Genomic DNA, 66,730 nt, shown 5'->3' with positions numbered 1-66,730 from the left:
CTACTATTCATATATATTACCAACACATCCCTGTGTATTACCATAAAACTTAACACAGTTTTAATTTACTTTGGTGGTTTGGAATCTTTAGGAAGCCTATTACTTGGCACTTTCAGATTCAGATTCAGAAAACTATATTGTCTGTCGTAACAGTAAATCATCTTTGACGTGGCTCGACATTCAAACAGGACAATGTACTGAGGCAGTCATACAACATTGATTTCTGAGAGCACACATAGATAGATCTTAAAACAAGTATAGATATTAAAAACTGGAAAAATTAAACAAGATAAAAGCTGTGGATATGTGTAAAGTGTAAAGTGCGTCAGGGTTTATTTGTTAATTGTTCATTGTTTATTTATGGCAATTGGTATGAATGAGTTTTTGTGTATGTTTTTCTTAGAAAGGGGTACTCTATATATCGGCGGCCTGATTGCAGAAGTTGGAAGGACTTGTGCAGGGGGTCGAGTTTCCTCAGCAGGAACAGGCGTTGCTGTGCCTTTTTGTACACGGAGTCTGTGTGCTGGGAGAAGGACAGGTTTATTATTATTAATCCCCTTCGTCCCAGGTGGGACATAAGGCCTCGACAATCTGCCTCCATCGGGCCCTGTCTTGCGCTGTATGCTGTGCCTCTCACAATGTAAGGTTCATCTCCTTCAGCTCAGCGGTCACGTCGCCAGGTTGTTTTTGGTCGACCTTGACTCCTTTTCCCAGTTGGGAGAAGGACAGGTGGGTGTCAATATCTGTGCCCAGGTATCTAAAGGCCTCGACCTGCTCAAATGTTTGCCTATTCTGCCTCAGAGGTTCAAAGAGAGGTTGGGGGGATGATGTTCGCCTCCCCCCCACAACACAGCTCCTTGGTCTTGGAGATGTTGGCGTGTTGATGTTGATGTCTAGGGAGTTGACCTCCTGTGGGCACCGGCGGAAACCGTCCTGTGGGCACCAGGAACCCTCCTGTGGGCACCAGGAACCCTCCTGTGGGCACCAGGAACCGTCCTATGGGCACCAGGAACCCTCCTGTGGGCACCAGGAACCCTCCTGTGGGCACCAGGAACCGTCCTATGGGCACCAGGAACCCTCCTGTGGGCACCAGAAACCCTCCTGTGGGCACCAGGAACCCTCCTGTGGGCACCAGGAACCCTCCTGTGGGCACCAGGAACCGTCCTGTGGGCACCAGGAACCGTCCTGTGGGCACCAGGAACCCTCCTATGGGCACCAGGAACCCTCCTGTGGGCACCAGAAACCCTCCTGTGGGCACCAGGAACCCTCCTGTGGGCACCAGGAACCCTCCTGTGGGCACCAGGAACCGTCCTGTGGGCACCAGGAACCGTCCTGTGGGCACCAGGAACCCTCCTGTGGGCACCAGGAACCGTCGTATGGGCACCAGGAACCCTCCTGTGGGCACCAGGAACCCTCCTGTGGGCATGAGAACGTTTCCCATGCTCACAAGAAAATTTCCTGCGCTCACGTGAAAGTGCAATGATCATGAGCATATTATTGAGTTTCGGAATAAGTTACAAAGAGTTAGCTAGTGTTTAATTAGCATGATGTATAAACTGTGTGTGTGTGTGTGTGTGTGTGTGTGTGTGTGTGTGTGTGTGTGTGTGTGTGTGTGTGTGTGTGTGTGTGTGTGTGTGTGTGTGTGTGTGTGTGTGTGTGTGTTTATATGTGTGTATGTACCCCTAATGTGTGTGTTTGTTCCCCCTAGGCATTGTTACCGTGGTCCACAGGGAACAGCCCTGTCATGGTCCTAAATGCCCCTTTTGCCCTTTTCAAAGTTGCAAAAAGGAAAGACTCGTAACAGGGGCTGACATGGCCCCTCTATACGTCAGGGTGTAGTCTATTGTTCATAGCCCCCAGGTAGACAATCTTTGTGAATACCACTAGCGTAGCCAGCCAGACCTCACAACCTATTGCTTTTAACTGGTCTTCATCCCCAGCTTTAGGGGGCTATGGAGGCTCCCGTAGGCACCTCCATATCTACCCCTAACCACTGGATGTCGCCCTCTTTCGTTTGTGAGAAACAATTACGAGAATGGACGATGAGAGACTGGTCGTCGAGGTGGAAAAGTATGTTGAATTATAGGACCAAAGTTCCCGTCATTATAAAGACAACACCAAAAAGGACATTGCCTGGCGAGCCATAGCTCTGGAGATTGGCTCTTCAGGTGAGAAATCAACAATGGTGGACTAAGTACCCAAACCATTAACCATAATGGGAAATAGACGAAATCAAGTCACATATAATCACACCATGTAGGTAGAAACCAGATTACTTGTAATATATATATTTTTATTTAAGGCAAGGCAACTTCATTTATATAGCACTTTTCATGCATGAAGCAGACTCAAAGTGCCTCACATAGAAACATTCTCATACAATAAAATAGATAAGTAAAAGAAAACACAGGCAAAGCTCAAAAATGCGTTGTCATGTATTAACTGTCTCTCTGGTATCAGATCATGTATTAACTGTCTCTCTGGATTTAAGGAAAAATAACATTAAGTGTCTCGAGCACTCAAATAAAATACACTGGCTACTGAATCCAGCACAGCAATAACATCACTGTATTTATCCCGAGGGATAAAAAAAAAGTATATATATATATGCAAAAGAGTATACCAGAGAGGGATAATAACTAGATTATAGGTCATCATATACGCTGCACCATATGGTTCTGCCATTGCACACTTAGTGGCGAATTGAAATATTGGCGTGCCTCTCAGGATCTGCACGGAGCTCCTGGACCAGATTGTGGCATACCCCCTGTTCTTGTCTCCGTTCATTGATGGGGTGCACCCAAACCCTTCGTCTTCTCCTTGCCCGCCTACAGCGCAGGAGAAGAAGGGCAGCCCCCCTCTGTCTGGCAACAGTTATTTATTCTGTTGAAATAAAAAAAACTCAATAAAATGTAAAAGAGCTTGCTCAATTAAAATAGATAACTACTGGCTGCATACATGTAAATGTGTGGCTATGTTAAGGCTATATAGATGGATAGATAGATAGATAGATAGATAGATAGATAGATAGATAGATACTGTATTGGTCCCAATGGGGATCAATAAAGCCATCCAGGAGCTCAATACAATAAATACACACAATAACAATTGGCCTTAAAAGGTGACTACACTACATACTAAAAAGGCTTTATAGAAGGTCCTGCAGTTATTGAGATTGTTGATGCAGTAGATGAATAATGGCAAAATATTAAATAAATAAGAAATGACAGTAAATAAAACGATAAAGTGCCCTACAAACTAAGTTGATCTGATGCTTGAAAACATACTTTCACTGCGCAGATTATAAATTTTTCAAGTTATTCAGCCAAAAAGATGGAAAATAAATAAACTAGGCTACAATAGGCTACTCACCCATTGAGTTTCGTCTCTTTGCTGCGGTTGATTGACAGGTGACTTCCTGATTTTATTCTGCAGCGCGGCCGTCGCGCCGCCTCCTGTTGGTGCTAGGGGCGTGCTTTTGACGCGCGTAAAATGCGCGCCGCTGCGCTGCGGCGCCGGTGTATTTAGGCCTTAACGCGAGTTAACTATGACTTGGTTGGTGTGGCCGTACCTTTAGTCTTTCGTTGTTCAATCCTTTCATTCTTGCGTCTGTTTTCTACTTTGGTATTTCTGTGTTGAGCTTAATAGCCCACTGAATGTCTGTGTCGTCGTTATACTGTACGTTGGCTGTGATGTAGGCTTTTTCTGGAAGAAATGGGGATGGAGGGGAAAGTGACCAGGCAACAGGCTTCAAGGAAGTGGGAGAACCTTAAGAAGAAGTACAAGGTATGTGTCTAGTTTGAAATAAACAATTACCAATTGCCTAATGAATGTATCAACCAAACGAGACCATTGTTTTTGTTGTAATTGAGTATTTGCTGTCTGTGTGTGTGTGTGTGTGTGTGTGTGTGTGTGTGTGTGTGTGTGTGTGTGTGTGTGTGTGTGTGTGTGTGTGTGTGTGTGTGTGTGTGTGTGTGTGTGTGTGTGTGTGTGTGTGTGTCTTTTCAGGATTTGAGGACTCCCAAAACTGGGTCGGGGACTGAAAGTGGGGAGGTGACTGTGGCGACGTGGCAGTATTTTGACTTAATGCACGAGGTTCTTGGTGCCCGGCCAGCAATTGACCCACCAGTCCTCGTGTCATCTATTCAAGACCCTATGGTTATCCTCATGGTGAGGGTGATGTGGTTTCATGAATTTCACTAACTGCTATTCAAACATGTTTCATGAGATATTAGCTGAACATTTCTAAAGAAAATGACTTCTAACAACTGACTTGCATTGTTTCTTTAGGAGATGGTGGAGCCCTACACCCAAGCGTCCCCGACAGCAGCCAGCACCCCTGTACATTCCCACCAATTATGGCAATGTTGTGATATGTTGAGGGGAGTGTCTTATGCCTGCAATTATTTGAAAGAGCATATGCACGGAAAAGCAGACGGAGGGAGTTACAATGGAGATCCTGCAAGTTTTTAAAGCCATGTGACGCGTCACATAGGGAAGTTTAACGCCAGCATTTCTGACGTTTTTATCCACTAATTCATTATGTTATGTGAGGCAACGCAACGTATGCTTGATCTGAAACATACCTACTCTTAGCCTCTGTTGACATAGCAGTCAGCTGTCCGCAGTCAGCGACGATGAAGCCACGTAATGGAGGGGCGTCTCATTTCTTAGGGGAACGTTTTACCCCTCTGTATTGAGGGGCAAGGGGCAGGGGTAAGGGGAAGGGGTAAGGGGGAGGGGTAAAAGGTAGAAATGGGATTGGGCCTTAATGCGACATCTGTCTGCCAATGCTTTTGTCGCCCCGAACATATTTTGCCGCCCTAGGCGACCACCTTCGCCTATGCCTATCGCCGGCCCTGCCTAATATAATAGCGATTTGCATTTGCATTTTCAATGGGAGCTAAGGTGTTAATCATATTTCAAAGGTTTATTTCAATAATTTTCAAGGATAACAAAGATGGCTGCTGCTGATCTAGAACAGTCTGTTGATTCTGCTATCATGTATTAAAGGGATACTTCACCGATTCAGAACCGGTGTTCTATCATTATAAAATCGCTTTTGTAATGTAACAAAAATGTTAACCCAGTGCTAACCCAGTCTTCCCTTGTCCCAGCTTTCCTGATCTCTCTCCTGAAATAACATAAAATGACGCGTTTGACAGTAAAAATTTGCCTGCCTGCTAGAAGGGCCGAGGACTGAGAACCACTGGTTCCGCAAATTTGTGAGCCAACCAATAAGGAATGAGGGGGGGCGGGAGGTTGCGTAAGAGATGTAAACACAATGTCCGCCATGTTTCTTCACCGTTTAGCTAGAGAGCAAATTTGCAATGTGAAACAGCCAAATTGGATTTTGAAAATCTATTGTTTGATTCGGACATTCAGGGCTATATGTACGAGCCATAATACAGCCAGGAAGAATTGACACAAATAGAGGAGGAGGTTACTGCGGCTGCAGCTGAACAAGCCTTGCCTGTTGCCGAGGACGAGGAGTCGTAGCGCGCCGGTTGGTTCTGTTCGCCGTGTCGTCCCTGTGCTGCATCGAACTTCAGCGATGCCAGTTTCTTCTAGAATAAATGGCTGAATCTGGCAAGGACGGGGCCATGTGTGTAACCTCTCACCCAGGCTTTAAGCCTCATCTGAACAGTTGGGTATTGGATACATATTTCCGGACCCTTGAACTGGAAACGCCAGCCAAAGCCCGCCGGGAGAAACAGACGTCTGAGCATAGAGTTATTGTTGGATTTTTTTACTAACACATTGGCTACAATAGTTGAGTCCCGGGGAACGTGACAATGTAGTTATCCGAAAGTAGCCGATCTTATTGGCAGAGCATAGGCTAGTTACGTTAGCTTGAAGTCTTTGTTATGTTGTATAGGCTACTCAAGGCATAATTTATCTTGCTTTGCTAATGTTGTCTTTTCTTTCTTAGACAGTATCGGCTTCCTGTGTTGTCCAGGCCATCAGAGCTGATACCCAGCACAAGATGGGCAGTACCGTGGATACCATGGAGACAGTAAATGATCAAGAGGAGCTGTGACTATTTTGATTCTAGCAAACGCACCCTACGTTTTATTTTTGTAAATAGTTCATGTTTTTTCATGAAAACTTCAAATTCATGTTGGTTGTTGTGATTTGTTTACTAACCCAAGTGCTGTTATCAGACATGCAAAAAAAAAGTGACAGTGTCGGGGGGGGGGATTATCGGTCCAGGGACTGATCGGTGTTTGGGATAGGGCGTAAATTCCCACTGGTGTACTTTCTATACCGTATAACGTAGGCCTACATTTACATTTACATTTAGGGCATTTAGCAGACGCTTTTATCCAAAGCGACTTACAATAAGTACATTTGTCATAAGAAGTGCAACAATATATCGCTGTCGGTACAGTAAGGATGTTCATAGAACCAAGTGCAAGTACAACAATCACTAGGCTAACCAATTCCCCGTGTTACAGCAATGATAGCAGCTACTGCAGTTGCTACACAGTTAAGTACTATAATACAATACAACACAATACAATACAATGTTGCTACACAACATTGCTACACAGTTAAGTACTATAATACAATACAATGTACAATGGTGGCCAGAAGGGGGAGCGTGGCTATGCAGAGTCGAGGTGGACTCTGAACAGGTGAGTCTTGAGCCCTTTTCGGAAGATAGTGAGCGACTCTGCGGTCCTGAGACCCCTAATACACCCTGTGAGGGACCGGCGTGTTCGCCCCACGTATCTGGGAGACGGCCAACCAGATTCTGTGAGTTTGGGCAAAAACGAGGGCAATTGTCTCAGGACAAGAAAAGTGAAGCTTTATTTTCTCTCTCGTACTGGCCTCCCATCAAGTCAGCACCACCTTTCAGCCCCCAAACACCAAATGAGGCAGCCATTAAATAGGGAAATGAATTGGACCAATCAAGGCCGTATGGGCCAGACCACTAGTTGGGGGAACATTCTTTAGCTAAAGCTACCAATCCTACTTACATACAAAATAAACATGACACTAAATAAACAATCACCAAATAAATATATACCCACACCTTGAGCACAACCTATAGATATTTACAAAACAGCTGTTTTTATCAACAACCCCTAGGCTATTCCCTGATGCCATGATCCTGAGCTTCCCTTACCACACTGCCCCCTACCGTGGCGGAAGTCCAATTTTACACCATACCAATTATGATATATATACACAATATAATTGTAATAATAATAATAACAAAAATAATAATAACAATAACAATAATAGTTTCTCTTATGCGAGACTGTGAGAAGGGGGAGGGTTTCACCTTCTCACACACCCCTACTTCAAATTGACTTTAACGCCCCGTGCCCACTACCTCCGTCCGTTGCGTGATCCCCATTGAAGGCGGCTGCATGCTTCAGCGTTGGTGTTACGTTGTTGCGCAAAATGTACTCAAAGCAATTCATGCTCCCTTTTAGGTTGCGCGTGTTGCGCGTGTTGCCAAGCAATTTACCGCCAGAACAGTAGGTGGAGTAATATGTGGAGTAAAGTTTTTCGTTGAAGACGACCTCGAGAATGACGTCTTTGTCTGTGGGAGTCGTTGGTTTGTTTATGTGCCAAAGTTTGATGATCTCCTTTTGCGAGTCATCCGATATCTTCCCGACTCTCACCAAAACCGGCCCTTGTCAGGGAGCAGCTGGCAGATTATGTTTTGTCAGATGCTGGCGTGTTTCCCCACCAGTACAATGTGCTACGATTGGGTATGCGCACTGACCAATAAATATATATACATTGGTCACTTGGAAGCATGACTTTTGATTCATTAGTTATCGTTACACAAGTTAGCCTACCTAATTTGGTTTACGTCAAACTCATTAATTCATATCCATATACAATGTTTATACAACAGCTACTGCCTTGACAGATGAATGAATTATTTAAGTGTAGGCCTATAGGCAAATGCTTCAAGCTATAGCGCATAATGTCCACATAAATTATATGGTAGGCAGCATTATTAGAGAAAAGGGGTTTATTTATCAAATACAGAAAATAGTCCCACCATACACGCACACATTTTTCATTCACTACACACTCACGCTTTCAAATTTCATTCAGTCAAAGAGGCTACTGAACTTATGTTTCACACAGAACATGAACACTTATGTTTCACATAGAACGTGAACACAAAACATTGCGTAATTAATTCAAATAGGCTAACACTAAAACAAATAAGGCCAGTAGGCCTAATAGAACGAATATCGGGTGACAAGATCATTAAAATGGCTCACAATCCCGCATCAGCTGTTTGATGTAGCGCACCAAAATAGCACTTTGCCCCTGTGGAAGGGTTCGCATAAAGGGTTCGCATAATTATGTGCCAGATCGTGTGGTAGGTGGCGGTATGAAAACAGGAAATGTGATACTCCAGACAGGAAGTAGTAACCAGACGAGCAGACCAATCACAGCCTTGCAGGCTGCGCGGCTCGCGTAAAAGCTTACGTAAAAAATGACGCAAGTCTAGAAAAATCGCCCGACGCACGCAAGACGTGAGAAGTCGCGCAAGGGGTGCGCAAGGGCGCGCAAGGGCCTCTTGCGCTTGCGCTTACGCTTACTTAACTGAGCATAAATCGGCCTTGACTTTAATGGGGACGGACGCGCAATGCATTGTGGATCTGTCCGTTCCGTTGGAGCCTTCGGCTGAGTCAAGAAGTTGAAAAATGTTCAACTTTTTCGGCAGCGACAGATCCGTCATCCAATCAGATCGCGTCTGCAAATTTAAGCACTGTGACGCGACTCGCGCTCTGACGATACTGGAAAGCGGGAAAAGCGGGTCATCTTGCATCGCAACAAGCAGGAAGTAGCGGGAAGAACCCGGCGAAGCGATTTGATTGGCTGACGGATGCCTCTGCAAAGACTACTCCCCCATCAGTCAGCAACGCCTTCCCACCTCCGTTGACTGAAGGAGGTAGTGGGCACGGGCACGCCCCGTGCCCACTACCACTCCTTCACTGATGGGGGAGTAGTCTTTGCAGAGGCATCCGTCAGCCAATCAAATCGCTTCGCCGGGTTCTTCCCGCTACTTCCTGCTTGTTGCGATGCAAGATGACCCGCTTTCCTGCTTTCCAGTATCGTCAGAGCCCGAGTCACGTCACAGTGCTTAAATTTGCATACGCGATCTGATTGGATGACGGATCCGTCGCTGCTGAAAAAGTTGAACATATTTCAACTTTCTGACGGCGCCGAAGGCTCCAACGGAACGGACGGATCCACAATGCATTGCGCGTCCGTCCCCATTAAAGTCAATGGGGATCACGCAACGGACGGAGGTAGTGGGCACGGGGCGCGGGGGATCACGCAACGGACGGAGGTAGTGGGCACGGGGCGAAGATTTTCCATCACGCCTCGTGCCCACTGCACCGTCAGTCAACGGACGTGGGAAGGCGTGGCTGACGGATGGGGGAGTAGTCTTTGCAGAGGCATCCGTCAGCCAATCAAATCGCTTCGCCGGGTTCTTCCCGCTTCTTCCTGCTTGTTGCGAGGCAAGATGACCCGCTTTCCAGTATCGTCAGAGCCCGAGTCGCGTCACAGTGCCTACATTTGCATACGTGATCTGATTGGATGACGGAACCGTCGCTGCCGAAAAAGTTGAACATTTTTCAACTTTCTGACGGTGGCGAACGCTCCAACTGAACGGACGGATCCACAATGCATTGCGCGTCCGTCCCCATTCAAAGTCAATGGGCAACGGTCAACTGACGGAGGTAGTGGGCACGGGGCGTGATTCCGATTGGCCCAGAGAAATGTCAATCCTAAGAATTACCCAAAAAAAACTCTCCGGTTCTACGCGATTCACGTGAATGACCAAATTTACCAAGAAAACTGAGATTGTCGCCGAAGAGCGAAAAGTTTGCAAGTGTGTGTTATACTAAAGTAGGCCTATAACACTTATTTCAACTGGGGAGAAAAGGTTGAGTTGATATGCTAAGCTACTGTAATTAGCAAATCTTTTTATGCTGTAGGGCCTACAGTAATATACAAATGAAAACGAGAGCAGAAGTCTAAACTAGTCAACGTATCATGGGGATATGTTTACACAAAGTTTGCTCGCGCTACAACTCGCGCTAATGGGTCCTTCCCCCTCCAAACGGAAACAGGCGGGTGGTACAGCGAGGGCAATGCACTGTGGTAGTTGGGAGGATTTCTTACTTTTGTGCCGGAGACACTTTCTACCTTTTCTGAAATCTAAAATGAACAGAGAGGTTTCCGACAATTGCAGTTTGCATTTCGTTTGGCGATGTCAGTCTAACATATTATGTATTCATATGCAGACATCTCTTTATAAAGATCCTACAAGAAGAAACTAAATTGCCCTCCTATATTTTTTGAAAAGTTTTTACAAAGCTGAACAACTGAAATTACTGGGCTGTAAATTATGATAGGCTTTATAGTCTATCTTAAAACAGTAATAAATTACCACAAACCTAAGCCATAAACTGATCATAACAAATAGTTTATGTTGTGTGGGAGATATCTGATATTTTGTGATATTATCATATTTCTATTTAAATTGTTTTTAAAAAGATTTATGTCAGCAACCTGTTGAGATGACCACACCACCGCCAAGAACACCTATTTTTTTTTCTTTTGGTATAATTTTGGTATTGGTAGGCCTATATTTTTTTGCTTTTTCCTCATCTTCTGTTAAAAATTGTCAAATTGTCCAATTGACCTGCAGTGATAGCAACTTACCACAAGAAGCCGTCGTTTCACGCGAATTGATCAACAGACGCACAGACGCCAGTAAAGGCCTCATTCTGATTTGGATGATAACAATTGCAACCATATTTTATAAATTTTAGATACAAATCCAACGAGAATTGTTATTATTTATATTTCAGTAGTTATTTTACGTTAGTTCATATTATTAGGAGTTATGTTTCGTAACTTCTGTGTAATATAAATGCACGTCAGTGATGGCATCTTACCACAAGAGGGCGCCTTTTCACTAGAGTATGATAAACCACACAAGACACACTGGTTTATTTCTCGTGACGTAGACCGTAATATTCGAATAATTATAAGAAGAAAACACAGCCCACATCAATTGTCTACATTCTAAGAAAAGTTTTCCCTGTTGGTTACCTTGCCACTTCTATTCAGGTATGACCTTTCTTTCTTGGCTTTGTTCCAGCTGTTGCGCATTTCTTTTGTCATAGGCTACTCATAACCCCCCCCCCCTTATACCGCTACCAACTCCATGAGGGCGCGCTTCCTGGTCTCCAGGGCAATGGGACGGCGCCCATCAAAAGGCCAACCTATTAACTAAGCGCAGCTTTCATATCCCATGGGAGGGGGCCAAGGTGAAGCACTCCTCACTCGCTCCTCATCGCCACTCAGTCTGGACACAAAATCAAGCCAGGCGGTTCAAGTTTCCGCTCCTTTACATGGCATGAACACAACACACCTATCGTATTCACTTATTCTTTTTTGCTTTCATTTCACTCGGTTTCACAAAGTGCTTCTAAGGCGTCGATGCGTTAGTCCAACTGGAGGAGGGCAATGCAAATGTTGTCTTTCATTTACGCGAGGAAGTGGGCTTTGCGAAGCTCCAGGCTTAAAGGAAACGGAAAGACAAACGAACAATACCAGCAACGCAGTGTAAACAATACACGATATGGGGTTTACCTATTGAAATGCATTCAGGCCAGAGATGTCTGTCACCGAAGCGTTCTTTGCTGGGCCTATTGCTTGACATCAATCATTCGAATAATAGTAATTTTCTTTAGAAATCATGGCTTTGATTATTAAGAGTAATGATTGCCATTATGGTGCCATTTAGCTTTTTCTTGCTGAAACATGCTTTGATGTTGTTAGCTGTAACAGCTGTTTGTCATACATAATATAGAAAGTAAATCTGATGTACACAGTGGGCTCAAACTATTTCAGTATTTCAGATATAGCTGAATATTAGCTTGAATAACAAATACCAATCTCTTTGTAGTTGTTATAATCCGTCTTTTGATCATTATAATGACGAGAGAGCGACCGTGTGGTTTAAAGGATGTTCCAAAAGTCCTCATTCTCTCAGAATGTAAAATATTCTCGCGCAGGAAAAGATGGCTAGCTCTACATCATGCTGTTTACCGCTGTCTTCCAGCCATCATTGAGCAGAGCAGGTATAGCGATATGGGGTTCTCCTTACCCTCAATGCATAATGGTGTGCAAATCACCTCTTTAAATCAGCGAGGAGACAAGGGCTGAGATGAATGTTCCCCACAAGAGTAATTATATCTCCCCTTGTTTTGTACAGAGCACACACAATGACTCCAGTTAGTCTAGGACCCGGGTGATTAGACCTCTGGGGGCTGACAGCACCCAGAGGTTTGGGCGCGAGGGTGAGTGACAGACACTGGGTGTGAGTTACACACACACACACACACACACACACACACACACACACACACACACACACACACACACACACACACACACACACACACACACACACACACACACACACACACACACACACACAGGACCGTATCCGATGTCCTCCCACCCTTGAATGAAACAAGTGGGCTGACAAGTCAGAATACGATGGAGAACATTGCCGTTGACTGCATGGGAACACCACCAACCAGTGCTTTTCTGAAGGCAGAGGGTGTTTTTTACTTCTTAGTTATCTCATGGAGGGAAATCCAGAAGATAACCACTGGTTGGTTGCTCCAATGCACGTTTTTTGGTTACAAACTTATATTTCTGAAGTGATGCTCCAAACATGCTAAAAAGCAAGCCAACGTTACTGATTGAAGAGATGATTTATGGACCTATTTGTTTAAATGTGTCCCTAGTGTCAGGAGATGTCTGACAAAACAGGAGGATTTTTGAATGCTTCGCATGGAAGGAAGAGATGGTTCATGTTGTTGTGGGACGGGAGAGATCCTGTGGTCACTCAAGGGGGATCCAAACCAAAAAAATTGCTGGTTGGTCGCAAGTCTAGCTTGATTCAGCTTGTAAGAAAGAATAACTCCTGACCCCAACCCCCCTGAATGTTTGACATGTTTGGCAACACGATGGTCCTGACGTCAGGGAAACTGAACGGGAACTTCTCCAAGGAGGACATTCGGTTTGTTGCCATGGCGAGATACCGAATAAAATATCAGAAGTTTTAATGACCAGCATTATTTATCTTTATGGAAAGGCTTCATTGTTGGGGAGTTTTGCATTGATATAGATGTACATGGTTATTTTATACAGTTCTGACTAAAATTAGCAAAATAGAACAAGATGTTCAACCTCAGGGACATTTTTGATTTTAGGCAATGAAAAGAATGCTCTGATAATCTGATATTTTTGGTCGAGAGATGAGTCCGTCATTTATTTATTTGTTATTGTTCTGAATAAACAGACAATGAATTCCTTCATGTGTTGGTTTATTCATCTTGCTTAATGCATGGTATCGTAAAATAAGTGATTTCAACAATTTAATTATCAAAGGTGCAAGCTAAAAACTCAGTATGGATACTGCATAATTCAATTGTCGTTGGTGAAACTCCTGCGCGTTTTTCCAACCTGATTGAGTCACACTGTCACACGACGACCCGATCACCTTCTCCGGCAGCCCCTTAATCCCATCAACAGGGAGGGGTCTGCAACGTTTCCAGAAATGATGGGCGGGATATTTTTTTCACTGCAATGAGGTGCGACCCAACCAGAGATTCCTCAAGAGACCCACCTGAGCCGCGTGCCAGAGCAGGAGGAGGACAGGCTATAAGAAGAGGCAAAGAGCAGCTATTGGACCAGTTGATCGACTCTAAAGCGCGCAGCATCACTTCACCTGACACGGGATCCACTCTCTCCTTTCGCACACACATCCCGAAGCCACCATGTACTTGAGGGCGTACGAGTCGTGCAACTTCTTATTCCTACTATGCATCCTTTTGAAGAATTGCCAAGCTTTCAAGAACGACGCCACGGAAATCCTATACACGCACGAGAGCACGCCGGTGCTAGATGCAGTCGGTAACGTCTCGTTGAACCGAGCAAGAAACGGAGGACGGGGCGCAGGTGACAGCACGGCGCACGAGAGAAATGGTGAGTAGGCACGCAGAAAATACCCCCAAAAGTGTTTAAATACAACGTAATCAAACTAAACGATGCAACAAAAAAAGCACTGTCCAACAAATGCCAAGGTAATTCTAAATGTTTTCGTGTTATGTTATTTAGAAATGAAAGGAAGGAAATTATATTCTTAATTGGACCCTCACTGTAATAATGGTTATTAAGGGTAATTGAGCCTGTCATTGAGGATATCTAGGCTATGTTGCAGCTTGTTGGCATGCGTACATACGAGGCGGTATAGATGAGGAGGTTTCAGATCTGAACGGACCGCTGTTTGAGGTCTTATCGAGTGTCACCTCAGTGAATGGAGGTGTCCTCCCATGAACGGGACTCTCTGGATCTTGCGGTGTTTCTAAGAAGCTCTTGTTTACACACACTATCGCACACAAACTCAAAAGCACACACGCACACGGCACACGCACACATGCACACTAACTCAAAAGCATAAATAAAATCATGGTCCGAGAGGAGAATGAAGTCAGTACTTCCCATCATTCAACCCTTCCCTTCCATCCCAACACCCTTTGCAGACCACCTTACCGTCTCCCGCCTGTTTTTTTTTTTTTGGTCCTTGTGGGCGGGGGGGGGGGACCCTCCCGGGTTCATTCAACCATCCTGCTCACAGAGGCCAGGGCGCTTTGTGGCTGACTTGTATGGAACTGTTTGAATGGACCAGGGATCAGGTTGCAGGGAAGTTAGAGGAGACAGGGGGAGAGGAGAGTCATAGGAGGGGAGGAGGGGAGCAGAATGTGAGAGAGGAGAGGAGAGGAAGGAGAAAGGAAAGAAGAGGAGGAGCAGGCAGGGGAAGAGAAAATAAAGGAAAAAAGAGGAAAGGAGCAGGAGAGGGGTGTGGATCAGGGTGGAGTACAGATGAGGTTAGGGGAGGAAGCAAAGGATGGGAGAGGACACAAGGAGAGGGTGGAACAGTTTAGCTTGCAGCGTAAAACTTGTTGATAGTCTTACCGGTTATACAGACATAATCCTATGCTGGCGCGCATCAAAAGAATACACATGATTTCCTCTTTAAGCTTGTTAGAGTCAGTGTACCACAGAGGGATCAAGACACACCCAGCATCCTGCAACACACTTCCTGTGAGTGTCTTAACACTGACAGATTAGAAGGCAACAGACCTCACCGGCGGTCTGGGAAAGTAATCATTGACGCTGTCACCAACTGGACCCTATAAGTCTCTGTGGCAGGGCAACGGTTTCTCATCCTCCCGTGTTTGTGTGTGTGTTTCCCCTCAGCAGAGCGAGGGCAGATGGGCTGCAGGGAACTGCGCTCCACCAAGTACATCTCGGACGGCCAGTGCACCAGCATCAAGCCCATCAAGGAGCTGGTGTGTGCCGGTGAGTGCCTGCCGGCACCCATGCTGCCGAACTGGATCGGGGGCAGCCGCGGGAAGAAGTTCTGGAGCCGGCGGAGCAGCCAGGACTGGCGCTGCGTCAACGACAAGACGCGGACACAGCGCATCCAGCTGCAGTGCCAGGACGGCAGCGCCCGCACCTACAAGATCACCGTGGTGACGGCCTGCAAGTGCAAGCGGTACTCTCGACAGCACAACGAGTCCGGCAACAAGATGGAGGAGGTGGCGCTGGCGTCGCCGGCGGTGACCCAGGTGGTTCACAAGCACAAGACCAAGAGCAAGAGGAAGCTGGGGAAGAACCGCTTCGACGAGAACTGGCCCAGTCCTGAACCCTGAACCCTTATCTCCCCGGCCCAATGTCGCCTAGACAGAATGCAAAGGGCCTCCGTTTCGCAGCATGTTATGGTGGTGAAGAGACTTTATTACACGTGACGAGGAGTCCGTTTGGCATCCTCTTGAGTCCTTACATCGGTGGTCGTGGATTGTATCTCGAGGTGACAGGGACTGCATTCCTGGGATGGGAGTTTCTGGTTGCTATGACGATGGAGCACTCTTGAAGGGCACACATGGACCCGGCCTCTGATAAAAAACTGGACTGTACTATCTGTAGGGTTTTCTGGACCAACAGTGCCTGAGATGTAGTCTTTGTTATTGTATATCTTTTTATAAATCTGGATGGTGATGTGTAGCCACGTGTATAGGCACACCCACTCCATATAAAAGACATTAAACCATGCGTCCCTGAAAGATGCAGAGAATGTGTGAATAATTGTACATACACCTTCTTTTTTTTAATCAATATTGGTCTTCCAAAAGATTATCACTTTTAAAGTTCACAATATGAGACGTATGATGTAATATATTTTTTAACGCAACGTTTGGTTCATTCATGGTGTAATAAATGTGACATAAGCTAAGACTGAGCAGTGCATTGCATATTATTGTTGTGCCCTCTTATGAAATAAATACTTTATATTCACTTTAAATCACTTGCGTTGTTTTGACTGAATGGTGTCAGAAGTAGGCTATGCCTATTTCTCGTGTTTTTACTATATTTATTGCTATAAGGATTCATCTTGCAAGCCATCATTTTGAATTAAATCAGACTGGAAACATTTGGATAAATCAGAGAGGCACTGGAATATAGGCTATCCACAAGACAGTCTATAGTTTACCGTGTTGTTCAGTAAGTAACTTGAAAATAATAAAAATAAATATTCAGACAGGGATCACTGACACATTGAGGGCTAATCTATATATTTCAGCAGGAAATTAAAAGTTAAACTATATAATATTAAAAAGCGCTGATGTTCTATGTTCCCTTTAGTCATACATTTGGTTTGAATGTAGCCCATTATTAAATTTCGACATATCGCGAGAACAAGACGCATCGGCTTCTTTGTTTTTCGACCAATCCTAGTCTTCGCATTGCAGTGGGCACCGAGTCTCCGCCCACACAGACACCACACGCACACGCTTGTCGTCAAGACATGACGCGAGAAACACAACATTGAGAGTTATGTCTTGATTTGTAATGAATCTAAGTAGTGACCCGGACCGCTCTGGTCAGCCAGAGTGTTCGTCTCGCCATGGTGGCGGACATAAAGCCACGTCAGGCGTCCATTTCACCGTCTCCGTGGTTCTTCCAGCCGGGGGAACCGGGGAGAGAACCGGGCTCGTGACACCGAAACAGTTTTACATGTTTCTTAACAGACCACTCATAAGCTACACCATTCAAGCCTTTGAAAGGTAGGCTAACACCAAACGTGTCGTCTTTCGAATATTTTGTCTTGACATACAATTTAAACAATAAGTGGAGCGTTTTGTACAGTGACATAGTAGTAGCGTACTACAGTAGTGCTTCACCAAACCAACACTCTCCCCGATCCCACCACCGTCCGCTCTATCCATCCGCTGTGTGTCAACTAATGTCAATATCACTGTGACTCAGTCTCATAGACGTGTGCCGTTGTTCACCGATAACGCAACATATACACGACAACATGAAACAAGAAGGCTAGCTTATATATAAATATGTCCAATTTAAGCTTTTTGCTGTGGCCCCGGATTTAGACCACCCTTGTGATTGTAATTCATTCATTTACTAAGTTTAACAGTAAATACAACTTAAATGCCAATTTCTTTCTTTTAAAGTGTTATCTTTTGAGCAACTTATGACCTGGGTCTTTTAGCAAGACAGAAAATCAACACATATCCTGGAATCACTTAACCAATGAGAGCATAACATGCTCGTTTTCTGACAGGCTGTCATGGATCCAACACATTGTGGTGGTGGTTGCAGAAGAAAGCATTGCGCTGATGACAGACATCGTCCAGCGCTTTCAGCACACAAAGGTCCGTGTCGTGTCTGGCGGTGCCACCCGGCACAGGTCCATATTCAACGGCGTGCAGGCCCTCGACCCGGGCGAGAGCGCTGCAACGCCAGACGTGGTCATCATCCATGATGCCGTGCGGCCCTTTGTGGAGGAGGACTTCCTGTTGGAGATTGCCATGGCTGCAAAGGAGAACGGGGTTTGTTTACTCAGACTGAGTATGTTTATTACAGAGGCTGTAGGTTTGAATTAAGAGCTATTTTTTTTAAGTTAAAAAAGGCCTCGTTAATCCATCAGCAATTAGTGAGGGAAATGCGCAGTGAGAAGATCTGTTTCCACCTGGCTGCACTTGCCTACATCTTTCTGAGCCAATTTAGATTTCAGACCGCTCCTGGTATTTTCTGACCAATCAGGGCATTTCTTCTGCAGATTCAATCTTGCCTGTCAATCACAGGTGACTAAAATGCAACACTTCTTAATGGCAGAGAAACATAGCGCGGGAGGGATCATAGTGGGAGGGAAGTTTTTTGAGTTGATTAGTTAAAGAATCATTTTTGTGCTCGCCCTCTTTACAACTTTCCTACACCGCCTACAGGCAACCACACACTAAGGTCCAACAGTAGGGACAGTGCCAACTGTGGTGAAACACTGGTTAATACTGCTCATTATGTGTGCGGCTTATGTTTTAGTCAGGAATTGCATTCATTGCATAACTTGTGTTTTTTCATGCTGTTTTTTTTTTTATACTATAGTTTACCTTTTTAGAAACATTTGGTGTGCTCAAATTGGTAAGTAACTTTTGTGTGATTGCATGAACAGTGCAATCGCAGTGCAGACGTAAAAAATAAATAGAAAACACAGATCAGTTTCATCATAACTTGTAAGGACTTCAGGACCTCCGATAGAAGCAGTTATAGGATGTACACGTCAGACAGACTAGGATCAAAGCATAACCTAACTGACACAAAGTGTGTGTGTGTGTGTGTGTGTGTGTGTGTGTGTGTGTGTGTGTGTGTGTGTGTGTGTGTGTGTGTGTGTGTGTGTGTGTGTGTGTGTGTGTGTGTGTGTGTGTGTGTGTGTGCTCTTATATATCGCCAACTTTTTTCCTCTTTATACCTATGCTAGATCTTCACCGCTCTGCGTATGCATGTGTGTTGAATGAATTCTTCCAGCAATGTGGTCTGGTCTTCATTATGCGGCTTGACCTCACACATGATAGAATGTGTATCTCTGCAACGGTGCGGCAGATTCATTTTCATTTCAACAACACGTGTAACACAGAGAACACATGTTCTCACGTGCACATGCTGACACACGCACACACTTCTCCTTCCGTGGTCAGGTGAAAGATTATACCACATAAATATTGTTTCTCAAAAGGATTTCCAAGGACGGAGGGGTGGTTTCCGAAAGCTGTTGGGGTTAGGGAGGATTTAGTGGGGCTAGGCTACTCTGGTCAAAGATGAAGTCTCAAAGAACCCCTGAATGATCAAACACCCTGGCCAGGTCAATACGACCAAAATCATTTAGCTGAGTTTTGTCTTTATATCCAAGATGAATCTCAATATACCGTTTTACTTAATTTATTGTATTCCACCTTTGGTATTTTCATATTTAAACTGTTCAACTTCCAGATAGGATGAATAACAATGCTGTCTCTACTTCACCATAAAAGCAATATTTGTACTACTTCTCTGTATAGGATGCCATTTCTTCTTCCAAGAAGCGAAGTATTGCGCTATCTGCACGAGTGTCACAGGCCTTACTTTCACTCTTAATTTCTTTAAGGCATCGGGGGCCATCCGTCCCCTGGTTTCCACGGTGATTGCCACCACCTCTGAGGGCTACCTGGACCACTCTCTGGAGAGGGGGAAGTACCGGGCTAGTGAGATGCCACAGGGGTTCCTCTACTGTGTCATCCATCAGGCCTATCAAAAGGTAGGAGCATCCACACAAAAGGTTCAGACCCTGTTAAATGGTGCCTGCTTCTTGGTTATCTTTTACACCAAAAATGTTGATGTGCATTGTTGAACTGATAAACATGGGTAATGTTATACTTAAATAAGCTTACAAATTAATTGTATCATCGTAACTAAATAAATCCTAAATTAAAAAAGTAGGTCAAAAAAATTGATGTTTATCACAACCTGTCCCAATGTGACATTTTTTGTGAACTCTCATGTTCATCCCAGGCTCTGTAGATGGGTCATAAATGTAGAAACTCCTGAATATGTTTTCAACCTGTTGAAATTATCAATGCATCAGGGGGTTATTTGCTAGTTGTCCTTACTCGCAACAGTTCGTAGAAAGAAAGTCCTTTCTTCAAGCGTGCTCAGGTTGGCTGGAGGTGATTTATTTCAGGTTGGTATAGGTGTCCACAACAGCAATCACATGAGGACTAGAGAGACTAACAGGGCTCAAACAAACCATGTTATGCATCTTTGTTGTCACATCTGTCTTGAATACTAGCGATGGAAGACAGGGGACTAAAGATGTTGAATAACAAGATACTTTTTGTGTCATTAATTCATTTGCAGAACTAGTAACGGTAGTAACGGTTCTCGCCTGAATCCAATCCAACATGAAATATTATAACCACTGGCCGGAAACAATAGAGCTGTCAGTTAAACGCGTTATTAACGGCGTTAACGCAAACCAAATTTAACGGCGTTAAAAAAATTATCGCGCGATTAACGCAATTACTTTATAAAAAAAAAAAAAAAAAACTTTTTTTTTTTTTTTTTTCTTTGGCTCAAAACAAAGAAGCAGTAGCCTGACTGCTATGTTCAAATGACATTTGTTCAAAGCAGTCGTTTAATTTCACTATAGGCTCTTTTTTTGTATCGTCCTGTTTTGATCAGTGTATATGCCAATGTTGTTATCAATAAAAAATCATTTGCACAAGGCAAGCCGATGTACTTCACCATGTTGATAAGAGAATTAAAATGAGAAGAATTATGGGACAAAAAAATCAAGGGATATTTAGCATAGAAAAAGAATTTGCGATTAATCGCGATAAATTAGAGTTAACTATGACATTAATGCGATTAATCACGATTAAATATTTTAATCGCTTGACAGCTCTAAATAAGACACAAATATAGATGATATGCATTTACCAAAACACAAAAAGGTTTTATGGTCAGGTTTATGGCTATATGGACGTTTTTAATGGATCAATCTGGGTTGCTTTTATAAGCAGAGAAGAAACAAGTCAAGATTTCTAACGTTATTTCTTTCTAATTTGATAATTCGGAAGTAAATTACATTTGTATAGCCCTTAATCAGAGTTGCAGTCTCAAAGGGCTTACGGGCAATAAAGTTATGACACCCCCTAACCTTAGCCCCCCAAAGGTCAAGAGAAGAAGGAAGGCAGAGTGGGGGTTCCCTCCTTCTGGGGGCTGTATGGGTTGCAATGGGCGCCATCATTTATGTATTAGTTGTATTACAAGCAAACATTAACACAATCCACTTGTGCTGCTTCTTCACAAATCCCAATTCCAAATGGTTAAAAAAATGTTTTTATTCGAAAGAGTGCTTTTTGTTTTATAAAAAGAAAAACTTTTTGATAAGATTTAAGTTTTGTTCAGTGAGGCTGCATCCCACTGCCCCTTTATGACTAAGAACTCTACGACATGCAGTTGACGTTCGTTTTGGTGAGCACTATAAGGCTCATCATTTCTGACCAAATGTCCCTGTGTGCGGTCTGAATGGTGATGTCTGTCTATGCTAAAAAATTGCAAGAGTTGGGCTGAAGTAGAAAAGCATTGAAGGTATCGCTAGGAGAATAACACAGGCACACACCGGGGAAGTAGCACGGTAATGTGTCTGCATCAGAGTTATATGCAGCATGACCGATTTGGCATTCATGCCTGACGAATGGAAATGTCTTTGCCGTTAACATTTGATCATGAAGCCAGTGGATCGTGAAACCCCCACTTATTTCACTGAAGATTTAACGCCTTGGTATTCCAACCTGGAGTCCTGCAGAGTGGCTCCCTGAAGCTGAAAGTGGTGTTTGGGTGGGGGGTGGGGGCGACAGACTGCAGCAGCCTTTAGCTTAGCGCTAAAGTATGCCCCCAGTTGGCGCCCCATTTGTCAGCAGTATTTTCTTCACCTATGGCACACAATCATTTAAAGTTGCATTGGAATCCTGTTGATTTTGGCTTCCCCGCATGTGGCGAGAGAAGGCTACATTTCCTAACGCACCATCGGGGCCAGTCAGGTTGTGAAAATTAAGACAAATTGGTGGAACTTGAGTGGCGGTGCTGCTGGGTGGTGGGTACAGTTAGAAACTCCCTGCTTTTCTCCTCCTTCGTCCTGCTCTCCAGGCGGTCAAGAGAAGAGAAGGTGTCACGGCTCTCTCAGGTTAGCACTGTAGGACATGGTGATGCAATCATCTCCAAGTGCACTTGCGCATTAGCGTCTTGACATCCATTGAGACCGTGCAGAACTCTGGGCTGAAAGACAATAGGGGGGAGATACTTTATCCTGTCTCCGGTGTGGGGCTTTGTACCGGGAGAAAACTCAAAAGGTTGAATTACTCCAGGACCACAACCCTTATTTCCCAGTACCAGGGGCCGAGAGAGAAGAAAAAAGACCCCTGTCATTTATAGCTGGATAAAATATTGCCCCGGTGTAATCTCGGGTAGCCTTTGTAGTGTCGTGCAGGTATCACACACCTGATGAGCTCATGGCATAGATCCAGAGGTACATGTGATGTACTGCGACCGTTTAGGGACTTCTGCCCACCAGCTATAGCTGGGTGGGAGCCTTCCCATTGAGGAGGGATGGCCTGGTCCATTTAAAAACAATAAAAGGAGGGATACTCAATGCCTTTAGAATGACTTATTCTTCTATTTGAGAGCTAGGGTGTTGTAACCAATTTGGTGGGGGGAGTATTAAACGTAGCTTCAATATCCTGCAGATCGTGCAGAACAAAAGCTTTGAATATGAACGATGGGTATTAAAACATGTTGGTGAATAGTTTTTTGAGACACTGCCTAGTGTTTACAGCGGAATGTGCTTTTTCACTGTTTGCGACATGACCTGTTATGTTTTGCTTTACTATTTAATCATCCATGTGCATGTGATTTCAGAGCAGGTAATATTCAGAGATGCCTGCATGGGGTCTGCAGACCTTAGGGTTGGATCCCGTTACCTTTCGGCTGGGGAGGGTCATACGTCCTGGCCACTGTTCACATGGATTAAGATAACAAGGCATCACTGGGACCCACATCTGTCAGTAACAGCCTAACATGTGTCTCCTGTCCCCTCAGTGCAGCGAGTTCGACTTTGACTTTGGAACCGAGTGTCTCCACCTGGCCTTACAGCACACCGGCACCAGAGCCAAGCTCATCGAGGGCCCGCCAACGCTGTGGAAGGTGAGCCGGCCAGGGGACAGTGGGTCTGGCCCCGCAGTGCCAGGCCAGCTGGGTGCTCATCACCGCTTAAGCGATAAGGATCAAAGAAATGACTGATGTAGCATATTTACGGTAATGAAGGATGAGTCAGGAAGAGAGAAGAGGGAGCAGGTTATAATTGATTCACAATGTAATAAAACACGTAGCCCTGGGCTGTACCCACCGCTTATACTGTATCTAAGGAGATTGGATCCCTGCCTTCCAGGTGACCTACAAGAGAGACCTGGCTGCGGCCGAGTCCATCATCAAAGGTAGACACTCTCATTTATGTTCATGTAGTAGTAGTAGTAGTACCCTTGCTCTAACCAGAGCAAGGGTAGTAAAACTACTACTTCTAAAACGTTACCACTGCTAGAAAGCACTATGTGGAACCACTTGTGATGGATGGAACGCAAAAAACATACAATCACAGTGCTGAGCCCACATTATACTTGTTTACAATTTGGACTCACCTCGCTGTGGACACACCAAGGTGAGTCCAAATTGTGCTTTCATTTGCCATGAATTCAACCCTTGAGCCAAAGCAGAACATAGTTACCGATGGCTCGTGAATGTTCCCGCTTATATTCACTTGACAGTTAAAAATAAACAGAGATGAAATATGGAATGGTGCTTACCGTTGTTTCTGTTATTGCATAGAAGTGTTCAGGTCACTTAACGTCACTAGAGCGGTCTCACGTAGCTGTAGTGTGTAGTTGGGGGAAGGGAGTGGCTGGGCTACTGTAGACATCGCTGTGTCTCTTTGTGAAGCTGCCCTGACCTACGTTTGAATAGACTGCATTGAAGCCAAAGTTGTCCACCATTGTTGTGGTTCCTTTATGGCGTTGTTTAGGTTAAGTCTGTGAAGGCTGTGAAACGCAAAGGCAAACAAGTGAGCCCTTACCCTAGAGTCTAGACCATCACAATCAGAGAAGTGGAAATAAACACAGTGCAGGGTTTTATCCCTCTTCCAAACACCTGCACCAACAATCAGCTGGCCCTTGGTGACATCATGTGCAGAGCGATAATGACCAGAGCTGGCGCTGTGAGAATGAATTCATTGTCGTCATATGGAAAATTTCACTTGGAAAAGCGCTTCCAACATCCATCAGAGTGGGAAGCACTGTGCCTAAGCGTGTGTCTGTTAATTTGCTCATGTGCATTATATTGGGTCTGTCTAAATATACTCACTGTGGATCCATTTCACAATTCTCATCTTCCCCACTCTTTCACTCTCTTTCGGTTCGTTTATTCAATGTGTCTAAGTACCAGGGAGCATTCCAATGAGATAGCATTTAGCTTTGCGGCTGTCATGTCTGATTAGCGCTGCATGGAGGCTAGCACTCAACCTTGTCTCTCTCTCTCTCTCTCTCCCTGCAGAGACTTTATGCAGGTCGGCCTGCTTAACCTCCGATGGCTCCAAGAGGGCCAGGGAGCTGGGGCGGTGTCTACAGAAGCTCATGGCTTCTTTAGACATGGTAAGCTTTCTGGCAATATCGACTACTAAGATGGTGGCGGTTGCCTGTGTAGCCACCAAACTGTCCATTACCGTTAGGGGGAAGAGGTTGGCCCAATCCACAATGATAAGGATGTACAGTATGCAGACCATATAAGCCATGATAACCTACAGTTTGCCAGATCTTCCACACAACATTTTTTCCAAAACACTGATAAGTCACACGTAGTTTATATAGTTGTATTGTTTTTGCAATATTTTGAGCCAGGATTGTCTAGTGGTTAGGGTATTTTACCCTAACCACTAGAGTCGTGAAGTTCTTGGTTCGATCCCCAATGTCCATTACAACCCCTTCCTTCTCATTGATGACCTGCATCTAAAATCTGTAAGTCGCGTGAGATAAAAGTATCTCATAAATAGCTAAAGAGTAATGGCAAAAAGTTTGGGAGGGACTTTTCTGGAAGATTCAGTTTCTTGGGCTCCAACAGGATGAGTACTGCTTACCCTTGAGTAAAAATGCTCCAAAGCCTCCAAATTAAGTGGTTTAAATTGAAGAAGAATTAGTAGATCAGGACAAAATGAATTGTGAATTGAAGTAGCATAAGTGGATGATGATGAAATACTAAATTTGAAAAAAAGGCTGGGCTGAACATTTATATATTTTTTTGGTCTGTTACAGCAGACTAGTCATGCAAAATGAAGTAAATGTAAACGAGAATATAAAATGTAAGGTCCGAATTGTTTTGAAAAAAAACAACCTGTTACTTCAGAGCCAGAACTGAAAGTCCTACAACTGTGGTGGGATTCCTTTCTTCCCACAGCTCAAGATAAGGTCCGCGAGGTCCTGGGGTAATCACCAGGATACATTTCATCCCTTACTCTCACTCATTCCTTTTTCTCCACTTCACCGTGACTCCAGGCGAATGTATCGCAGCCATGTGACTCCGTCTATAGAAAGGGTGCGGGGGTATTCCTGACACGTATACACCCCATAGAGTTGTCACGGAGGCCACAGCGGCCGACAGATGCAGCGGATCAGGCTTGGCGTCCCCTGATGAAGGGGACGCCAACACGCCCACAACCCCCCATGCTCCCCAGAAAACATATCGGCCTCCATGCTGGATCCCCTCCAAGCCCTGTGCCGGCCGGTGTCAGCCTGGCCTGGATGTTCTGGACGTTGGGGAGGGGAAGTGAGGGGGGAGGGGGCCGGAGATGGATGGAGACCGGCCTCAACGCCTCCACCCCTCGTGGCAGGCGCTGCTCGCGTGTCTCGCACCAGATACATGCTTTCCAGAGGGTTCTAGCAGGAGGGGAGTAGGGGGGAGATGAAAGTCTTTTGAGAGGATGAAGCGGGGAGTGGGGGGGTGGACTTATTACTTTTTGTCCCGCTGCCATATTCTATCTGATACAGAAATAAGCGAGGGCTGGGCAGGAGACACTGAAAAGCCTGGATGGTTGGGGTTTGGTGGGCTTTGTGCAGCAGGTGGAGAATTTGGCAACTTGGGTGCGTGTTTGTTTGTTTAACAATAAGTGGTGCGATAGCAATTTTACTTTATTTATTTATATTGCCCTGTTTTTTGAAGAACTTGTGTCACGCAAACTGTTAAATGCTGAAGGCTGTATAATCCCATGGTTGGATAATCCATGGCCGTGAGTTATCTTTCACTCTTCATGTGGAAGACTCTAAATGTTGAAGACTTCAGGACTCCTTATGAGGGGAGAGATGGGAGAATTCTTCTGGTTGAAGTTCAGAGGGGATTTACTCCAAAAGAGACTCTCTGTGCTCAGCGGTCCACCTCAAACAGCATCACAGAGCTTATCTACAATGTCATTCAAACTAAAGAACGTGGTATACACAAACAACTTTCATTGCATTAAAAATGACCCAATATTTCCTTTATCTAATGTAACGTGAGAGCAAAATGCAAGAAAGAAGAGGAAGTCTCTCCATCTGTGCTTTGATCATTCCCTTTTATCTTCTTTTCCTTCGCTTTGAAGTTTATGCGAGGTGGCGTTTTTTTTATTTTGTTGTATGGCCCCATAATCTTGATGTAAATGTCTAGTCGTGTGGCGTCTACCACTGGTCCAACTCCAGTCCACTCATTTTGTACGGATCGTTTATTTAGGAAAGACTGCCTGCAAAATGATTGAATGAGAGCAGATGGGGGAGCGAGCGATTGGACGAGTGACCGAATGGTTTGAAGAAGACGATCCACTCCCCCTTAGCGCCCGGCCTTATTGCTAATTCTCTGAGGATAATATACCTCACATCCAAGATGTAAGAGAAGCCCTGAGACTGATGTTTTTCTGTAGTTCTTTAACCAAAACCTTCCAGACATATCTGCGATCCACACCGCGTAAAAGATGCCGAAAGAACCACGGTTGAACTTGCTCTTTCTCTTGTTTCTGTGATGATTGCAAGATAATGACCTTTATCAAACTGATGTAATCAATTTGGAAACCATACTTGTTTTACCCTCCGATTAAAGATGACTTTCTGGTGAGGTTTGGGTTAGGGTTAGATACTAACACAGTACAACAGCTTTAATTGTTATATTAAACACGTGAGTCTCGGATGTTGTCCATCATGTTAGACTTGCAATAAGGACTTTTATAATTTGGGGCATAATTGTAAAAAACATTTGGTATGTTGATTTGTTTGTCAATTAACCATTTCTGTTTTTAACGAATTTAAGACAAATACATTATTTTAATTTGATTCAAACAAATTATTCATATTCAATTCAAATTATTCATACAAATTATTATAAAAAAAAATTCAATCTAAAATGGATGATTTAACTAATAGTTTGGCTCTTGACCTTTGATGGTCTAAAAGTATGTTGGCTCCTTCCGAAATTCGATCAAACATTTCCACTCAGGGGTTTCATGGCCAACCTGTTTTAGATCACTTCTACATTTAAGCCTAAAATCTGCATTGTAATCCAGAACATTTTTTCCGCCTTGAGGCCTTTGGCATTTATCTTTCAAGACTAATTAAACCAACGGCATGTGTTTCCCATAGACATTTGATATTTGCTAATTCACTTTGTTATTCCAAGGGTTTGAACAACTGTATCTGACTGTCAAACTCTAAATGCTTGTTTATTTCCCCTGTGAAGGAATTGTTAGTGTAGGCTGAGGGCGATCATTACATTCCCCAAAGGAAAATACGATTTGTAAAGTTGACATTTTTTCCACTCAAAACTTAATGTTCCGTTTTCTAGTACAACGAAGTCTCAAACAATGTTTGCTTTATTATTATTCATTGTTTTATTTTTATATTATATATTCTGTACTTTTTCAATGGCTATTATTTGTTACTGATAATATTACTTTTGTAGCATTATTTCAGGCATTTTATCTCTTCTTTCACTGTTCATAAGTATAGCTTAATAGCTTATCCCTGTCAATGAAATGCTGTTTGCTGTATGGAATATGCAGAATCTCTGTATCTGTCTGTTTTCCTTTTAGTCATTTCTCAAACATACAGGTCCAACTTCTATACACATTATCCTGGTTCTCTTTTTACAAATGGCTAAGTTGGCACATGCTAAATTCAATGACGCAAAAATACAGAAACACTTTAATGTGATATGTTTCCTTAGTTCCCGGAAACAAAGTAGCTTTTAAAATTCTTGGCTGTTTTATTATTTTATTTTAACTCAATTTGCAAATTCATAAAAATCCATCCGGACTTTCAGGCACATAACTGGCTCATGCATTTAAGAAGTTACTAGAAACCCAAGCTTTGCATCTATTTGTGCTCTAATCTCTTACATGTAATTGTACAAGCTTGTAATTATTCTTGAGTGATAAGCCACAGTTACGGTCATCATAAAAACTGTAAATTCTTTATTTAGGAAATGGATCGATGATATGGGTCGGAAGATAAAGGTACCAAATAGCTGGATAAATAAACATTATTTAAACTTTCAAGACACTCAACTAATGGATAACCTAACGATGCTTAGACAAGGGTCTGTGTTTGGACGACTGAAAGTCATTTAAATGTTCTGCTCTTAGGGAAGTAGAATGGGCCTTCTTTTTAACATCAGGTCCCTTCTGCCCATTTCACAGGAGCTGGACGTGCTCCCAGAACCGATTGGGGATGCCAGCCGTCTGTCAAAAGAATGGAACTTCATCAAACTTTTTGTAAGGAGACGTCATCGAATCACTTAATTTGGGATGGTGAAATGTAGTTACTTTCTGTTTAGCATGAAGAAGAATTGGACAACTCCCATCCATGGTTGTTTAACTCCTACTGCTCCTACTACGGAGCAAACATAAGCATACTATATGGTGTGATGTATGTAAACTGTCTTATTTCTGTCCATCTCTCCAGTTGAATGGTTCCGGTCTTTCTGAAGTAGAGGAAACGGTCAAAGCACTGGAGGCTGCCAACCGAGCACTGCTCCACCCTGTTGTTGTTGTTTGGGTGAGTAGACGTTGCTGTTGTTGTTATCCTGAATATTGCATTTTGTTGATGTTGTTTAGGAAATTGTGTTTTGTTGTTGTTTAGGAAAAAGTGTTTAGTTGTTGCTTGGGAAAATGTGTTTTGTTTTTGTTTGGGTTCTTACGTTTGGTTGTTGTTGTTGTTGTTGTTGTTTTGGATAAGAAAGTGTTGTTTATCTCTGTAGGTGTTTGTCCTTTTGATCTGATGGGGCGATTAAACTAAGCGGTATTGGCAGAGATAAATGCATTTTTCGAACCAAATGCCTTATTAAAGTTAAAGGGGTTCTAGTCCTTTAGATGTAGGCTGTTTTATTTTATCTAATTACCACAATTCGACTCTAGCCGTGAAGTTATTTAAAACATTCTTCCTCCATGGCTCCTTGTGAGACAGCCCTCTTGTTTTAGGCCAATTTAGCGATGAGTGCCAGCATAAAGATTACCATGTTCTCTGATGTTGGGTATCAAAGGAGCATTTGAATCTCAATGTCAACCACACCACATCGCAGTGCTGGCATTTCAATGTAGAGATGGTGGAGAAGGAAGAATGAGGAAGAAAAGATGATACCATAATAAAATAAAATACATTTGAAAGCATATAAACACAAAGTAGGTTTCATGTTTTTAATGGAAGAGCAGGATGTTTATTTTACTTCCTCAACCTTCCACTCAAATGTTCAAATTCCATTCTGTTTTTCTTCAACTCAAAAAGTGGCTTATTTTGAAGCAGCTGAATGGCCAAGAGGCATAAATAATCCCATACCCTCATTGGAGTCCCCACCACAGGCAAACCACCCCTCTGCCATTGTAGGTTACAACACACCCGTGTTATTTTTGTTATCCTCTTATTAAATAAACAAACCCTACCCTTTATAGCATTGGTTCTCAAAGTGCGGCCCGCGGGCCAATGGCGCTGTCACGTTAAAATTGTACCGGGGGCGAAAATTGTACCGGCCTACGTCATCGTTTGTTTACATCCTGACAACCTGACAACCTGCCCGGCAACAGACGACGCAATGCAGAAAACATGTTTCCAAACGACGAAATAACATAATACAGATAGCGGATCGCTATCTGTATTATGATAGATAGCGGTAACACTTGTTTTTACTTTATATTTGTATTGTATTTAGAGCTGTCAAGCGATTAAAATATTTAATCGTGATTAATCGCATTAATGTCATAGTTAACTCTAATTAATCGCGATTAATCACAAATTATTTTTCTATGCTAAATATCCCTTGATTTTTTTGTCCCATAATTCTTCTCATTTTAATTCTCTTATCAACATGGTGAAGTGCATCGGCTTGCCTTGTGCAAATGATTTTTATTGATAACAACATTGGCATATACACTGAGCAAAACAGGACGATACAAAAAAAGAGCCTATAGTGCAATTAAACGACTGCTTTGAACAAATGTCATTTGAACATAGCAGTCAGGCTACTGCTTCTTTGTTTTGAGCCAAAGAAAAAAAAAAGTTTTTTTTTTTTTTTTTTATAAAATAATTGCGTTAATCGCGCGATAAAAAATTTAACGCCGTTAAATTTGGTTTGCGTTAACGCCGTTAATAACGCGTTTAACTGACAGCTCTAATTGTATTTAATTGTTTAATCGAAACAATAAAAAAATTTGCCCGCAAAACGGGCGAGCGCGTCAAATGACGCGTCAAATCACGTAGGAAGGTTCTTGAACATTCTAGACTATGAAACCTGCTTAAAACACTCAGTTTGCTAGCTAAATTCGATTAAACAATTCAATACAATACAAATATAAAGTAAAAACAAGTGTTATCTAGCGATCCGTTATCTGTATTATGTTTCAAGAACCCTCCTACGTCATTTGACGCGATCGCCCGTTTCGCGAGCAAAACATTTGTCAATTTGACTCGATCGCCCGTTTCGCGGGCAATTTTTTTTATATTGTTTCGATTAAACAATTAAATACAATACAAATATAAAGTAAAAACAAGTGTTATCGCTATCTATCATAATACAGATAAAGATCCGCTATCTGTATTATGTTATTTCGTCGTTTGGAAACATGTTTTCTGCATCGCGTCGTCTGTTGCCGGGCAAGTTGTCAGGATGTAAACAAACGATGACGTAGGCCGGTACAATTTTCGCCCCCGGTACAATTTTAACGTGACAGCGCCCCCGGAATCATTCCTGGCGGCCCGCAATGACATACATAATTATGTAAGTTATATATAAAAATTATATATATTATTATATCAATATTCATTTATTCAAAAATAAATGAATATAAATAGAAAAGTCGACTCTCTCTAGCTTTCAATTAATCCTTTTACATTTGGTAGTTTTAATCCGACTGTACATTACTTTGAAAGGCTGAACCTTAGTTTCGGGATTTAAGCCTCATGCCCACTACCTCCGTCCGTTGACTGATCCCCATTTGAATGGGGACGGACACGCAATGAATTGTGGATCCGTGCGCTGAAGGCTCCGTCAAAAAGTTGAACATTTTTCACTTTTTTTTTTCGGCAGCGACGGATCCGTCATCCAATCAGAACACGTATGCAAATTTAAGCACTGTGACACTACTCGGGCTCTGACGACCCTGGAAACCACCCCCATCCGTCAGCCACGCCTTCTGAGTCCTTTGACTGACGGTGCAGTGGGCACAAGGCGTTAGACCTCACTTGACCCAAATTTTGGGTTCCTAAATTGGCCCTCAGTTGTCAAAACTTGGAGTACCCCTGCTTTATAGGATAGCTAAAAGTACAAGTCAGAAGGACAACTGTACTGTTCAACTCTACTCCAATTGGTGTATAAAGACATGGACCTCTGTGTGGTTTTGTAGATCTCAGTTTCAGAAGATGGGCCAACAATTTTAGATGTGTGAACGTCGTAATATTCCATAGTTTGTCATCAGGTAAGCGCTGTGACGTTAAAGATGCTGAAGGTCCTTGTTACAGTGGTTTTCAAATAATTTAGCAATTAGAATTATCCTTGTTGCCCATCCAGCATTTATATTACAACAGATCCCCCTGGAGATGGACATTCACATATCTATCTACCTCTACTGAGCAGGAACACATCAATTATATTTGTCAGAGTTAGAGTTTTGAGAACGAGGCTGTTGTTTGAGGCTATGTTCTTCATTCATGTCTGGTTATCTTCTCCCCGAGGAGCACACAATGCTAAGGCAATGTTTGTAAATGCTAATAATAGGTTTTCTTAAATGCATTGGCCTATAAAACTAATGCTATTTCATGTTATTCTACTTCTACTACTTATCATCATTATAATACGTCTACTTATCATACTAACGCTTCATCATACTATTATCCATAGGTTCAAACATTATCAATTCAGCTATTTGTTTAACTGAAACCCTTTTTAAACTGTTTGACATTATTCAAATGGTTTGTATGTTGATAGTGTTCATTTACTCCATTCAGACTTTCATCCTTGAAAGTCTGAACTGTATTCCAATATTTTCACTTGAGTTCGGCCACACATCATTTCTATAATCAAAGTTCTAGTAAACACATTTTTAAGTTAATTTTGCACGACAGCACTCTTCGCATATTCTGCAAGAAATGCATTTTCTTTTTAGAATCCCAGCTATCACCTCTGTAACATTTCCCACACTATGAATGAACTTTGCTTTGCACGTCTATGAAAGCAGACATCTGCAGCACCATGGATCCTGTTTCCCTGAAGTACTACTTAAAAAAATGTCACCTGTACTCCACCTCAGGCTTCCGCAGTAACTCTTTGGCTGTTTAGAAACCCAATACGTCCCAGGGGAGAAGCCTACTGTTTGGTCTACTTCAAATGCCTGCATCAGCTGCAGATGGGGGGGGGGGGGGGGAGTTTCAGAAAAGGACTTGTGAACCAGAGTAACATTTACTTTAGAAATATCCAGAGAAATCAAATGGTTATCTTATTTATAAGGTCAAGCTGACTTGTGGAGGTTAATTCCCCCTGGTTGTTTTTTTCTCTTTTTCTATTAAATCAAAAACATACTACTTGACCATTGCTAATTGTCCTTACTCCTAACACAAAGATGCAATGTGGCAAATCACAGAACCAGCAAATTATCAGAGCATCCAAAAAAATATTAACATGCAAACGGAACATAGCAACATAGCAAAAGAAACAAATTTTAAGTAAAACGGCAGAAATGCCTTGTCTGTAGCTCACCGACTTCCTGAAACAGTTACTCAAACATGACAATGTTATTCATTCATGAAATTCACAGTTTAAGGGAAATCTTTATGAAAACAAGAAGAGCTGCTTTTCCTAAGATCCAATGTAATGTTTTGAAATGTTCAAGTGTTTGGAATGATGTTATGACGTTGGTACAAACAGTAAAAGAGGCTAAAGGAAAGTCAAGTCAATGCCTACTTTCTCAACCTTTGTATTTTCGCTGGCCAGCACTGTCGTGTCCATGTGAATGTGCTACTCCAGGAGTGTGTTGCAGGGTCACATCAATGCAATAGCACATGCAGGGGCCCTTAGTCTTGCAATAGCAAAGCAAGGCGTTAGATATACATCGCAGAGTCTCCCTCCTCTACACCACCAATTTGCGCTGCATAAAATTGGTGTTTGCTGGAGGCAATTCTGCTGTCAAGAGAAACCCCTAGCTGAGCACACGGCCCCTGAAAACACTTTATAAAACAGTTTATCCTGTAGGATCCTCCAACACCGTATGGCTGCTCGGGCCCCTGGTTCACAGGGGCCAGGGAACCATCCCTTCAGGGGAGCTAAGGGTTCTCCCGTTCTATTCTGCCCTTGTGCTGTGCGTCCCTCAGCATCGCCAGCAGGGCTCCAGGAGGCTGATTGAGTAATGTAATCAAACCTAAGTGTTTCAGACTGTTATAAATGCACACCCTGAGCCATTATGAGAGTATAATTATGTATTATTACGCACATTTATTTTGACACTTTTGACATACCGTGTGTCAGGGTTGTTTTTCAATGATATACATTTATTCAGACCTCCATGACAAAATAATTGCATAGCAGTGATGGCTATGAGCCTCAGTAATAAGACAGTTAAAGGGAATGGGTTTATTCAGTGAATCAGGCACCTTAATTGATTTCTCTGGCCCCTAGCTTTACATGCATATCCAGAGAGAATGAATTAAATACTTCTAATATCAAAATAGAAGAATCCAGGCAGGTTACTGCTTGTTGTACTGTTTTCTACTAAGCTTTATTCGTATTATTTATGAGTAGGTTTTGCTATGATGTACTTAATAAAACAAAAGTTCTAACATTAGGAAACTCTGTAAAGTGCAATACTATTGAATGTTAAACTTTTAATAAAATGGCCTATAAAGTTACAGTTGAAAAACAAATAAACTGTAATTGCTCCAGAACATTTTGATCACATAGAAGATGATACATGCTGATTGGGCACGGTTGGGTTTGTTTTGATAGGTGCGTTTGGAAACTTCAGATGGCATGTCCGTCAGTGAGACTGGGGCGGGGCATCTGCCATTGATGGAACTTGCATCAGCTGCCAAGCTCCAGAATATTCTACTCTACGGCATCCATTTTCTTCTCTCTGAGGTGAGACTTTTTTTTTGCCCATCCTTGTATTTTTAATTTAAAGATACTACGTGTAAGAATCCCAAATTCCTTCTCATTAGTGGCCCCTTTGGCTGGTAAGGGAACTGAAGCCTGCTCAAGGTTGCACATTAACACTGGTGTGCGAGCTCCGTGAGTTCAGACATAACAATCATAAACTGATAGCTGTTAGTTATAATCATAAATAAACATAATTATAACATAGATAAAGGCATTCATGCCATTGTCCTCCAAAGCGTTCAGCTTGCTGCTAAACCATCCTGCCCCTTTCGTCAAGTCCACAACATAATAATACAAATAATATCATCTTTCAATTAATATCACGATTTAAAAAAAATAATTGATGCAATTTTGCACCAAAAACCCTAACCCACCATTGCTATCCTGACCTTCTGCTTGACTATCATTGGTTTAATTTGAGAGGAGGCAATAAAAGGCTCTAAAGGTGCTTAAGGCATAAAAGACCCCTCATCTGACCGGCACATGTCCCATGAAGGCGTCAGCCACCAGTCCTGGTTAAGCTGCTCTTTCTGGGAGTCCTGACTGAGACTGCCCCCCCAAGCCTTTCACCAGGGTCAGTGGAGTTTAAGGGGGGAATTGGAATTCAGAACTAGGTTATTATCTGACTACATAACGGTGAAGGTTATTCATTTCATACAATCACATTTGTCTCTTTTGTCAGACTATATGCTAATCATCAAGTCATCCCACCCTCTACTCGTCACTTTTTATTTTTTCTTGCACAGCAAAGCAGAATTTTCGTATGTGTTGTTGGACTCTTTATGTCGTTGTTCATGAGTTATGCTCTTGATGACAGCAGCGTCAGGGAAAAATGAGGTCTCCTGGCAGACTGATTCCCTCTCACAAACCACTGGCAAAACCCCCATGCCAGAGACTGTCTGGGTACAGTGTTTTTTATAAAGTTTTGTGAATGGCCCCGCGGAGAAATAAGTGAAGGATGAACTACAGATGGAGCCTGGTTATTAAAAGAGGAAAAAGAAAGAACACATTTTTGGTGTTGTCGGTTAGTTCAAGATTTGAGAGGAGATCTGAGTGAATTTCACAGGGTCAACCAAGACATACCTAGATGGATGGCTCGCTCCGTAGCCGGCAAGTCCGGTGAAATTGCAATGGTTCCCATGTGAACTATCTTCTGTTATCGCCTGTGTTACCCCACCAGGTCTTAGTTACCCCCGGCAATGAATTGAGACTAATGCTGTTAATACGTGATATGACCCCAAGTCTTGGAAGAAGAAGAAGGGGGAGAGATCAGAGATGACGGGGGCTGCATACGGCATGACGGACTGCTTATCTTATGAGATAGTCGAGACGGCGAATATGGCCTTGCATAAATCACTGTATGAGTTTTTTTTGTTGTTATAATAACGATAACTATTCCCAGATGGCCGTATTCATCCTTGTCACGAGCACTGCCAGCTCTTCCCTTGTCTGGCTTAGAGGCGCACAAGGATGTGATGTTGATGACAATGATGATGGTCGAACATTTGGTTTAGCTTTTATTTCTCCTGAGTTTAAAAAGAATACCAGGAAATTGCCATCTCCAAGCTGTGTAAACTAAAAAACATTCCAACCTCCCCATCTCGATTTCCTTAACCACAAATCACAAGTATAACTGGTAAATATTTGAATGGTTTCACAGTGTTAATAGATTATTATATTCAATAAGTTAAAGGTGTAACCTTTAACTAAGGAACCTAAATGTAACTAAATCATAAAATGATCATGATAAAAAAACAAGCTCCAAAAACAATGGTACTGCTAATGCCAGTTTCTTTCTGTGGACTGTGTGTTATGATATAATATTATCCAGGTACCCAAGGTTCCCTGATAAGAAACTAATTGGCATACGAACAAAGCGTGCTGCAGCCATGGAAGCAAACCAATTAACTGGATCATACTAGAGTTTGTTGTTGGCATTGCATTTGAAAGATGGACACAGCTTAGAGCCCAGAAAGATCTCCAAATGGATTCCACATGAGCTGGCTTGTGATTTGCAAACGTATAAATTAGCTTATGAATTTACAGTGTAGGAATTGTCATTGCTTGTCCTTGTCTAACCATAATATAATAAATTTGCTCCCCTCAAACTATAATGATGAGCTTGGCTCGTCTTGCCCTTGGGTTCGTACATGGTCCCCATTCTGGCAACCCGACTTTAAAGGTACCATTTGGTTGAAAAATGTCCTTCAAACCAAAGTACATTTTAGAGTAAAGAATTATGATAATTTTGCAAAACATCATGGCTACCTTTTAAAGTTGATGAAAATATGATTATAGAAAATGAAATACATTTTAAGATGAACATTGTATTGCCATGTCTTTTTTAAGATTATTTCTAGATGTGGGTGAAGGTTATTTTAGATTTGATGACCACCCGATAGACTAAGAGACTGATCACATTTGCAGCGCAATAGAAAGACATTGTATTTAGTTTCTTCTCCGAAGAAACCCAATGTTTTGGGTGTTTTTCTTTACTTGAATGTCTTCTAATGGGAAACCATGATGCAGTGTCAACAATTTTGCAACGTTGTCCTTGTGATGAACAGAAAACAAAATCTTCGATTACATTTTCAACATCAATATTATTGCTTGGGAAAACAAGATTTTTGTTTGTAAACTTTATAAAATTCGGGCATGAAGCATCTGTTTTTGTATATTTTTGCTTTTGATATTGAAAGACTATTTATACTGAATGTGAGTATTTATTTTCCAGCGGAACATAAATGTTCACATTCATTTATTTTTGTAACCACAAATCAAAAGTGGGTAAATACCTGAAATATCTGGAACACGGACGAAGGAACTTTAGCTGTTTCATTGCTTTGTCCGAAAAGAGCTGTTGTCAATTTCATTCATGTTCTTCAGTCAAATATTTACCAACTTTTTGAGGCACTGATGAAGTATGAAGGATAGAAAATGATTACTGGCTATTTGCTTTGACAACTTAAACGTACGGCATAAAATTTGTATTCATACGGAACAAAAATATGATGTTGTCAAGACCCGAGATTTTCCATTTCCTTTCATGAGTATAATATGAAGTGATTCCATGTTTTATAAAAAAAGAAAAAAGTTAGATTTTCTACCTTTTCAAGGGAGCATCTTCTAATAAGTCCTGATCCAAACAAACTAAGTGGGTATCCAAAGATTCCCTTGACAGATTGGAAGCCCCTCCATCTTCTCAGACCTAGTGTATTGTTGGTTTAATTTGAACCCTTTCTCAGACTTTTTCTTTGTCAAAACCTGGATGAATATCAAAAATCACTCTGCCTCTACAAAGTCTGGTTATCAACTGGAGAGAATTGAATACGAAAAGTAAAACACCATATGACTCAGATTCTTTAAATACCACATTAAAGGAAATCATGAATCACAACTGGCCATTTGGAAAAGCTTAGTTAATAACTTTCCATTAATTTCCATTGAATGTAAGTAAATCTACATTTAATGTACAAGCAATGGTTTGAATGGGAATTTCCTTTTGATGTGGCAGCGGTGCCCCACCTTGTACAACCTCACACAAGGCCTCTTTAGACCCTGAGTGAGTCTAGCTTTGTCTCCTAATATAAAACGTGTCCTAAGTTTGATCCATCTTGATTCAAGAGAAGAGTAGGAACAGGCGTTGTCAAAAGCTGGTCAGGCCTTTCTGCCCCCGTTACGGACTCCAGCAGACCGTCCCGACCATCGGATCACAAGTTGTGTTAAGATGGATGACTTATGACAGAGCTGTTGTCTGGCAGTTCGATAGCCAAACCCGATACCAACAACGGTGGTAAGCCGATAGGGCGATGGTGTGAAAACAGTGACGGAGGATACCTATCGGTAACCACTGCAGTGGTAGGAAGTGTCACCAGACCGCAGCTACCCAACCTTTCCCCTCTCCCACCCCCCCCACCCCCCTCCCCACGCAGGTCCTGGCGACCTGTCAGAGGGTGAAAAGCGAGTTGTCACGGTGATGTATGGGTGTTGTAATCCACTGCAGTGAGAGCCCTGATGTTTACCCAACCCCGCGCTTCCTTTTCCTCAAAGAGTGCCGAACAAGAGCGCTGAATCCGAGAAGAGATTAGCCGCGCGGCAGAGAAAGGCGAGGGGCGGACGAAGAAGACAGAGAGAGAGCGAGAGGGAGAGGTGCAGAGATACAGGGGGGAGAAGGAGCCGATGGGGAAGGGGCTCTATAGGTCTTTTCTCCTCTGCCTGTGTAGATCTACCTACGACAGGTGAAACCATACACGCCCCCCGCCCCCCCAGCTGGTGCGCCAGCCACAGTCACCCAGGGGGCTGCACCCGGGCCGGGGTCATGGGAGAGCAGCGGTGGTGGTGGCGAGCGCCGTCTCTCTGCGGTTACAGCACGCTCCCAGCCTTTATTACCCCCGCCGTCGCCCCCCGGCGTGAGCCCAGCTGCCCGCTCTGGGTCCAGACGTGGGAGATATCCTGTAACACGCACCAACGCGCACACGGCAGATACACCGACATTCCCTGCTGTTAATGCGATACCTTGTCTGTTTATTTTAGTTTCCTTTAGATTTTAGATTTTTTAACTCAATTGCTGTAGATTCAAGCAAAATGTGAAGAGTATAGAGAAAATGTTATTTTTTGGGTTGTGCCAAAGGTGGAAATCCAAATCGCATAGGAAAGAGCTGCAAGGCCTTCAAAGCAAAAGTAACGACGAGATGAGATGCAGACCTCCACAAGCTTGTTCTCACATTTTATATCTACAGCCCGCCTTCCCTAGTCTCCTCTGAATTGCCTGCACTTGGCCTCAGCCTCACACTCCAATATGGGCCATGTCTGTTCACACACTACTTCTCTCCGTCCACCAGCACCGGCTCCCTGGCCCCATCAGCAGACGCTTGTTTGTCCTTCAATAACTCTTCATCTCCTGCGATCCAACTCTAAACGTGTGGATTAGTGACATGGGGGTCCGGCCTCAGTCGTACATCAGATGTCTCCATCCAGACAGAAGCCGGGGCCCCGGGGCCCCCTCCGTGGTGATGTATCTGCAGAGTGTTAAGGTCAGAGCTTCGGGGAGAGGCCCGAGCGGCCCGACATGTGCAGCGTATCAGGCCCTCTCCCAAGCTCGCCCTCTCCCAAGCTCGCTCTCTCCCAAGCTCGCTCTCTCCCAAGCTCGCTCTCTCCCAAGCTCGCTCTCTCCCAAGCTCGCTCTCTCCCAAGCTCGCTCTCTCCCAAGCTCGCCCTCTCCCAAGCTCGCTCTCTCCCAAGCGTGCCAGATGTTTGTCGGTATGTGTGAAACTCAACCGCTGGAGTTTGGCTAGAGAAATTAGACATACCAAAGCGATGTTTACCCAGCTTTGATATCTTAGATTAAAAAGAACCAGAGGACTCGATGATGTTATGAAGAGAGAGCTCTTACAAACAGGATATGTGTACTTTTTAAAAAGAAGGCACTTTGCAATTGGTTTGTAAACAGTCAATCAGCCATTAAGAAACCAGTCCAGAAAGGCATTCTTGTGTGTTTATTTTACCCTACTGCTTGGTGCTGAGCGGCATGTGACCACCCACCTTAGAGCTGGTTTCAGTTTGCGGCACTTCAATTATGTTGTGGGGAAAGGAGCTCAACGTGGATGAAATGTGTGGTGTTGGAGCCCGGAGTTAACCTTTAGTCAGCTTTGCCTGTTGGTGTGTTTGCACAGGGACCTCTGCTTGGGATTTCTTGTTAAGTGTATTTAAGGTTGGTGGGAAAATTGGCACGGAGAGGGTAGACACACACACACACACACACACACACACACACACACACACACACACACACACACACACACACACACACACACACACACACACACACACACACACACACACCAAGCCACCAGTGTGAGAAACTAGTATAGCACAGCCACCCGTACGGGCTGTCTGTGGGTGGTAAGTTGATCTGCGGATGCTAGCAGCCAGGGCAACAACCAACCACTATGTCGGAAGTCGTGTTCCTCAACAGGCGGATAAAACCGTGGTGAAACCGTGACCATGGGGATTGAACTTCGCTCCAAGGGGTGATGGAAAACCATTTCAAGTGTGACAGATTTCCTGTACAGAAAGTTATGACCAACCTGGTTTCAAAGACCTTTATGAACACAGCCCACCCTAGTTTAAGACCCGGCTTGAAGTCAGGCGTAGGAATTGTTATTGACACGTTTAGTCAACTGACACATGAAAACAATTTCCGTAGCTGTTTCCTTCCGCCTCCTCCTGAACGTCGCCCCCTTCCTGGCTGAGCATCCCCCCCCCCGATGTTTAGTCTTCCGAGTGCGGTTATTTGGATAGTGGTGTAAATTCACCGTGCTACACCTAGACTTGTATGTGTTCCTGAGGTTCTATGGGCCCGTGATTACATACTTTGTTGAGTGGGAGTGAGGTCACGCAGGGACCAGGATGTGTCTCCGTCAGTCTCGTTCCAATCCAAGGTGCATCGTAGGTAATGACAGTGGGTGTGGATTCTCCCAGTGTACTTTCTATATGACCCGTGATAGCTGTGACTTTATAAACATGTTAAACACTATCTGGTGTGATAAGCAATTGAAGCGTGACTTTTATCTGCCTGTTGGACTGACTGAGTGTGTGTGTGTGTGTGTGTGTGTGTGTGTGTGTGTGTGTGTGTGTGTGTGTGTGTGTGTGTGTGTGTGTGTGTGTGTGTGTGTGTGTGTGTGTGTGTTGCGGGGCTCCCTCACTGCTTTTGGGGCTTTGGTATGTCTCGCACATTAATCCTCCTGCCTGTGCGTTCATACCTCCTTGACTAAAGGTTCATTGTTCAGCGCACTGTTGTGAGACACGTCTGTCGCTGAGTCAAACTCAAACAAAGTCATCACTCAGCAACACCGGGTGAAAGGGGCCGGTATTCACAGTTAGACGATCCACTGGGAACCAGCCAGCACTCTCTGGCCATTATTCTTCCTCTCATTATTATCTCCTCCTCACTGCAGTTTTCTGGTCTCTCGCTCCTCACCAGTGGTGTTGTGCCCACTGTGGTAAAGAGACGAGGGAGATGAAGTCCAACATTCCGCTGACAAAGATGTTTTATTGGCTCGGTGGAACCCACACCACCCCCCTCCCCCTGTCGCCTTACAGGACAGGATATTTTGGAAACTGTAGAAAATGCATCCAAACCTTGGATCTGGTCCTTCTGCATTAGGGATGGGCAAAATGATTATTTTCCGGGAACTAGTTCTTTCAGTTAAGTTCACTATAACGATTTGTTTGTTTGATCGTTCGTTACGTCAGATTACGTCATTTGGTGTCTGCCCCCCCCCCCCGTGAGACGGCCCTGAGCATAATTTAAGCGACTTCTAGGTTCTACCCCCGTGAAAATCGACAAGATATACTATATAGTATAACTAAAAGTCCCACCAATATTTATGCCACTTGCTTACTCTCTATATGTCAATCATGGTTTTATACTTATAATTTTATTTTACTTTACATTTAATTCTTCATTGTTCAGGCATTACAGAACTTTCATGGTCATAAATAAAAAATACGAACTGCTGTTTAATTTCTTTGTTTGTTCTCGAATTGACGTACAATGGAGCAAAAACTCCTGGGATTGGGAAATGCGTTTATCCAATAAACAGATGGAGGTCAAGTCTATTTTCAGAAATGTAGGGGGATATATGAGTGGCCCCAAGTCGAAGATAGGGACAGACACCAAGATACGTCAGACAGAGAAAGTGTGCATATTCGACGGTACCGCCTTGTCATTTGTTTACCCAGGTGCCATGGCAACAGCATTGCTACCTCTCATTGGCTGAATCTTTGAGAACGTTGTAGACTCAATCAATATAAGTCACGGAGAGACGAAGCTCTGTTGGTTTGTATATTTTATTTACGTGACCATATTTTTGGTTTATGTTAAAAAAAAAGAATCAAAGAACCAGTTCTTCTTGTTTTGGGGAACCAGTTCTTGTCGTTCACGTTCGGGATTCGTTCGTTGTGAACGAATCGGTCGCGACCGACTCATCACTATTCTGCATTAGAGAGATTGTGTTGTGCTTGTGCAGGAGGCCCTATAAAGTATTTATCTTTTATTTTTCTTTCTTTTTTATTCGTCATCTTTGGAGAGTCTACAAGAACATACAATCACTGGTTGGAAAAATAGATGGGCCCAGAGATATATTCATACTTTCATTCGTTCATTCTTTCTTGCCAACTGTGTGGATATTGTGTGGAGTTCAAATGAAATGGATATTGAAACCACGGAGGACCAGTCAACTGCAGTGAACAACTAACTATGCATAATCCACTAAGACTCTCCCTGTGTTGAACAATCTCAAGAAAAGTATCACAAGCGCCATATTGGCCGCTTCTTATGCTTCTACCTTGAGTAATTCTCAAATGTGTTGCTGGTTTTTGGTGTAAGTAAGACAGGTGAAGGTACTTTATCCCCTTACACCAAGCAAGAACTATGTTCCCTGCCCAGTCATTTCTCGACCGGTTGGATTACGGTTGGATAGTAAGCCTTTCAGCAAACGAAACTGCCGGTTTCTCGCCTGTTTCCACATTATTTTATTCTCCAGCCAACACGATAGATTCAACAAGCTTAAGCAAATGCAATCCAACCAGTAGCCTTCCTAGACCTGAGATGGAACATGGTTCCATTAGCAGTGTTTATAGTTGGGGTTCTAATCAGGGCTTGCGGAGCGGTCAGTAATTGGACCTGTAGCCCCCGGCTACTGCCTGTCTTCAGTGAGACATTGAGGGAGGGGGGGGGGGGGGGGTTAGGGGCAGGATTACAATAACCACTAAGGGTCAGGCTGTCAGAAGCCATGAAACCGTATCCCCTCTTGCAGGGAAGCACAAGGTGTATTTCACCTCAGTTTTAGCGCTGGAACTTGGTGCACAGGTCACTTGGGGAGATTTCTGCTAAGTAATTACTTTTAGCAAGGGCAGTACATCAATGGGATGGTGTTCAGTTCAATGCAGGCTGGCCCGGATACAACATTTCAAGTTTTGGATAATTCATGTAACTGTGATTGAGGGCTATACTAATATTTTCTTGTGTTGACTTGAGGTTTTCCAGACGAAATTGACCTGATCTGACCATTATCTGAACCAATATATAAATTAAGAAAAATAAATTCCTTGTGTGAATAATTCCCTGCCTGGATCGGAGCCGGCATAGACCACTACAGCAGAATCCCGTTCTTATTGCTGCCGCTTCCGCCAAGTTTTATAAAATGTCATGAAGTGGCAATTATACAACTGGGCCTGGTCGCTAGTCTAATCCAAACAGCTCTTTCAGTAACCTTGGCCAGTGGCACCGTGCCAAGCCAACCCAGGATCCATTTGTCAGTTGGGACCGGGGGGCCCTGGCGCAGTTGAGAACAGAAGTGGAAGCCCACGGCAGCAAGAAAGCCATCCCCCCAGGTGTGGGGGCCACTGGTTAACACAGGGGACCGACACAGGTGTGCAAATGATCAGGCTTCTAAAGAGACCTAATTGCCGAATACTTTGTCCTCCGATGCCGGCTTGTGTGGCGCAGTGTGCCTTCCTCTTGGATGGAAAGATTGATAGCATCTGGTCCATGTAAGATTTGTTAGTCTGGAGGTGGCTTATTGTGTGGTCTGGCGGTGCTTTCTTGCTGACTTAATTCTCACTCCCTCGCGCTCTCTCTGTCTTTTCTCACTCTGTCTTCTCTCACTCCTTTCCTTTTCTTTTTCAAAAACGTGCCGCTTTATTCGGCTTGTCAAAGTCCCTTTCTCTCAAAAAAGAAAGGAAAAAATAGAAGCTAATGATTGAAGTTCCATTGCGTAAACTTGTGGTGGCAGTTTGGAATAACAAGAGGCCGCGCGGCGGTTTCATGCATTTGTGCGTGCAATTGAAAACATATTCCTTATAGCAACTGTCTGGGCAGGCGCATGAAGGTATATTGCATTAGTTATCGTTCATTGTCAAGTTCAGCCATTCTTAAATTGTTTATGCTCATGATGGCGTATCACTTTTTCAATATTCAATATTCCCTTGGAGCGGGAATGTGTTTACTTGGAGACGATTGAGTTGAAAATGGTGGGAGTAACAATGGCTCCAGCAGGACCATTACGTACTTGTGTCCCCCCTGATACCAGTTCATACGTGTGCTGACAGTTCCAATAGTTTAACAAGAGACCCACCAAGAGAGGCGATATTAAAGACCATGCAGGCCACCAGGGGACGAATGTGTCACTAATCGATGTAGCAGGGGCTTGTCCTGTCGGTGGAAAGGAAAGCGTTTCAGAACTCAAATGTGCCTCTATCTCATTTTTAATATTTCATACATTCCTGGTGACGGCAAACCCCCCAACGCCCCCCCCTCCACTAATGTGAATAAATGATGATGCTTCTGGCAGTCCGAGCCTGGAGCGATGATGCATGCTAGTTTATCATCCTGAAGTGGAACGCAATTCTCTCTCTCTCTCTCTCTCTCTCTCTCTCTCTCTCTCTCTCTCTCTCTCTCTCTCTCTCTCTCTCTCTCTCTCTCTCTCTCATTTATATATATATATATATGTCTAATCAGGGTCAAATAAAAAGGTAACTGGTCGTGTTAATCACGTTCTTTCCTAATCCACCCCCCTGTTTACAGCCCTTAAAGCTTTGGCAGCAAAGACAGTCCTCGGCAGTGAAGGACTCCATACCGTACACACAAGACAAAGTGCCCACTAGCGCAAACGGCTAAATCAACCATGCTAATTAAGAGCGGTTTTCCATCCCATGGGCTCTATTACACTTCAAGTCCTTCAGGGATGGGTTTCTTTGTCTGACGTCCGTCCAACAGCTACGTGTGTGTGTGTGTGTGTGTGTGTGTGTGTGTGTGTGTGTGTGTGTGTGTGTGTGTGTGTTTTAGAGGGGCTCTTGGGGGCCCTAGTGCTTCCTAAATGCTTCCCCAGGTCCTCTTACTGCCCTGGAGGAGACACCATGACAGACATGGTGGAAAAACCTCTCCTTCATATGCCCCACAGGACGTGTTCAAAGCTGTGATGATGATGATGATTAAGATGATGGAGTTCTGGCGACATTAAAATCCCACCCGGATCGGATAGCTGTGTGTGTGTGTGTGTGTGTGTGTGTGTGTGTGTGTGTGTGTGTGTGTGTGTGTGTGTGTGTGTGTGTGTGTGTGTGTGTGTGTGTGTGTGTGTGTGTGTGTGTGTGTGTGTTGGCTATCAGCTATCCCTTTTTCTTGCGTGTGTGAAGGATTGCACGATGTACATAAATTAGTGTGGCTATTTGTGCATGTGTTGATTGATTGTGTGAGAGAGGGAGAGGTCACACTTGCATTAATATAGTGTGTATATATTTATATGTGTGTCAAATGTGGGAATATACCCAGTATCCCGGGGTCTTTCCCGCGCGATTGTGGACAAATAAGATGTGTGAGACTTCTTAGTGTATGCGTGTTGGTTTTGTCTCTGCGTGTCCTGGTGCTCACCCGTGGACGTTTTCGTGCCCATAACAAGAGGGCAGCCAGCGTGCTTTTGGTTTGCCGCCGCCTCTCTGCATCCTTGTGCGTGGATTCTGTCAAGCCTCACCACTCCCAAGGCAACGGCAAAGATGTGTCTGTGGTACAGCCCGGGTCAGGATGAGGATAGAGCTCGTTTAAGACCAGACCATCCCCATCCACCCGCTGGAGTCCAGAAAAAAAAAGAACAGCAGCCCACAGCCCAGCAGCTATCACTCAGTTATTTATCCTCTCCCTCGCACACCCGCCAGATCCATTTCAGCCTGAGAGCGGTCGGGTATGCAAATGTCCAGAGCCAACCATGTTTGTTGCCTTTCAGGCTATGCGATCCCCGGGTTTGTTTGCGCTTGTCCAAATGTGGAGCGTGAGTTGAGTGGCAGTTGTGACGGGGTAGATCTGCGCCACGAGCCAAAAACCACTTCAAATCAGGCATTTGTGTTCCAGTGTGCAGGCGATTACTTGATTTAATAATACCTTCTCCTCTTTTTTACGAGGTATGATTCATTGGGAAGAATGCGTATCTGGAGACGGGGAATACACTCCACAGCGGAGTCTCAGACGAAGCTTTGATCCGCCTTGGTGATCCCGGCCCATTTTCTTTTTCTTTTTAATGTTTGCTTTTTTTTTTTTACTAATCATTTGTGCGTGCGTACACGTATAAAGTGTGTTTTTGTTTTGCGTCCATCAGAAGAGAGGCCTGTAATAGAGTCATTAGTTGTGGTTTGGGGAGAGGTAGCCGTGTTCAAGCCCCGCCAGACGCCAGCTCCCCTAATGTTCCTCATCAATGCACATGGGTGGCAGCGGGCAACTCATCACATCACATGCACTCTCCCGCGGTGGCTGCACACCACGGCAGCAACACATGCAACAGCTCAAAAGACGTCCGTGTTAACTCCCTGATTGCTGCTAGATAACAGTCACACTCGGAATGCTTTCATCTAATTAATTTGTATAACGATAAAAAAAGATGCAAAGTTGCTTTGATTTCTTGACACTATAGTATGAAAGTCTGGGTCTCCAGAGGGCTCTGTGTGTTTTAGGTTTGTTATCTGCAGAGTTCTGTGGATTACAGATGCATTGGCTCACGTCCCCCCCCCCCCTTATCTCCCTTTCAGCAATTAAACCCGAGGAGATTGACCCCGGTGCTCCATAAAGAAAACAGGAAATATTTGTGGTTCCCTTTGATTTCCTAAGAGTCTCGGACTTTGCATCTACGAGGCAGAGAGCCAATAAGAATCAGGCAGAAAATGTGTGAACGCCATGCAGTTTCTGAGGCATGCAGAGACCCTGGAGTATTCTGCCACCACCGGTCTTCCTCTGGTTCCACTTTGCTTCCCGTGCTGCTTTAATCAACAAGGAGCCTGTCGTCTCGCCGGGCTCTCCTCCGGTGCGCTCGCCTCAGCTCCGCTCGCGACCGGGCCCATGTGGAAAATGTGTGTCACCCTTCTTGAAGCGGTGCTGGTTCTGATTAGTTCTGACTCGGATCTGCTATTCCCGGGTTCCCTGGCTCTCCAGCTCCACATTATCCAAAGTCGGTGGGCCTCGTGTCAGCGCTCGCCGCTCCTGCACCTTGACGCAGGTCTAAGGTCCGGGAGAGCAGATTGATGGCTGGCTGCTGGAGACGGTTTGGTTTGGAGACCCGCTAAGAGATGATTTCCTGGGTTTTCTAATGAAATAAAAACAGATGACTGTGCACAGTGCACAGCACCGGGTGGCAAGTTTGCTCCCACAGCAACGTCAAAAGTGGGTTTCAACAAAGAGGTCATATTTGGGACTGAGGTAATCTGGTGGATACTTGACTCCTCGCCGAAGTGTCTGCAGCCTATCTGCATTGCTTGGCAACTCAATATTGGGACTAAATAGCATCTTCTGAGGGAGTGCATAGCAGGTAGGGGAAATACAAAGCTAGCAAGTTCCTTATGAACTATGTCTCTTTCGTCTGTGAAACTTGTGATTCTCAGATCAAAGCTGAGTCAATGCAGGACTTCTGTGACCTTGGGAACACTGGTCTAGGCAGTGAAAGTCCTTATAAGTAGAATGCACAGAACTGGGGGGGGGGCATAAAACTAAAAAGGGATATTAAGCAGAGAGGCATCACCAAATCAAAACAACCACAACAGTGTATCTGGGCTTTTATTTTTAAACCAGAGGCAGAAGCAAATGAGAACTTAGAGAATGGTCGACTTTGTTCCTCTGACTTGTGGTGCTATGAAAGTCTGCCCAATATCATGCCCCATCAACGCCAAAGTAGGCCGTCGTTCATTTGTCTCACACACAGCTTGCATTCGGCGATATTCATTTGAACCAACAAAGGTCCACCAACCCTTCACTTTATGTATCTTATTGTCCTTTCCCCTGATGAGAAAATGTATTCTGCATGCTGATTGAACTAAACAAGGAATGATGCCCAAATCATTACGATTCCCTCTGTTAGTAGTTTCCTTATTTGTGTGATTAGCTGGGTTCTGTGAGATCCAAGGCCTTGCATGTCTTGTTTATTCAGTCTTGTCACTAGTGGCAGCACATTTTGTTCTGTTTTACGTCACTTTGCTTGCTTCATCCAGCTAATCTGTGTTTATCATCGTTCGGGACACAGCTCTCTTCATCCCTCAAATTCAAACCTTTGTCTTTATTGTATAATTTCACTGGCCTGTGGATATTATATGTAGTTGCCTGTTGTAGCTCAACTCACCATTGTTATGATCATCTGAGTGGTTAAATGATTAGACCATGCCCCTTTGTCTCCTCCCCTTGCTCTGTCTCCAGGAGGACGCCGGGTTCTCTGAGGGGTCAGTGAAGCGGTTGGCTGAGCTCACCTACACCTTGATCCATGACCGAAACGCCCTCCTGGCCGGGCAGATACTGTGTGCCTGAAACCAGGGAGCCGTACCGTAACCATGGTGATGTTGGACCCTGGAATGACGTACTATGGATATTTGACATCTCCTGAAATGAGCTTCATGGCTTAAATCATGTCCAGCATGTTGAGCTGTTTTCATGTTAAACCTCCACATATATAACCACTCATAGTGTGTATATATATATGTGTATACATACTCCTAGGGCCCCTTTGGGAAACATAAAGGTTCAACAAAAATCCAAAATTTGGTTTGATTCTTGATGCATTATCTAGGAGACGATTGTTGTGGTTAACTTCATGGGCATGTAGATGACTTGACAGGCGTTTTAATTCAAGTTCTTCCATTTCAAAACATCTCTCTCTAATTCTGAATAGCTCAGGAATGTGGCTTGCAAGTGATTTCTGTACTAAAGAGTACAAACAGAATTGAGAGGAAGTATGTGAAACTGTAAATGTAAATGTTCACACATGTAAACATATTTACTTCTCAACACTGTATAAGGTTTAATTTCCCAAACTGATACACTAACATTGTGAATAAATATCACATGAAATAAAATGCTTTTTGGTAAAATCCTGTGTTTGTTGCTATTATTAAGAGATAAGCTGGTATAAAGGTTAAATATGAAGCGTGTAAATGACTACTCTCGACATGCTCACTAGTGATAACACACAGTACACTTAATGGTTTACTACCTTCTTTGTGTAGCATTGTTTTGATCCTTCGAAGCCTCATCTTCAGCATTTATCTTCTGTGTGATCATCAGATCATAGCTTCCTAAGGCCTAAGGGCTCAGGGCCACATTCAATGTTAATTCCTTACTGAGACCACAGGTCATGCTGGCTAACGTTGGCTTGACTTGATGTGTATAATTGGTTTTGAAGCAGGCCTTTTCCTTTGGTGATGTTAGTGCCTAGCGTGGGCACACCACAGCAGAGGGGCAGAACACCCCCCCACCGGCATCATGGGATCTTTCTAGGAGATTATCCGCCATATTGAAGGGACTCAAACAAGTAGCTTTACTGCAAACCCTCAACGGAAATATACCAAAACTGAGGATAAAGAAAACTCGGATTCGCAACGTCTCGCATGAGAAACAATGCGGCAGTTCCAAACACAACAATGTCTCTCTAAATTGACAAGTCATTCCAAGATTAATTTCTAAACATTGACCTCACGAAAAAGGGACGCGGTCGTTGTGATGCACCTATACTACGTCCCTGTCGCAGTATAGGTGCGACAGGGATGACGAGTGCAGCGCTGTTTGGCTCCTCTACTCTCACGGGCCCGCTGCCAGGTGGGCCGACCGGCAGCGCTCCCATCACTCAAGTCCTTGAGGATAGGGCTTACGAGGGCTGGCTCAACTTTCCCTTCAGTAAACCAGGGGCTACTCCCGCACCCCGGGTCTATGCTGTGTCCATTGACTTAACGAAGAGTTATTGTAAATCTCCAGCTTTGCATTTCTCTGTGTTATAAGCACGTTGTGACAAACACTTCTCCTACGATTAAATGATGACTGCACCTGAGTTTCCCCAATCCCTCTCGCTCACACACGGACGCGCACGCACCCACACCAACCCACCTCTCCCATCTGGTTTATTGAGGTGAGGTATTTAATGGCTCTTGCTTCTGGACTTGTGGGAGGGTGACTTATGTAGCCTATATGACAATATTTGACAGCAACAAAGAATGGCCACTAAATTTAGACACAAAACATAATAACAATAAAATATATATATATATATATATATATATGCGGTTGACATTAATGTGAAACTTTTAAAGAAAAATATATATTATCTCTGGGTAATTTGCCACACTTCAAAAATAAAGAGAAGATTAAATTAAATCAAAACCCACGGAAATTGTTTAGTTCGGTATTTTTTTGGATCTAAAGGCCTATATGACATCATTTCGTAAATACATAACTTTCTTCGATGGGAAGCACTATGCTTTGTGTTTGGCAAATGAAAGACAAAGATAGTAGAAACATATTTTGTCACATATCCTAACTTTTTTTCTGGGTGAACCAGTTATATTCTGTGACGTTTAGGCTACTGCATGTGAGTGTTTGAGAGACTGGTTTGTATTATTTGGGCATAGTGACATCTGGTGGAGAAAGTGATATAAAATTATATTCTTTGTTTAATCTATTTTGTAGCATGGTGTTTTGTAATCTCGCTAGGGGGTGCAAAGTGAGTTGTAGGCCTACAACAATGAAGTTGACCGTTATTATGCTGGAAATAATAATTAGTAGTTTAGTCCCTTTGATGTAGCCGTTGAGATGTCAACTATTTTCCCAAGTTTTCCTCAGTTCCTAAGAATGGTTGTTTATTAGTTGTAGGCCTATGTATTTTGAATTTTAAATATAGCTACATGAAAGTAGAATACATGATTCAATAAGATAGGATAAAAACACTTTGCTTTGAATTCTTTATAAAATATGTCACCATGCGTGAAAATAAGGTAGAAAATTTACAGTCTAACTCAAGTCAACGACGTGACTCAAGGTGAGTATCCTTGAGGCACATTGGGGCTAGCTTTGGTTACGTGTGCTGTCAGAGAAGAGTAAGCTCTATGCTAACCAGAGCCACAAGCATTAGCCAATATACCTCAGAGCAGGCCAGGGCTTGTTTAGATAGCACCGCCGCTGGTACGCTGTGGCGAGGGAGGCATCGGCCAGAGCCCACAGTATGAGGACTTGGCCGGGGCTCTGTGATGCCCTGCCAGGTACAGACAGTATGTCTGCACCCTGGCCAATACAGCCATGGTCATGGCCATGGTATTATAAAGGTTGTGTGTGTGTGTGTGTGTGTGTGTGTGTGTGTGTGTGTGTGTGTGTGTGTGTGTGTGTGTGTGTGTGTGTGTGTGTGTGTGTGTGTGTGTGTGTGTGTGTGTGCGTGCGTGTGTGAGAGAGAGAAATGGGCCTCCTGCACTAAAGGATTCCTGCTCTGGATCACATAGAGACTTGGCAGACGAAATAACACTGGTTAATAAAAAAAAAAAAGAAGAGTCAACAGAGCTGCGTGTTCACACAGCATGAAGCACCTAGCCCGGCTGACACAGCAGTCAGAAGCCAGGACGTGAAGTTTGTCTAGATCATGGTCTCATAGTCTCATGAGACTATAGTATTAGACCATGTGGCCATGGCCTCGGCTACACTGCTCGTTTCCATGAGACTTTAGCGATCCGATCCGGGACACGCTATTGTGGAATTCATGGCCGTGGTCGACGTGTCCGGGTGCCGCAAAGGATCCTGGGAGGGTCGGGGGAGGCCGTCGTTGTTGTGGAGTGTATGATGTGTGTTTCATGTGTTTGTGGTGTGTTGAAAGAAAGGCAACTCTCAGGGTTGTGCGATGTATGGGGCACCAGAGTTGCAGACTTCTTTAAACCTTGGCTGCTGTCAGGTCATTCCCGTGCTGCTCGCCACATTATTAAGTGTCAGATGTGGACACACCCAGATCAGACCTGGAGGACGTCAAATTGTGATCTGATGTGCCAGGGCGCATGCTGAGGGGTCGGGCTCGAATGTGGTCGTTTGTGGCCACGATGTATAAGAACCATGATTTGTGAATGTATTGTAGAGTATTATATAACATAGAAGGTATTCATAATCTCATGGGACCATCCGACTACACGGCTCTGGTATGGGGTCTTAGAAAATTGTCTCATGCTGTCATGTTCAATCCAAAACGTCTGAAAGACAAGTGATATGCCCATGAGGGATACGGTCTGCTCTGGACTGTTCTGTTTAAGCTGTTCCATCACCAGCTGGGATGGAATCTCGATGTGCTTTCTTCTATATGTTTGTGTAATGTATCTGCTCTGTTTGGTGCTGGCAATGATTTCATCGTTGATCTGTGAATGTTTCTTCTGCTTTGGCAATCAACAGGTTTTATAACTGAGTCGAACTATCGGAGTAAGGCTGTGATTGTTTGATATTTACACGAGAAAAGTACATATGTTTACAACCAACAATGCATTCACTGGACAGCACTGCCACCTAGTGGTGAAATGAAATCCCTACTTCTGATAGAGAATTGGTCATGAAGGGGAAAACCCACTGACAGCTTGCGCTACCACTAAATGTTGGCCACCCTGCTGGAGACATGACCTCACGTACCAGGAATTACGTTGGTTTACTTTCTGTATTCAAGATATTAACTTCTTACTTTGCCAGGAGACGTTTAAGATCCAAGAACCAAAAGGGCTTTTGGCTAGTTCCAAGATTATATTCAAAACAAGAAGTGTGGTTTTGCTATTGGCACACATATGGTTGACAGGGATTTCCTGGGTGGTTAAATGTAGCTATTTAATTCATAGTTGGTTATGAAGCGTTCAGCTGAACCTTCTGTCCACCTTTATAATACCAAGGCCACAACCATGGCTGTATCGGCCAGGGTGCCGACATACTGTCTGTACCTGGCAGGGCATCACAGAGCCCCGGCCAAGTCCTCATACTGCGGGCTCGGGCCGCTGCCTCCCTCGCTACAGCACATTAGCAGCGGTGCTATCAACAGGTGTGTAGGGACCCACACATGGGTCGCGACCTATGTCCATGGACTCGCGACCCACAGGCTGGAAACGAATGCAATAGGGTATTCTATCTGTTGTTTGTGTTTGTTTTGAGTCTACCTTTGCGGCCACCTTAATACTATCCCACATATCCGTTTATTTTACAACACGACCAGTGTACAGTGACCGGCCTTCAGCCAACAGGACGACGGCTCTTTGACAAAACACAGCTGACCAAGTGGTGAATAATTCCTTACACACACAGCACGGCCTTCCCGTTGATATTAAACGCACCGTCCGACCCTCACAATAGAGCCCGCAGGAATGTTCCACAGCGCACGTCTCTGTTGTGCCGTGCTGCGCCTCTATATTGCCTTTCCCCGCATATTTCCGCTGCTCCCGCGGACCAAATGGATTCCACATTTCCAAACGTCTGGGCTGTCATTGGTCGGCGCTGCGCTGGCGTGCCGGGGACACGCGGGCTCAGCAGGACATCCAATCTCTTGTTGACAGCTGTGACGAAAACTGACGGGTCGGCAGGAAAGAGGAACGGGAGAGAGAGACTCCCGTTCGCCAGCTCACCGGCCCACCCAGCGGCCTGCAGGAGTCAGCCAGCTAATCAGCCCGGCGATCGCCCCCTGTCAATCGGTGAGCGGGATCAATGACTGATGGACTGAAGACTTGACACTGTCACGCTGCCCGCCCCCTCTGCTTCGCAGCCTATTCAGGATGTAAAGCGGTGAACTACAACGATGAAGGTGAACCGATCTTCAGTGCTCGCCCCTGGCCCCGGGCTCGTGGTGCGGCTAGTAGGCCTGTGGCACAGAGGGCTTTTCCTCTTTGACATTGTTGACCTGTCATAGAGAGTTCAATGAACAAGTCATTTCTGAAAAATTAATTTGAGTTATTAGTCGGTATGTTGTTCATAATTTGGAAGAATTTGCAAACAAAATCCTTCGAAATTCTCCCTTTTCTGCCCAAGCACAAACAACTTTTAAACGCGGTGTTCAATTCCTATGTGAAAACTCGCCCCAATGAAATCAACGATTCACCAAGCTTTTGTGTTAATTACCCCCACAAATTAGGCCCAACAATTATCCACAATTATCAAGATAGGATGAATAGCTCATCAGGGTGATTATTTATGTACGGGAGGGAGCTGGATGGCATGGACCCATGGGTGCTCCATCATCACTGCTGGAGTCAGGGGAAAATGACTCATAGTCGGGTGTGTGTGGGCGTGGCGCATGCGTTTGTTTGTGTGTGGGCATGGGAGTTTGTCGTTTGCATGTGTGTGTGTGTGTGTGTACGTTTGTGGGCATGGACGTGTTTGCATGTGTGTGTGTGTGTGACTGTACTGTCTTAATAAATAAATGGGGATGATGCCACTGTATAAAACAGTGGGCTGAGACGTAGAAGAGGCTTAATTGGACGGTGATGGGAGTTTACACTATGGAGACAGGGAGGGGGGATCTCTGGAAGGACTACTAAATGATGTGCAGATTGTTCGTAATTGCAACACAAATAGAAGAGGAGGGTGGTTTGGAAAGGGGGAGTCTGAGACCGGGAGGAAGTGAGGGTAAGCCATGGAACGGTATCTGAGGGGAAGGGAGGAGAGACACGGAGCAGATACAGGATCTGTCTGTTGACAGTGTGCGTTGGCGAGCAGACGCACACAAATGTATGAAGACGGATGGACGGACAGACAGGAAGAAAAATAGACAGAACATTCTTTCCCACCTACCTCCAGAGAGAGAGAGAGAGAGAGAAAGAAAGAAAGAGAGAGGAGAATAGAGATGTTGCTGTAGTTGGAAGCAGCTGTGGATAATGTCTGTGTGCCCCCCCCCCCCCCCCTCACCCTTTACGAGCTGAGCTCTGTCATGCTGACAGCCATGTTGCAGAGCCATGTGCGATACAGACGATTATTTATCAACACGAACTTCACCTCCTCTCCCCCCTCTCACATGCCTCACCTTTCCTCTCCTCCTTTCTCACCCTCCTCTCATCTCTTCCTCTAAGCCTCCTCTCTTCCCCTCTCCATCTGTCCCACCTCGTACTACTTTGCTCACACACCCTAATGTCATGATTCTAAAACTCAACATGTCCCCCTCTCCCCCTCTCCCCCTATCCCCCTCTCCCCCTTTCCTTGCTCCTCCTCTTATCCTTCTCTCTCTCCTCTCTTCACTCTGTAGCATCCATCTGGCAAATATCCCTTCATCACTCATCTCCACTGGCGCCAATCGGTCAAACCCAAGCTCAGTGTGTGTGTGTGTGTGTGTGAGAGGGAGAGAGAGAGAGAGAGAGAGAGAGAGAGAGAGAGAGAGAGAGAGAGGGAGAGAGGGAGAGAGAGAGAGAGAGAGAGAGAGAGAGAGAGAGAGAGAGAGAGAGAGAGAGAGAGAATTTGTGTGTGTATGTTTCAGATAGAGGATGTCCATACCCAAACACACATGCACACAAACACACACCCACAGCTGCAGGATACACTGTTTAAGGCGGAAACATGGCGTGAATCCACACGTATTGAACATGATTCATGCAATACGTACTGGATACAAACACATTTGTAATGGTTGGGGATTGATAGACTTTAGTTTTTGGCTCTATGTAAACACACACACACACACACACACACACACACACACACACACACACACACACACACACACACACACATACAGGCATACAGTATAAGCGAGGTCTCGGTTCTGGGGTATAGTCGCAGAAAGGTAAAGGTTCTAGTAGGTCCTGCAGTCTTGATCCTTCTCATTTAGCAGAGCTATGACCCAATGACCTCCCATTAGGCCCAGCACGGTACTGGAACCATTTTCTCACTGTAGCCAAACCTCCAACACAACTACAGTGAGCTGGCCATCAGGCCTGTCATAACATCTTGATGTGCCTTCCATTGTTGAAGCCTTATCATATGTTTGTGCGTCTGCGTACGTATGTGCATGGTAAAACACACACACACAAAAAAACTCACACGTTCTCTCACACTTTCACTCTGATACCCACACACACTCACTTAAAATCACTGTCTCACCTACTCTCACACACACACCCACCGTGTGACCACCGGTGTGTGTATGAAGACCCTCTTTGTGGGGACCTGCGCAGCGGGTGAGGACGCTCCCAGCCCCACCCACCCACCCCTTCTGCCAAATGATTTATGAGGACGAAATCATTCATGGAGTTCACTTCCTGTCAGCCAACTCTCCAGACGAGCTCGCACTCCTGCTTTAGACTGTCACGTCCCATCTAGAGGGCCGGCTGTGGAATTTAGTGCACGTCGGTATCGCTCTTGTATACACATGTGTTTCGCCACAGGAAGCTCTGCGCCGTTTAACCGCCGTCACTCAGCCGGAACTCTCTCTCTCTCTCTCTCTCTCTCTCTCTCTCTCTCTCTTGCTCTCCCTCTCTCTCTCTCTCTCTCTCTCTCTCTCTCTCTCTCTCTCTCTCTCTCTCTCTCTCTCTCTCTCTCTCTCTCTCTCTCTCTCTCTCCCTCTCTCTCTCTCTCTCTCTCTCTCTCTCTCTCTCTCTCTCTCTCTCTCTCTCTCCCTCTCTCTCTCTCTCTCTTGCTCTCCCTCTCTTTCTCTCTCCCTCCGTCTCACTCTGCCTCTCTCTCTCGCTATCTCTCTCGCTCTCTCTCGCTCTCTATCTGTCTGCCTCTCTCTGTCTCTGTATCTCTCTCTGTCTGTCTGCCTCCCTGTCTCTGTCTCGCTCTCTGTCTGTCTCCCTCTCTGTCTCTCTCTTTCTCTCTCTCGCTCTCTCTCTGTCTCTCTCTCTTTAGTTCTAGACAGAGGACCCCCCCTCTGTCTCATTTTGAACTCTCTATCGTTTCCTCATTGTTCCTGTTTGATAATGTTCAGAGTGCGCCACAGACTTGTGTGATTTGACAAGTCATCTTTTGTAGTGTTCATGAGTGACTGGGTCCTTTGTGTCTCGACTTTAATTGCTTGTGGTCAGAGTCGCTGGAGTCGAAGTTCAAAGCTGCTCCTGTCGCGCTTCACTGGGAGCCCATAAGGTGCCAGGGCGAGGGCTTCGATTCCCACCCGCTTCCACCCAGACTCAAATGTGTGCTCTCACCATGTTGAGAGGATGTGAGTAGCTTTGAATAAAAGCCTTCATCGAATTGCACATTTTACTTGTATTTTACTATGTACAGATGTATATTTAATATATACTATATATATAATGTATACTCTATGCACTATATATTTATAATATATACTATTTATATATATATATATATATATATATATATATATATATATATATATTATGTATAAATAATATATAGTATATATATACATAAATATATATGGATATTCTATGTATAGGTCAACAAACAGATTTCCTGGAGCTCCAGAGAGCTCTTTTCCTTACCTCCCTGTTCTATCTATAGGTCCCAGAGGAGCAGCATGCGTAGGGACCTCTATTGAACTGCGTCTCACAGGCTCCTAATTGGCAGTTTGAAGAAGTCAAGCAACCCATGATGGCTCCCTCAGCTGCCGACCCCCCAGCCCAGCCCTTCCCTCCCCAACCCCACCATCCCCAACACCATTACCACCACCACCTCCAAAATGGCTGCCCAGCCACAGCCATGTTCCACATGTGCGCTGGTCCGGTGCAGAGCTCAGCTGTAAATCCCCCTATTTAGGTTTTTATTCTCTCTCTGTTTCTTTCTTTCCTCGTATTTTATTATCCTCTGTCCCTGGCGTCTGCTGTGCTCTGATTTGTCAGCTCACCATTGGGTGTAACAGAACACCGCACTAACCGACATTTAGGTCATTTCCTGCTCCTCAGACCAGATATTATGGTGCCGCAAAGGTAGCCGATGTTGCCAGATTGAAGCTCTGTGTTGCCATATTGGGGACTCGGCTAATCTAATTAGAGAGCGAGGGTAAGAGGCCCCGGGGGCACGCGAGACTCGGGGCCCCCGGAGGGAGCCAGAATTGTTTTGGTACAGTTTCTTTTTCCCCCATCAGAAAAATGAAATGAAATAAAAAAAACGTGGTAACGTCTGAGAGGCTAATTCTTCCGGTCGGGAGAGGGAAAGGAACGGAGCGTGAACCACAGACTGCCGCCAATAAAGATGGAAGGAAAAGAAAGGACAGAAAGAACGAATAGAAGAATGACGAATAATGAGAGAAAGGGTGTAAGGAGACGATAAGGGTGTGCAGAAGGAGAGAGAAAGAGGGGATTAGAAAGAATTGCTCTGAGGCGTTGATTAATGTGCAGAACAACATACAAGGAGAGTGACGGAGAGGAAGAGGGAGAGAGAAGAGAGAGGGAGTCGGAGGAATAGAAAGGAGAGAGAGGGAGGGTGAAAGAAGGAGAAAGAGCAAGGGAGGGAGAGAAAGAGGAAAGTGAGAAGGAGCCTAAGGGTGATTTATATCCTGCTGGGCCTACTCAGAACTGGATCCAACCGCCCTCTGCAGACTAAAGCGGCCTGTAAAGAACTCCGCCGGCTCAAGGCCGGCTCACCCTCCCCCCGGGCCCCCCCCCCCCCCCCCCGCCACCAACACCTCCACCCCACCACCCCCACCAAAATGAGCCTGAATCTCCGTCCACATCAAACCGGCCGGTTCATTTCTAAGGTGGCGTCGTCCTGCATCCTAGCGATTGCCGGACAGGGTTCTGGGTCTCTCGACCTATGTGGGGGGGTCCTTTAGAGGTGCAGGTGGTAAGGGGCTGAGGTGGTGAGCTCTGTCTCAGTCCCGGCCTGAAAGGCCTGCTCCTCTAAGGCCTGGGAGTTATTTGGGTAGTGGCCGAGCGCCCCCCTCTACTGCCAGCCACGACCGGTGCACTGTGTAGCTCGAATGTTGCACATGCTATTATGCACACATGCACACACACATGCACATGAAACATACACAGGTTTAGTGAAGTACACACACAGGGATAGACACGCGCCTCCAGAAACAGACCCTTCTTACACATCACACTCATTGTGTACATATATGTAAAGCAAACACTCTCACATATGTAGGCACACACACACTCAAAGCACTCATATTCACACACACACAGTGAGTCATGCACACACAAAGATCCCACTCGTGAGTGACCATAAGTGCAGGCCCACTCGTAGACAGCACACACACACACACACACACACACACACACACACACACACACACACACACACACACACACACACACACACACACACACACATGCATGCCCAGGTGGCCCTGTGTGTACATTTCGCACGCTTGGTGCCGCGATCAGTTTCACCTGGCCTTGCCTCTGCATGCGTCCATTAAAGGGTTGGTGCTTTCACAAGGGGGAGAGGGATTGGTTTCAGTCCCTCCCCACACTCCCAGCTTCTTTCCATCTCCATTGAGCCAGCCTGATGTCCACCAGTAAAACGATCGCTAAGTGTTTTTAGGTGCGACCTTTAGAATCCTCCCCAGGGGATACAAAGGTCTGCGTAGGAACCAAAAACCTCTTGCACAATGGTCTACAATATGGATCGGGTGGAAAGGGCAGGTATTAATAGTTGTCTCACGGAGGAGCCAAACTATTTGTGGAAGGCAAAACAGTCGGTACGAGAGTTTTTGATGCTTTAGAGTTCTCTCACAAGAGTTAAAAGTAAACAAACAGAGATATATGAAACTTAAAAGTTGTCCAACAGGTCAGAATTTTCTTTGTTGAATAAGGCAAAATAAATGTTTAATAAGACATGAACCCGAATAATATTGGAATGTACTGAGACATAACTTTTCTTTACTCAATACTTTTCTTTATTAAATTCCATGTAAGCAACATAAAAAACACATTACCATAGTGTCCTAACTTAATAAATGTGTCATTCGTTTTCAATAATCATTTCAAATAAAAATGTCCCTTTCAGACATTACTCAAAAGTACTTTGACCAAAATAATATTTTCTTATGTGCTCCTGGCTTTGGATTTTTTTATTTTTGATGTAGGCCTATTCGATTCGTTTTCAGTATGATTCTCTAACCCTCTTCGACTGCAAGCTGGGGAAGTATTTAAGAGTGGGAAAGAGGAAAAAAAATCTCTTGGCCTCTAGTCTCGGCTCCTCTCTCCGATTTGTATTTCATTTCCGGGCCAAACCTCCCTCGCTCCTCCTTTGGTGTCGGACTAATCACGCTGTGTTGTGATTAAAGCCACCAGATGCTCCGCAACACAAAACAAGGGCAGACCGACGCCGTAAACCCTGCTTCCCTTTCTTGTGGAGAGCTGCAGGAATGCCAGCCATCTTCCCATCGCCTTGCAGCGCCACAAAACACTCGCTTTTAAATACGTGTTTACAGTGAGCCTCTCCACTGATGCCGGAGAGATTTATTACCTATTTACTCTCTGGCCCGGTGTCAGGCCTCCGCTGGTCCAAGTGCTGATCACTGTAATTACCTCACACCAGACCACCACGCATAAACATGACACACACGCACACATCACACCACTTCAGGATGCATGGGAATGTTCTGGACGTGTTGGTGAAGAAGAGATTGGAAAAGCTATGAATAAAAAAGCTGTGTGTGTGTGTGTGTGTGTGTGTGTGTGTGTGTGTGTGTGTGTGTGTGTGTGTGTGTGTGTGTGTGTGTGTGTGTGTGTGTGTGTGTGTGTGTGACTGTGTGTGTGTGTGTGTGTGTGTGTGTGTGTGTGTGTGTGTGTGTGTGTGTGTGTGTGTGTGTGTGTGTGTGTGTGTGTGTGTGTGGGTGTATGTTTGACTGTGTGTGTGTGTGTGTGTGTGTGTGTGTGTGTGTGTGTGTGTGTGTGTGTGTGTGTGTGTGTGTGTGTGCGGTTCCCTGTGTCTGGGTGTTGTGCTCAGAGTAATCAGCCTCTATAGGAGATCTATCAGGTGGAGAGTAAACAAGGCACGGCCGCGTACCACACTCCATTACCAAGCTAAATACCGCTCTCTGCACTGTGTGGTGACTGGCTGAAAGAACAATGTTATAATGTTGACTCAGCTCCTCACTCCTTCTGTCTCCCTCTCCTGAAGCCACACAGCAGAGATGCTGGCAGCTCCATTTGCTGTCTGATTTATTATTTAACTGCAATATCCACAATTCCTGCACTGCTCACCAAAAAGATATGCTATTGTCGAATATCAATGTATCAACATGTCATATTTAGCATCGAAGCATCAAAGCACATCACTTCATGTGTGTTGATTCTGTACTACATTTGAAATAATCCAAAACATTTATAAATAAGACAAATTACATGAAATAAAATATGTATTAAAGTAGGTCCTATTTAAGAGCTTTTTTTACAGCGGAGCACTGCGAGAATATCTGTTTCAGGCTGCGCTTGTCTCTGTATGAGCCCTTTCAGATCGCAGACGACACGGTGATCTGACCAATAAGTAAGGGATAATGTATAGAACGCCGGTCATTATCGAGGCTTATTTTCGATAATGACCTGTGACGTTCTACGTTATCCCGCTTATTACACGGCTACTTGCCAAAACGAAAAAAATAACTTCAGACAGTGTGTCTTTTCACAATTGATTTGTTAACAGCTTTCGTAGTGTTGATCAGCAGAAATAGTCTGCCAAAGACGTTGACGTCACTTAGTTACCGGACTACTTGAGGAGTGCTACGAAAGATGGCAAAAAATCCACTTTCCTTGACAGCCGTCAATTATACTAAGCAACGGTGAATTATCAAATATAATTCACCGCAGGAAGTTGTGAAGGGCCCATACAAGTAAACGGATCGTTCCACGTCATTGAGAAGAGCTGTTTAATAATATCTAATAATATCTGACCAATCAGGGCAACTCTCTATTTGATTGGTTCAGGGATTTCATTGTGCTGGTCAATCAGAGTGGTGTTAAAGGCCGCTCTGGTCAATGGCGGAGAAAAACATATCAACGGAGGGAAGGTTTTTTTAGTTGTTGGCCAGATTCAAAATCCTCTCTCTCTTCTGCTCTTTTCTGCTCCCTCTCTTTATGAAGCTTGCCTACAGCACCTTTAATGTTGTAATCACACTCTGATCCCTGACAGCCACAGTATCAGTCCATCCATGGGTGCTGTGAGGGGCACTGGGGAGGTTTCTGCCTGAAAACAGAAGGTATCTGTAGGCGGGAGCTGCAGCACTGATGGATCAACAGAGATCAATATCACTTTGGCTTCTCCGAAACGTCTCCTTTGTTTCCTGCTGATGGAAGTTATTTCCTCACTCCCTCTTTTATAGGACTCTTTGTTTCTCGGTCTCAAACTGCTTCTCTCTCATTGATGAATCATTCTAAGTCTTTCTCCCGCACTCTCTCTGTTTCACTATCTCTCTTTATTTCCCATTTTTTATCTCTATTTGTTTCTCTCTTCATCACTCTCTCTCCCACACAATTTATTTATTATATCTTTCTCTTTTTTATTACTCTCATGTCTCTCTTTATAAATTCTACTATTTTCTCTCTTGCTTGTGTCGTTTTCTCTTCGTAAATATACACCAGGCAGGACCCAATGGGGATATTTTTTATTGATTTATGGTGGCAATATAAAAAAAACCGTAATGTTTTACAATTGATAAAGTTTCATCACATGTAATGCTTCAAAATAGGGATTGGTTAAGAATGTCCCTCAATAGGTAATATTTAACAATATATATTGGTTTTGAGTAGGTTATGTTATATGGTAGGTAATACAATATTAGTTAAGAAAATGTAATGTCATAGGATTATGTGATAATTAACAATTATTTGCCAAAGTTTATTGTTTTTATTAGTGTGAAAAGACGACCGTCTCTCTAATTTCATGCGGTGAAAACAATATCCCGAGTTTGAGAACTCAATCATGGGATATTACCCAATATCCCAGAGATAGCAAACCAATCAAATTGCGCCATCTTAGGAGGTTCAGGTGTAGCATATACAAATTCACAATACACAGTATATTGCTTTAAAAAGGCACCTATCATATAGGTGCGGTATGATAGGTAATGCACATTTCCACTTTGTCCTTTTTTAAAGTTTTTCACACCTAAAAAATGAACAATCATCAGCAGTTTATTCCGCAAATTCCCAGACGCACCTTCGGAATGTCTCCCCTGGCTATTGTGCTTCCCTGTAGTCAATGCAGGACCTGACACGCTCCCATGGCCATGTTCCTGTATTGGCCTTGCGTGCTGCTGTTTCGGCGGGGTCACAAACGGACCCGTACAGGAAGTCCCACCCCCTCCGTCTCCATCTCCTCCTCCTCCTCTTCTTCTTCTTCTGCTGATTTTAATGAAGCCCCTGGGACTCTCTGGAAAGCCCTGGAACTGAACGATGTCTGTTCCGTCCAAACCCCCCCCCCCCCCGCCCTCCTCCGCACTCTGGGTCCAAGTCCAACAGCAGCAAGAGAACCTCCTCCTCCATAGCCCCCCTCACCCGGTCGCCATGGTCCCTGCAAACAGGACGGCCTGGAGTCCAGTGAAAGATGCCACAGAGTATGGGTTTAACAGATGTCAACGAGGGGGTGACAGAACATATCTCGCTGCGCTGATGTGTGGGGATGGACGGAAGATGTATCAACACACTTCCTCCTTCTTGTCATCCGTGTGCTTTGTATGTTTACACCTTGTGTAACATTAAAGGGGCCAAAAAAAAACAGACAACAACATCTATAGCCTCCCCCCGTGGGTTAACGACACATAAAACACAGGAAATTGACATTAGCCTACCCACCTTTTGACCCTCCCCCCTGCAGTCGCTGGTAAAGAGAGCGGGGGGGGGGGGGGGGGCTACAGCAACACGCCCCGATATCCTCCCATTGTCCCCGCCGTGCGTCACAGGGGGCAGGACGGCCAGAGAGAGTGAGTAAGCGAGAGAGAGAGAGAGAGAGAGAGAGAGAGAGAGAGAGAGAGAGAGAGAGAGAGAGAGAGAGAGAGAGAGAGAGAGGGAGAGGGTGAGGGAGAGATGGGACAGGACACTAACGGACTGATCTGACTGATTGAGAAGAAATGTTGGACTAGACTCTGGACCCTGGAGGTTGGCGGGAAGAGGTTTGTGAAGTCCACGTCCTAGGCTGACTGAGAGAGAGAGAGAGAGAGAGAGAGAGAGAGAGAGAGAGAGAGAGAGAGAGAGAGAGAGAGAGAGAGAGAGAGAGAGGGAGAGAGAGAGAGGGGGAGATGTATGGCTCCCCTGGGGGTGGCCGGTGACCTCGCTGAGTGAAAAGTATGCAGAGGTCACCGCGTTCCGATCGGTCAAGTTTGAAATATGACAAGCAGACAGCAATGTCCGACATCCAGAGATGACCTATGGGAGTCAAGCTGCTCTGCAGATGCATTCTACAGTAGATTAATAAATGTTAAGCAAACATTAATGCAATGCATATTACCGGTTCTTGATTCTGGTTGGCTCGAGATCTTTTGAAAATACTCCATGCTCAAATAAACCAACACCTGGACTTTATACTGTAACTGATCTGGTCTGATCTGATCTGAACTCATTTGATCTGATCTCATCTGGTCTGATCTGAGCTCATTTGGTCTGATCTGATCTGGCCTAATAAGGTCCTCATTTGGTCTGATCTGGTCTCATTTGTTCTGATCTGGTCTGGTCTGCGTGCTGACCAGTAGGGGGGTCTATAACCTTCTATGCCAGCAGAGGTCACTATTCTTTGGTCGTTGAACTCTAAACAGGGTGGGGGACTCTAGCGACAGCAGGTATATACTCAGGGGTGTGGAGTAACAAGTGACAGCTACTTAGGTTACTGGAATTGAGAGGCTTTTTTGTGCAATTGTACTTTTTTTAACATAGCACAGCACAGTAGGGCAGAGCAGTGGTTATCAAAGTAGGTTCCAGGTACCTGCTTTCAGGGGGTCCCAGAAAAATAGGGGATTGTTTAATTCCACAGATACTACTGATACCATAATTCCACTGATTCCACCGATACACTGATATACTTCAGTAGGATGGGCCCCAATGAGAGAGTGTCTAATAATGTATATTATGTTAATAGTTTGAACTATGTCCTCTGTTAACTCCTTATCTACAGTAGATATTCAGAGATACACACATTTCAAATACCAGTATTAATCAGACAAGGGTATCTGGGTCAAAATGTCATCAAAGGCCTTGCAACAAAAAGGTTGGAGAACCCCTGGTTTTAGACCCCCATAGCATCGGGGGTAAGCAGTGACGTACAGTACAGTGCAGTAGTGTGTGGTGTTACTGTACAGTCAATGATGGTGTTGGATCAGAAAAACACTACTGTTGGAAACCAATCTCCACACACAGCCCCCCCACCCCACACCCCCTCCCCCCCACCCCCACACACACCCGCACACAAACACACAAACACACACACACACACACCCACACATCATCTCACCTAGCCTGTGAGCGATGAGTCTCCGTCTGGGCGCGTGTTGGCCCCGCATGACAGAGGAGCCCCGCCCTCCCGGCCCGCTGAACCTAGATGAAGTGTTAACGAGTCTCCCCAGTTCCAGCCCCCCCCCCCCCCCCCCCCCCCCCCCCCCCCCCTCCCCCCGGCACCAGCGCTCTTACCCCGGGAACTCGTTCCTGTAAGTCTGCCCGCACGGGAACCGGAGGGAACCAATGTTCTGGGAGACGTCCAGAACCATCGACCCGACCCCAGCGTCCCACAGGGAGAGGGAGAGAGAAGAGAGAGGAAGCCCGTTAAATCATGACAGGGTTGACTTCACCCTTCACAATGATTGGTCTTATTGAAGCCGCATGTCTCCGGAGCGATCCGCAGCATCACAGAGAGAGACCGGGGACCGCTGAAGTGATGCAACATGGGCCAGGGGTATAGGAGCAGGAGCAGCGGCCTTTCCAGAAAGCCTTCCTTGGACCGGGCCCGAGGTGTGGGCGGCGGACACAAACTATAGCGTTAAGGAGTAAAGGGGAGCCGGTATACGGTGAAGGGGGAGGCGGGGCGCTGTTGGGCTTAGAGTTACTAATGGTCCCAGTCCCAGTTCAGGCAGAACGGGGGTCTGGTGGTGTTGAAGGCGGCTGGCACCCATTCCCACACGAGGTCCTTTAAAGCGTGTGAAAGGAAGGGCCTTTTTTATACATTTAGTTTAGGAGGAAGCGTGTTATTGGATAACGTGCACAGCTCGGTGTTATGGGGTTAATGTGCGCGGCTGCTGGGCCCGTTGGGCCTGGAGCTGGATCTAGGGGCCCTTCCTCTCTTTGGGTTTTGGTGGTTGTAGCAGGTCCAGAATTATAAGAGGTTTTTTCGGTGTGTGTGTGTGTGTGTGTGTGTGGACCCTGGGCTGTTTGAGGCGTGGCCAGACCGGGGTGC

General features: G+C 44.6%; 2 protein-coding genes and 1 long non-coding RNA gene across 6 annotated transcripts; all 3 read left to right on the top strand.

Annotated features, from left to right (window-relative positions):
- Window positions 1-13,455: 13,455 nt before the first annotated feature.
- On the top strand, window positions 13,456-16,441 carry sostdc1a (sclerostin domain containing 1a). 2 transcript variants are annotated; one of them, XM_030371518.1, is made up of 2 exons: window positions 13,456-14,061; window positions 15,340-16,441. In XM_030371518.1, exons 1-2 carry the CDS (start codon window positions 13,854-13,856, stop codon window positions 15,789-15,791), a joined length of 660 nt encoding a protein of 219 aa, XP_030227378.1. In that variant the 5' UTR covers window positions 13,456-13,853; the 3' UTR covers window positions 15,792-16,441. The 2 variants fall into 2 exon arrangements, with proteins under 2 accessions (XP_030227378.1, XP_030227377.1); XM_030371517.1 differs by having other exon boundaries at window positions 13,538-14,061; window positions 15,337-16,441.
- Window positions 16,442-16,901: 460 nt separating this feature from the next.
- Window positions 16,902-49,557, top strand: crppa (CDP-L-ribitol pyrophosphorylase A). 3 transcript variants are annotated; one of them, XR_003978575.1, is made up of 11 exons: window positions 16,902-17,204; window positions 17,720-17,987; window positions 19,577-19,726; window positions 23,068-23,172; window positions 23,417-23,462; window positions 24,571-24,668; window positions 28,727-28,801; window positions 28,992-29,084; window positions 34,513-34,644; window positions 39,504-39,695; window positions 48,890-49,557. XR_003978575.1 is itself a non-coding variant. In XM_030370907.1 (10 exons), the coding sequence occupies exons 1-10, from the start codon at window positions 16,990-16,992 to the stop codon at window positions 48,995-48,997; spliced, it is 1,290 nt and encodes a 429-aa protein (XP_030226767.1). In that variant the 5' UTR covers window positions 16,902-16,989; the 3' UTR covers window positions 48,998-49,557. The 3 variants fall into 3 exon arrangements, 2 of the variants coding, with proteins under 2 accessions (XP_030226767.1, XP_030226768.1); XM_030370907.1 differs by lacking the exon at window positions 39,504-39,695; XM_030370908.1 differs by lacking the exons at window positions 34,513-34,644; window positions 39,504-39,695.
- A 7,687-nt stretch (window positions 49,558-57,244) lies between these two features.
- LOC115554268 (uncharacterized) lies at window positions 57,245-58,523 on the top strand. The gene is made up of 2 exons (XR_003978578.1): window positions 57,245-57,599; window positions 57,905-58,523. It is a non-coding gene; the product is annotated as an uncharacterized LOC115554268 (long non-coding RNA).
- Window positions 58,524-66,730: the final 8,207 nt, after the last annotated feature.

This window comes from Gadus morhua, chromosome 11 (genome assembly GCF_902167405.1).
Source record: "Gadus morhua chromosome 11, gadMor3.0, whole genome shotgun sequence".
In the NCBI taxonomy this organism is placed as follows: domain Eukaryota; kingdom Metazoa; phylum Chordata; class Actinopteri; order Gadiformes; family Gadidae; genus Gadus; species Gadus morhua.
This window is presented reverse-complemented; position numbering and strand designations above follow the sequence as displayed.

Bases quoted from the DNA above. Each gene is read 5' to 3' on its own strand.
- sostdc1a (XM_030371517.1), top strand. From the start codon at position 13,854: ATGTACTTGAGGGCGTACGAGTCGTGCAACTTCTTATTCCTACTATGC. The intron at 14,062-15,336 runs GTGAGTAGGCAC...GTTTCCCCTCAG, and splicing joins CACGGCGCACGAGAGAAATG to CAGAGCGAGGGCAGATGGGC.
- crppa (XM_030370907.1), top strand. From the start codon at position 16,990: ATGAATCTAAGTAGTGACCCGGACCGCTCTGGTCAGCCAGAGTGTTCG. The intron at 23,463-24,570 runs GTAGACACTCTC...CTCTCCCTGCAG, and splicing joins GGCCGAGTCCATCATCAAAG to AGACTTTATGCAGGTCGGCC. The intron at 28,802-28,991 runs GTAAGGAGACGT...CCATCTCTCCAG, and splicing joins GGAACTTCATCAAACTTTTT to TTGAATGGTTCCGGTCTTTC.